Source organism: Lithobates pipiens, unplaced genomic scaffold (assembly GCF_037356315.1).
Source record: "Lithobates pipiens isolate NorthernLeopardFrog02 unplaced genomic scaffold, aLitPip1_a1.2 Scaffold_16, whole genome shotgun sequence".
In the NCBI taxonomy this organism is placed as follows: Eukaryota; Metazoa; Chordata; class Amphibia; order Anura; family Ranidae; genus Lithobates; species Lithobates pipiens.
This window is the reverse complement of record NW_027507748.1, coordinates 323,203,290-323,275,378: the sequence shown is the minus strand read 5'-3', so window position 1 is coordinate 323,275,378 and position 72,089 is coordinate 323,203,290. Positions and strand designations below refer to the sequence as shown.

The window sequence follows — 72,089 nt, the reverse complement described above, 5'->3', positions numbered from 1 at the left end:
GGCGGATTGCTCCGTGTGTCTCAGGAGCCAGCCTCAAACACGTCCGCCGCCATACACGTCCGGCCACGCCCCCCCTGTCAGTTTTTTAGGCGGACCTGAACGGATGCTTCATAGACCTCTATGAAGCGTTGGATGTCTGCAGTCCATCGTCATCCGATCTCCCATAAGGGAGAGCGGCGCTATGACATGTCTGTCCCTGCACAGTGTGCAGAGACAGACCTGTCATCTTCCGGATGTCCACGTCCCGTGTTAAAGAGGCCTAACAAGCCAGGAAAGTACAAATACCCCCCCAAATGACCCCTTTTTTGAAAGTAGACATTCCAAGGTAGTTAGTAAGATGCATGGTGAGGTTTTTGATGTTGTCATTTTTTTCCCACAATTCTTTGCAAAATGAAGATTTTTTTTCTCACAAAATTGTCATTGTAATAGGTTATTTCTCTCACATGGCATATGTATACCACAAATGACACCCCAAAACACATTCTGCTACTCCTGAGTATAACGATACCACATGTGTGGGACTTTTTCACAGCCTAGCCACATAGAGAGGCCCAACATGCAGGGAGCAACATCACGTGTTCTAGGAGCATAAATTACACATCTAACTTCTTGACTACCTATTACATTTTTGAAGGCCCTGGAGCACCAGGACAATGACACGTGACACTGACGTGGCACTGATGACAGATGGCACTAATACGTGGCACTGATGACACGTGACACTGATGACAGATGGCACTGTCATGTGGCACTAATACGTGGCACTAATGAGAGGTGGCATTAATATGTGGCACTGATGACAGATGGCACTAATACGTGGCACTGATGACAGATGACACTAATACATGCGTGGCACTGATGACACGTGACACTAATGACAGATGGCACTGATAGATGTCATTGATGACACGTGACACTGATAACAGATGGCACGTGACACTGACAGGTGGCACTGATGACAAATGGCACTAATACGTGGCACTGATGACAGATGACACTAATACGTGGTACTGATGACAGATGGCACTAATACATACGTGGCACTGATGACACGTGACACTAATGACAGATGGCACTGATAGATGGCATTGATGACTCGTGACACTGATAACAGATGGCACGTGACACTGATGACAGATGGCACTAATATGTGGCACTTATGACATGTGACACTGATGACAGATGGCACTAATATGTGGCACTGATGACAGATGGCACTAAAACGTGGCACTGACAGATGACACTAATAGGTGGCACTGATGACACGTGACACTGATGACAGATGGCACTTATACGTGGCACTGATGACAGATGGCACTGACGGGTGGCACTGGGGACAGATGGCACTGACAGGGGGCACTGGAGCTAGATGGCACTGGGGACAGGTGGCACTGTGGACAGATGGCACTGACATGTACTGTAGGCACTTTATTTTCCCCCTTTTTTTCACTCACAAGCTGCAGCCGTTTGTTCTCTTCCTCACGCTGTCTCTGCGTGAGGAGGGAGAGCCGTCGATGAGAGATGATCTCATATGTTTACTGTAGACATGTCACTGGAGAAGTGATCGAGGGGGTGTACATCTCACCTAGGTTGCGACAGAGTGTGAGATGGTAAATCCAGGATGGATCAGTTTCTCAGCAGCGATATGCTGTTGAGTGGTTAAGTAATTTTGCCGGGCCTGGGTTTATATGGAATGGCAGGTAGGTTTGGTAGAGGGACCTGTCATTCCACATCCCCCGATCCAGTTCTGGGTTTGGGATCAGGTGAGCTTTGATCCTAATTAGCCTGGGAAGGTAAAGGCTCTGCAAGGCCTGCAGGTGATTGCTCCCAGCCAGGGAATGAACAGCCTGTATGTTGAAGGAAGCTGCAAGCACAGACACTGCTGGAGCTAAAACCCACCCTGCGATATCCAGACGAAAAGACGCTGTCTTTATAAATGTCAGATAGGTGAGAAGAACCTGTTAGTAAGCGCCCAGCCGGGCTAGGTCTTTTGTTTATTTTGTTGTACTTAGAAAGCACGGTGTTGCGGTATGTTTTGTTTGCTGGACTGTTTGTACCACGAATAAACGCCAAGATCTGCTTCATATATTCCAAGTCTGCTGTGAACTGTGTCCAAACACACCCTACCCTGGGAAGATCCCTTACAGTTGGTGTTCGAATGCGGGCAACAGACGGTTGCTAGGGGCAACGGTGTGGACAGACTTGGCTACAGCTGCTTATGTCCTGGGTGAAAGCTGCATCTAAACTCCAAGAACAGTCCAGCAACATGGAGGAGATGCTGAAGCAGTTTATGCAAGTGAGTTTGCAACAACAGCAGGCTCAGACAGAGGCCAATAAACGACATGAACAGTCCATGGCTGCACAACAGCAGATGATGGCTGCACAACAACAACTTCTCGAGCACCTGATAGCAAATCGAGAGGCGCTTGTGGTTGCTAATCCACCCACAGTGGAGGGAGGCGCTCCAGAAAATTTTTTTGGGAGAAGGACTGTGCAGAAAGCGCTGCAAAAGATGACTGCTGAGGACGATGTTGAGGCCTTTCTAACAATATTTGAGCGCGTGGCTGAGCGAGAGAAGTTACCAGCCGCTGAATGGGCAGAGGTAATTGCGCCCTATTTAACAGGTGAACCTCAAAAGGCCTACTATGACCTCAGTGAGCAAGAGGTCAAGGACTATACTCGGCTAAAAGCGGAGATACTTGCCCGACTAGGAGTTACTACTGCGGTCCGTGCCCGGAGGGTACGCAACTGGAGCTACAGTCTGGACCAATCAGCGAGGTCCCAGATGTATGACCTAATCCATTTGGCAAGAAAGTGGTTGGAGCCAGACACTTCTACTCCTGCACAAATCCTAGAGAAGATCGTGATGGATCGCTACCTCCGAGCACTTCCTACTGACCTGCAACGCTGGGTGGGACAAGGTGATCCTAAGGATGCAAACGAACTTGTCAACCTTGTGGAGAGGTTCCAGGCGACTGAGGACTACCTCCGTGATGTTCCTGCAGCATCTTCACCTCCCCGGAGCGCCAGACCTGTGCCGTCAGCTGGTAAGAGACTTCCATCTATTGGGGGAGTGTGGAGGGCTGCTGATGGAGGGATAAGGGCTCAAGTGGTGTCTCAGGGACAAAAGACTGGTGATGGTCCCGGGTGGCTAAGGGGCTCTAAAAAGGACTCCTTGCCAAGGAGACCAGCCCCTATCCAGTGTTGGAGATGCCATGAGGCGGGACACGTGTCTGCCCATTGCCCTCTTACCTCTGAACCCATGGAATGTGACGCTAGCCGGCGCCAGTCGCTATTTGCGGAACCATCTTGTGCTGCAGTTCCTGGACTAGAGACTGAACCGCAAATCTGCAACATCACAATCAATGACTTTCCTGTTAAAGCGTTAATGGACTCAGGAAGCCTCGTAACCTTGGTGCATGCTAGCCTGGTGGCTGGGGACTTAGAGCCTAACAAGCATATGAGTGTTGTGTGCATACATGGTGATACAAAAGTGTACCCTATAGTGCGGGCTAAAGTCGGGACTAAACAAGGCACCGTACAATATGAAGTGGGTGTGGTTAAAAACCTCATGCATGATGTAATATTGGGCCGCGATTTTCCGTTATTCTGGGCTCTCTGGGAAAAAAGAGAAATCCCCAAAAGGAGTGAGGATACCTCTAAGGAGGTTGCCTTGTCCGCTGTGAATGATAAAAGTATGCAGGATGAAAATGATTGTTTTCCTTTGCAGGTCCTGGCTGGGGAGGAGGAGGCTCCTCCCACTGAGCAAAATATACTAGACTTAGAGGTGTCTAGGGATAATTTTGGGGCTGCACAATTACAGGACCCCACTCTCAAAAATGCGAGAGAGCAGGTTGCTGTTATGAACGGGGTACCTCAGGAACCAGATGCTGAAAAAAGATTTCCACATTTTTCGGTGACTAATGATCTTTTCTATAGAGTCAATAAGATTAAGGATGAGATTGTGGAACAGCTTCTGGTACCTAAGCCGTACCGGCGTCAGGTGCTTGACATGGCTCATAACCATGTTCTTGGGGGACACTTGGGGACTGACAAAACGAGAGAGAGGGTTCTCCAGAGATTTTTTTGGCCGGCCATATATGATGACATTAAAAAATACTGTGAGTCGTGCCCCACATGTCAGGTTAATGCCCCAGTGTCTCATTTTCGCAGTCCTTTGGTTTCGCTCCCTATTATAGAGGTGCCTTTTGAGCGTATTGCCATGGATTTAGTGGGTCCCATTGTAAAGTCAGCTAGAGGACACCAGTATATTTTGGTAGTCATGGATTATGCGACCCGCTATCCTGAGGCTGTACCCTTAAGAAACACTGCATCTAAAACAATTGCACGTGAGTTGTTTTATATGTTCTCTAGGACTGGGATCCCCAAAGAAATCCTAACTGACCAAGGTACGCCATTTATGTCGAAAGTAATGAAGGAGTTATGCAAACTATTTAAAATCTCACACATCCGTACCTCTGTATACCACCCCCAGACGGACGGATTGGTGGAGAGATTTAATAAAACTTTGAAACATATGTTGAAGAAAGTGGTGGAAAAAGATGGTCGTGACTGGGATCATTTATTACCCTACCTCATGTTTGCTATTAGGGAAGTGCCCCAAGCGTCCACCGGGTTCTCACCATTCGAGTTGGTCTATGGTCGTCACCCTAGGGGTCTACTGGACATCGCAAAAGAGACATGGGAGAATGAGTCCACCCCATACAAGAGTGTTATTGAACATGTAGCACAAATGCAGGACCGTATAGCCACTGTAATGCCCCTCGTAAGGGAACACCTCCAGAGGGCTCAAGAGGCCCAAAGTAGGATTTACAACCGGTCCGCAAGAATCAGGACATTCAACCCAGGCGATAGGGTCCTTATACTAGTCCCCACTGTTGAGAGTAAATTCTTGGCGAAGTGGCAAGGTCCTTATGAAATTGTTGAAAAGATCAGTGAGGTGAACTACAAGGTGCACCAACCAGGTAGAAGGAAGCCTTTCCAAGTTTATCACATAAACTTGATCAAGCCCTGGAAAGACAGGGAATCCTTGGTGGCGACAAATACTGTTAATAATTTGTCACAACCAATCCCTCCAGTCAAGGTAGGTGATACTCTATCAGTGTCACAGAAACAGGAGGCTCAGGAATTTCTACAGAAAAACAAAAACAAGTTCTCTGACCTCCCAGGGCGTACACACCTCATCCATCATCACATTGAAACTGAGCCTAGAAGCAGAGTAAACCTTAAGCCCTATAGGATACCGGAGGCACGTAGGGAAGCCGTATCTGCCGAGGTAAAACGTATGCTTGCTCTGGGGGTAATTGAGGTGTCCCAGAGTGAATGGTCCAGCCCAATTGTGCTAATCCCAAAGCCCAATGGAACTTGGAGGTTCTGTAACGATTTCAGAAAGTTGAATGAGATCTCCAAGTTCGATGCGTATCCTATGCCCAGGGTAGATGAGTTAATTGAGAAGTTGGGTAACGCCAGGTACATAACCACCCTCGATCTCACAAAGGGCTACTGGCAGATTCCACTGTCTGCTGAGGCTAAAGAGAAAACGGCATTCTCTACCCCTGATGGACTATTCCAGTATGTAGTGATGCCATTCGGGTTACATGGAGCGCCTGCAACCTTCCAGAGGTTGATGGACTTAATTCTGCGACCACATCGTGATTACTCAGCTGCCTACCTCGATGATGTGGTCATTTTTAGCCCTGATTGGGAAAGTCACCTCTGTAAGGTACAGGCCGTGTTGGATGCCATAAGTGATGCGGGGTTGACCATAAATGCCGAGAAGTGTGCTCTAGCCCTAGAAGAGGCCAAATATCTGGGCTACATTATTGGGAGAGGGTTGATTAAGCCACAGCTAAATAAGATTGAGGCAATACAGAATTGGCCTAGACCCCTGACAAGGAAACAGGTTAGAGCTTTCCTGGGTATTACGGGGTATTACCGTAGATTTGTGCCGAACTTTGCCTCAGTTGCTGCTCCACTAACTGACTTGACAAAGGGCGGAAAGACAGCAATGGTCACATGGACCCCAGAGGCCGAGAAGGCTTTCCAAAGCCTTAAGTCTGCCTTGTGCCAACCACCTGTGTTAATCACCCCCGATTTCAGGCGAGAATTTCTGGTCCAGACAGATGCCTCTAACACAGGCTTAGGTGCAGTACTCTCACAAGTAGTGAATGGTGAGGAGCATCCAGTGACGTACTTGAGTAGGAAACTAACCCCGGCCGAGAAAAATTATGCCATTGTGGAGCGAGAATGTTTGGCAGTAAAGTGGGCTCTAGAAGCTTTAAAGTATTACTTGCTAGGCAGGAAATTCAAGTTGGTGACAGACCATGCCCCCCTAACATGGATGAAGTTAAACAAGGAGAGAAATGCAAGAGTGACTAGATGGTTTCTGTCCCTACAAAACTTTAATTTCACTGTGGAACACAGGCCAGGGAAATTACAGGCAAATGCTGATGCATTGTCGAGGGTAAGTTGTCTGTGGGGACAAAAGGCTCAGCCCTCCGGTCTGAAAAAGAGGGGGGGGATATGTAGACATGTCACTGGAGAAGTGATCGAGGGGGTGTACATCTCACCTAGGTTGCGACAGAGTGTGAGATGGTAAATCCAGGATGGATCAGTTTCTCAGCAGCGATATGCTGTTGAGTGGTTAAGTAATTTTGCCGGGCCTGGGTTTATATGGAATGGCAGGTAGGTTTGGTAGAGGGACCTGTCATTCCACATCCCCCGATCCAGTTCTGGGTTTGGGATCAGGTGAGCTTTGATCCTAATTAGCCTGGGAAGGTAAAGGCTCTGCAAGGCCTGCAGGTGATTGCTCCCAGCCAGGGAATGAACAGCCTGTATGTTGAAGGAAGCTGCAAGCACAGACACTGCTGGAGCTAAAACCCACCCTGCGATATCCAGACGAAAAGACGCTGTCTTTATAAATGTCAGATAGGTGAGAAGAACCTGTTAGTAAGCGCCCAGCCGGGCTAGGTCTTTTGTTTATTTTGTTGTACTTAGAAAGCACGGTGTTGCGGTATGTTTTGTTTGCTGGACTGTTTGTACCACGAATAAACGCCAAGATCTGCTTCATATATTCCAAGTCTGCTGTGAACTGTGTCCAAACACACCCTACCCTGGGAAGATCCCTTACATTACATATGAGATCATCTCTCATTGGACACTCAGATCAAGTGCAAAATGGCTGCTGTGATAGGCCATTTAGCATGATCTGTGATTGGCTGTGTCCAAGGGACACGGCCAACACAGAACTTCCCCGATGCGCACCTGCGGCGGCGTGCATTGGGAAAGTAAGCAGGAGGACATCCTGGGACGCCCTCCCAGCAATTGGGGTGCGCGCTGTAGCCGTCTTTCAGTTATAGCGCGGATGCCTAGTGGTTAAAGGAGAAGTATGGGTAAAGCTTTTTTGCCCATACATCTCCTGTTGGTTACAGGAGTGCAGGTATGACTATAACCCATTTTCAGCCGTCAGCGGGCTAAAGCCCACTGTCAGCTGATGCCACATATGGTCGGGACTTGCCTAGAAGCCTGGACTGACAGCTGGCTTAGCCTCTGAGTGAGCCACTGAGAGCCTGAGCCAGTCGTTTCCGCCCCCACCACAGCCTCCCAGTGGCTGAGGATGAAGAGCTGAGCGATTAATTTGACATTGTATTTTTGAAATGTACCTGCCTACTCACAAACAAACTGTCCTTTCTCTTTCATTCATTGACAGACACAGCTGCTTTAATTCTTGACCTTAGGGTTATCACGCCACCTTCAGGAGAGGACTAGGCAGAACATGTAACACATGTAAAAACAGCAAGACTTCACAGCACCGCCCAGGGGGTGGTCCCTCTGGCTGTAACCCCTCACCCTTCTTCCTGCAGCTCAGTTTTTTTCAGCCTAGTGTAGGAGAAGGACCTGGTTCCCTGAGGGGACCATTGGTCCTGGGATTTTTTTCATTTTTTCTACAATTTTCATCCTGTGATCAGGGTGACAGGCTGGATAATATAGATCCTTGTAGTCTCCCCAGCCTGGCCATCGAGCGTGAGCAGACCTTGTCTACGCGCTGGGTCGGCCATGACATGCCCCTTCTGCTCCAGGGGCGACTGGTAAGCTATATGCTTCGGGGCACACATATGACATGGCTACTGCTGTCCATGTCACAGTGTGCCGTGCCCAGCAGCCATCCCGTACTGCTGGGGTGATGGGTCTGAGGTGGAATGCGTCCAGCAATCCCGTCAGGAGGGGTAAGTACGGTTCTCCCTGCCTCGGCAGGATAGAGCAGCTGGGCATTCCCAGGGAGGTCGACTAGGGGGTCTCTCACTCTGCTTTTCCTCTCTCCCTGTCCCTCATTCCCTCCTGCCCCTGCTGGGGCTGCTGTGTGACTGGCCATGAGGTGCAGTGTATGTACATGGCCGGGGGTCCTCCTCTCTTTACTGGCCTTTTTTCTTTTCTGTGAGGTGTTTCGGCTATTTTACATGAAGAGAAGCTGCCGCGTGGGCCGTGGTTTTGCTGAGGCCGCGGCAATTTTCCTGTAGTCTTATGCTGTGTATGTGCCATCAGCCCTTTTCTAGAAGGGATGGAGGCCATTTTCTTGATGATTTTTTTGCTAGGACGGCCTGAGGCCATTTTCTTGTAGCCTCAGTGCAGTTTTCCTCTTGTGCTGGTGTCTGTGTACCTCAGAACAGCGTGTTTTTTGCTCTGGGCACTTTGTGACTGACACAGGGCAGAGAGGCCAGCAGGAGCACAGCACTCGGTCAGGTTGGTGAGTCCTGCGGGGGGGGGCCCTTCAGTCTGCGAGCAGCTGGGAGGGTGGGATTTGTGTACCATGCCTTAAGTCCCTGAGTTGTGGCAGGCGCGTCTTCCCCAGACATCCCTGCTATTGCAGCCGGCTCACCTGCTAAAAATGTGATGCCTATGGATGCTTTGTCGGCGGTCCTGGAGACCTTTGTTTCCAGGGTGGAAGCAGCGTGCGGGGGCAAGGTGGACAAAAAACGCCTCTGCCCCCCCCCCCCGTCTTCTGGGGAGAGCTCTGATTCAGACTTGGGCCACATGGTGACTGGCGGCCCCTGTTCTGAGGTGTCAGAGGATGCGGACCAGGTCCATTCGGACAGTGAGAACTGGTTTAATCTGGATAAAAGATAGAGCTTCTTTCTTGTCCACCAAACAGATTTTTTCCCTCCAACCTACCTCTACTTCCAGCTCGTCGGGAAGTCCTGTTCGGGGCAGTATAGAACCTGCTGCGCGGGGTGATAGTAACTGTATCGACACTGGAAAGGTTTCAGGGATTCTACTCCAATCTGTTTGTAGTCCCCAAAAAGGAAGGTGTGTGTCCAATCCTGGCCCTCAACAGCTTTGTGAAAGTGCAAAGGTTCAGGATGGAATCAGTGCACTCCATGGTCGCTGCACTCCATCAGGGGGACTTCCTGGTGTCCTTGGATATCAAGGATGCATACATACATGTACCCATATGCCTCAGGCATCAGAGGTTTCTTGCGATTTGCAGTCGGGGAAGAGTGCTACCAGTTTGTGGCTCTCCCTTTTGGCCTGGCATCAGAACCTCGAGTCTTTACCAAAGTGTTAGCTCCAATTCTGGCGCTGTTAAGGCAATGTGGGATCGCAATTGTGGGTTACCTAGACGACCTCCTTCTGAGAGCAGCTACGACCTCAGAATTAAAGGAGGATGTAGCAATCACCATACAGACTCTCCGGGAGATTGGTTGGGTGCTGAACCTACAGAAGTTGGTGAATAATAAAGGAACAGAGGCAAAGGGATTTTAACGGTGCAACACATAATCTGTATTGTAACATAGATTTTAACCACATAGTTATTTAAATATAAAATATTTATTTGAATCAAGGTTAAAGTTATTTTCCATGCATTGGATGAAATGTACAAATAGTAGCAAATCTTTGGTGGTCATAAAAAATACTGAACAACAATGTTTATCTTAGACACACATTAGCCCGACATGTTTCACAAACAATTTTGCTTCCTCTGGGGATGTGTGAATGTTCCAATATAAGAGGTTCTTCAAACACTGAATGGATGGTTTAAACAGTGATCTAATCCACCAGGTTGCCCGTTGCCACGGTGGACCACAGAGGGCAAAAAGACCAGCAAAAAGGAATAAAAACAAGCACATTTTTTTATGAAAATCGCACAAAGATATTGATTGCATAGAGTTGAAAAATTCTGTACGAAATGGCCCATAGATATGACGTCTCTTTTTTGACGTTTTTGCACTTTTTTTGCACATTTAGCATTTTATGCACTTTGGAAAATTGCTTTTTGCACAAGACTTGGACTTTAATATATATGGACTACTGTTTGATATATGCTCCCTTTTTTACTTTCACATGGAGACCTATAGTGTGTAAAAGTTGAGTGACAGAGTAGCATTTTTGATTTAGCATTTCACACGTATATCATTTTTTTCCCTTTTGATATTTATATTCACTATATGGTTTAGAATTATTCATTTAATTATTTTATCCATTTTGGTACTGTGCACTGCCTCATATAATAGCCTTTGGGAGTGAGGATGCAGATGTCGGTCTGCCTGATCAGCTTGTTCTGAGTGTATGGTGTGCATGTGCACGTATTAGAGGGTGGTACTCTGAGCGTATGATTGTGGGCTTACTGGAGTCTATAGTCTAATATAATATTAGTAGCATGTTCTAACTAGTAAAGAAGACATATAATATAGTAACTTTGTCTACCTTGCTCCTTAGAGGGTAGAGAGGTCTTTGGGAATCCCTTCTATCACTGACTGGGCGTGTATAATTTTGTGGTAGCGCCGTGGGCCCTATATTCTTTCTAAAAAATACTGGTCAAACCTGAAATTGAGGGAGCAGGATCAGTACAGAAAGATCAAGAGAGTACTTCAAAAAAGTAAGTAGTTGTCGAGTGTTCCTATTATTATTGTTACTTGCATGCTGCTCTATGTGCTTTTCTTTACTGTTATGCAGTTTAAAATGGCAACTTTCAGGTTAGTGGGCACAGTAATCATTCGTAGTAAACAATGTTTACTAATACAATGTTTTTGGCATATCCAGGTTAACTACATTTGTTCAGGCTTATTTGTATTAAAAGAAGTTTAAGACATTGTTGTCTAGATGGGTTTGTACTAGAATGAAATGCAAACTTGATTCAGGGGACACTCAGCAGCTGTTTACACATCTGGACACAGGAGCACTAGTGTGGGACACCAGAACAAACTTTTTAGGGTGTCTCATACGGGCTCCAGTGGATACTAGGGGTATCTCTATGTGTGAAAATTGTACAAAAAAGGTAAGTATTCCAGCTTCATAAAGGTAAAAAAATAATGTCTTCAGCTTGTAACGCTGCCAAAAAAGACAATTGTACGACACTTCCAAGCAATATTTCATATTACTATTTCTCGCCTCAAATATCTGCGTGCTAAGTATACCTTTTTTTATTCACATAGGGGAGAAAAGACTCGGGACACCTGAAAATTGTACAAAAAAAGTAAGTACAAGATTGTACAAAAAAAGGTAAGTATTCCAGCTTCATAAAGGTAAAAAAATAATGTCTTCAGCTTGTAACGCTGCCAAAAAAGACAATTGTACGACACTTCCAAGCAATGTTTTATATTACTATTTCTCGCCTCAAATATCTGTGTGCGAAGTATACCTTTTTTTATTCACATAGGGGAGAAAAGACTCAGAACATCTGAGGAAACCAGGGACCCCCCACCTCCTAAAGAAAATAAAATCCCCACACCACAACCAGAAGATGTGGCGGAATGAGATGTTTATGCAGTAGGCGAAATAGTGACCACAACAGGTGAGTGTCTACGACCACAGCTTCAGGTAATATATGGATGCCTGCATATTTATAATACATGGTGTTTTTTTTTATTTTTTAGATTATGTGGATGTTTTGGAAGAAGAATCTCATTTCACAAGTGCAAGTGCACACGTCCTCATCGGGGAGATCATGGTGTGCAATCATGATTCACAGAAGATCAAGGAAGACATCAATGATGTGGAAAAAAGATTTAAAAACATCATTGTTGTTTTAGGCAGAATCTAAAACACCCCAAAATTCTTCTAGTTTGTTTGGATTTTTATTATTTTCACACATTTTAAATATTTTTTAGAAAGCCAAATTTTGAAGATGCACACAGTGTGTCAACGTGTGCTATCTGTCATCACGGGATATCAAGGTACGCGTTTTGGGGGTGCAACCCCTTCCTCGCAAAGTATATGAGAGGAAGGGGTTGCACCCCCGAAACACATCCATTGATCCCCCATGATGGGAGCTAGCACATGTTGACATTGGCATGGGATCAGGAGGGAAATCCCCATTTTGACTCTCAATTTGTGTGCATCTTCAAAATTTGGCTTTCACAGGGGTGACATCACCCCATCCGATGAAAGAACAAAATGAAGCTGCGCTAAGAATACAAAATAAACCCCAAACCAGTGAAATTGGGCCAATGTGTTTACCAATAGTAAACGGTAAAGGCAACTCTAAATTAAGAAGGCAAAAATACCCCAATACTATTAACATGTGAATCCAAACACAAATAACTTATTCACACAAGTGAAATGACCAAGATATTAATTAACATACGTGAGAAAATAGAAAATATTGAATCCTAGTGAAAAAACAAAACACAAGATTGAGTCCATATAATATATGTATCCAATAGAAAACTACAAGGTAGTCCATGCACAATATGTATACTTGATCACGGTGAGAAAATTCAATCAAACCACCACAGAAGCATGCAGTGAATAGAACAGATGCCTCCACCTACAAAACACACTGCCGCTTACCGGAACTGTTTGGTCCCTAGTAACAGAGGACCCAGAAGCGCAGATGGCTATAAACCCAGCCTTGGGGTCTCGATGGCAAGCAGACAGCTCCTCACTTCCAGCAGCGGTGTTGGGTATGATCAAATGGCAATAACCCCATAAAAACAAAAGAAAGCTCGCATAACATAAAACCTTAAAATTTTTATTATTAACCACTACAATACAGGGCACTTTCACCCCCTTCCTTCTCAGCCCAATTTTCAGCTTTCATCGCTCTCGCAATTTCAATGACAATTGCGCGGTCAGGCTACGCTGTACCCAAATTAAATTTTTATCATTTTGTTCGCACAAATAGAGCTTTATTTTGGTGGTATTTATTCACGACTCCGTTTTTTATTTTTTGCGATATAAGAGCAAAAAAGGCAGAAATTTGGAAAAAACTATATTTTCTTTTTTCTATTTTAAAAGAAATCCAATAAAATCTAATTTTGTCATAAATTTAAGCCAAAGTGTAATCTGCTACATGTTTTTGGTAAAAAAAAATTCTGTTAAGTGTATAATAATTGGTTTGTGTGATCACGGACATATGTACGCAAATGATCATGTACAGATGTGTGCAGGTGATCACGTACATATGTGTGCAGATAATCATTGGTACATGTGATTTTAGTGGGACATATGTTTTTTTATTTGGGGATATGTCTTTTTATTATTTGGGGACATGTGTGGGGACATGTGTGTTTACACTGAGTGGTGACACTAGACTAGTGATCAGTGAGTAAAAAGCTGTAAAAACAGCTCATACTCACTGATCACCAGCCGGCTGCAGCGATCTGCTCTCCTCTCCTCAGCGACGACTTCCGTGTGAGGAGAGGAGAGCCGATTGCCTAGCAACCGGCTGTTTGTTTTGATCACATGATGGCTGTGATTGGACACGGCTGTCATGTGATCAGGCTCTCAACAACCACCTGTTGCTTCCGGGACTGGCACAGAACACGGTGACTTCAGCACGGTGCTCCTCCCTACGTGTTTCGTCACTCAAAGGACATTGTCACGGGGTACGGGTGGCGTTCTAACGCACCGCTTATATACCAAAACAAACATATCCAAAGGTTAAATATGCATATATAAATGTCAATATAGTAAGGGAAAAAGGAAAACTGGGCATCCGCTTAATGGAAAACCTCAATTAGGACAGATACAATCATGTTTCCAAAGAACAACAATAAAATTGAAATTGGTAAAAAAAAAAAATATATAAAATGTTCTAGGTCAATAATCTAAAGCAAAGAACATGCAAACAGAAACAATAATGCACATCTCCAGGCCAAAGTATTGCAGCCCTATATACAGAAATAATTATTAATACTTGAGTTGCAGGACAGATTGCAATATGCTAAAAAAACAATTGTCATAAAGCGTTACCTGGGTGTGCATAATAGATGTCAAACATAAATAGATACCCAACACTTCCCAGGTATAATTGGAGAATGAGACAAAAAGTGAACATTTAAAAAATACTTCAATCTCGGAGGTGACACTCGGCTATCCGGGACTCAGATCGAATTCACATAACAAATTAATATTAATAATCATGGCACAAACAAAAAAAAAAAGAAAAACATATATAGAAATTATAATGAAAATCGAATTATAACTAAACCAAAAACTAAAGTCACTAGGAATTATCAATAAAAGCATTAACATCCACCTTGATGTTTAGACCAAAAGGGGTATAGCATTTTCAGCTTATGCTGAACCTAGAGCTTATGCTATATTGTGCACTTGGAAGTAAAGTTGCTGTAGATCTGAGGGGGACATGCAAGGAAAATAAAAAACAGCATTTTAGCTTGCACATGATTGGACTCATTTCAGATCTACCCCTTAAGCCGCGCACACACGGGCGGACTGTCTGGCCAACTTAGTCCGTCAGACAATCCGACGGACAGTCCGTCATACTTTCGAATGAACGAACTTGACCACACACACCACTTTTTGAGCGGACTAATACGGCGTACTAAGTCCGCCATACTATCCGCCATACTTTTGAAATGAACGGACTCGCCCACACACGCGGAGGAAAGTCCGCTCATTTCGAGCGCGTCTCCAGGTAGGCGGGGCCCGCGAAGGAGACGTCGCTGACCCCTCCGCCTGGTATGGACTTAAAGGGGAACCCCAACGCCGAAAAAAATCGGCGTGGGGGTCCCCCCCAAGTCCACAACAGACCCTTGTCCGAGCACGCTACCCGGCCGGCCAGGAAAGGGGGGCGAGCGAGCGCCCCCCCTCCTGAGCCGTACCAGGCCGCGTGTCCTCAACATGGGGGGTGCCTTGGGGAAGGGGGGCCGCGCGGCCCCCCCACCCCAAAGCACCTTGTCCCCATGTTGATGAGGACAAGGGCCTCTTCCCGACAACCCTGGCCGTTGGTTGTCGGGGTCTGCGGGCGGGGGGCTTATCGGAATCCGGGAGCCCCCTTTAATAAGGGGGCCCCCTGATACCGGCCCCCCACCCTATGTGAATGAGTATGGGGTACAATGTACCCCTACCCATTCACCTGTAAAATAAAAGTACCAAAAAAAACACAACACACGAGATAAAATACTTTATTGCACAGCTCCGGGGGTCTTCCGTCTTCGGGGGTCTTCTCGCTGGACTCCTCCGCTATCTTCTTGTAGCTCTTTTGCTAGCGGAGGAGTCCGGCTTTCTTCCTCGCCGCCGGCCTCTTCTCCCGACTTCGGGGGTCTTGTCCCCCTCTTCGGTTCTTCTGCTGGGCCACCGCGCCTTCTTATAGCTCTTTTACAGGCGGTGGCCCGGTCTTCTGTCGCCGCCGCCGCCGCCTTCCTTTCTTCTTCTTCTTCTTCTTCTTCTTCTCCAGGAGATGTTGCCTCGACGATCTCTCCGGCCGGAATGCCAGGGACGCACTGCGCGGCCACTTATATAGGGACAAGGGGCGGTGTCACATGGTTTTATGTCACATGGGTTGGTGTCACATGGTGACCCCGCCCCCCTTACGATGTCATAGTCCCCATGTGACATCAACCCATGTGACCAACCCATGTGACATAAAGCCATGTGACACCGCCCCTCACGCCATACTCATTCACATAGGGTGGGGGGCCGGTATCCAGGGGCCCCCTTATTAAAGGGGGCTCCCGGATTCCGATAAGCCCCCCGCCCGCAGACCCCGACAACCAACGGCCAGGGTTGTCGGGAAGAGGCCCTTGTCCTCATCAACATGGGGACAAGGTGCTTTGGGGTGGGGGGGCCGCGCGGCCCCCCCTTCCCCAAGGCACCCCCCATGTTGAGGGCACGCGGCCTGGTACGGCTCAGGAGGGGGGGCACTCGCTCGCCCCCCTTTCCTGGCCGGCTGGGTAGTGGGCTCGGACAAGGGTCTGTTGTGGACTTGGGGGGGACCCCCGCGCCGATTTTTTTCGGCGTTGGGGTTCCCCTTTAAGTCCATACCAGGCGGCGGGGCCAGCGACGTCTCCTTCGCGGGCCCCGCCTACCTGGATACCCGCTCGAAATGAGCGGACTTTTCTCCGGGCGGGAAAAGTCCGCTCATTTCAAAAGTACGGCGGACTGGCATACACACGGGCGGATTGTCCGCCGAAATGCGAGTACGACGGACAGTATTTCGAATATTCCAAAATACTTAGTCCGCCGTACTGCACGCTGAAAAAGTCCGCTGAAGCCCACACACGAGCGGACTGTCCGCTGAAATGTGTTTCGGCGGACTAAGTAGGCCATACAGTCCGCCCGTGTGTACGCGGCATTAGATTTAGAGCGACTGCACTTCCAAGTGCACTTTCAGTGCAATTTCAGGTGCACTTGCAGTGCAAAGTGGATTTGCCTTTCGTAAATAACTCCCAAGGTGTGTGTGTAGTGGAACCACAGCATAATAATAGTTTGCTGAGGAAGAGATTGTCACCTCATTTATCAAATAAATTGCACTATTGAAGAAAATGGCCAAAAAAAAAAGCCCATTGGAGAACCTAGGAGACAGCTAAAATAAACATAAGCAGTAAGTCAAAGGAAATAATATTTTAGTTTAACTAAAAAAAAATATTTTTAAAATGTTTATTAAACATTTTCTGGCATATCAATGGCCCCCTTACCCTCAAAGTACTCCATATATTTTATACGGACCATGCGCTTTGGGGGGGGCAAGCACTGAAAACCAGATACGAACCCACAAGCGGTAGAGCAGTAACGATCGGAAAAGCACAAGGCTGAAAAGCGTGAATCGTCTCTCACCAAACTTCTACTAACACAAGATTAGCAGAAGGAGCCCAAAGGGTGGCGCACTGGCTATTGAACTTCCCTTTTTAAGTAACGTCGTACGTGTTGTACGTCACCATGTTTGACGTTTGGAAGTTCCGACAAGATTTGTGGGACCATGTGTATGCAAGACAAGTTTGGACCAACATCCTTCGGAAAAAAAACATGGATTTTGTTGTCAGAATGTGCGATTGTGTGTACGCGGCATTAGTCTTTTGACTAAAATACCATTTTAGTTTTAGTCTCATTTTAGTCATCTGCAATTGTTTTAGTGTTAGTCGTATTTAGTCGACTACATCTGCAGTACATTTTAGTCTACTAAAATGCCCGACATTTTAGTCAGCTAAAATAATTTTAGTCGACTAACATCTTATGGGTTTAGTTAAATTGCAATGAATTATTTAAAGGGGTTGTAAACCCTAGTGTTTTTTTCACCTTAATGCATCCTATCCCCTGTTTTACTCACCTGAGCCCTTCGTTCCCCCAGCAGAGACGCGCCCTTCCCCTCTGCCTGGGATTCTCAGCTCTTGATTGGATAGATTGATAGCAGCACAGCCATTGGCTCCCGCTGCTGTCAATCAAATCCAATTACCGAAGGGTGGGGCAGGAGTTTGCCATTCTGTGTCTATAGACACAAATACTGGACTAGGGAGCGCACCCGCAAGGTAAACCCAAAGAGAGCTCTTCTCCTAGGGGGTTTGCCGATGCGAGGAGGAGCCGTGAGAGCCGCTGGGGGACCCCAGAAAAGTATGATCGGGACCACACTGTGCAAAATTAACTGCACAGTGGAGGTAAGTATGATATGTTTGTTATTTAAAAAAAAAAAATAAGGGTTTACAAACCCTTTAAGCATTTCTCAAGAATTTCCAAATTTATTATATACTCCAGGAGTAAAAAATTCTAATATGTTATTATTTATGGTATTAAGGTTGGAACAAACTCAGACCCTCCATTCACCTCTATGGACGGACTTGTGTCCATTTGCACCCACCTACCTCCAATCCAATCCACGAAAACAGAAGGGGATCTGTCCCCTTCCATCTGATTGGATCGGATAGGGGGCCAACATAGTAGAGTGCAGAGCGGACATGGATCTGTCTTGCGTCCGCTCCACTTATTGTGGCCCGTGACCAGTTACCAAGTCATTATGTGGCCCTCGCTCTTCAAAAGGTTGGGCACTAGGGATGAGCTGAACACCCCCCGGTTCGGTTCGCAACAGAACTTTCGACCGGACCAAAAATTCGTACAAACTTTAGAACCCCATTAAAGTCTATGGGACGCGAACATTCAAAATCAAAAGTACTAATTTTAAAGGATAATATGCAAGATATTGTCTGAAAAACGGTTTGGGGACCCGGCTCCTGCCCCAGGGGACATGGATCAATGGCAACATTTTTTTTTTAAACGGCCGTTTCTTCAGGAGCACTGATTTTAATGACGAAAAAAGTGAAATATTCCTTTTAAATATCATGTCTGGGGGTGTCTATAGTATGTCTGTGAAGTGGCACGTGTTTCCCGTGTTTAGAACAGTCCCTGCACAAAATGACATTTAACGGAAAAAAAGTAATTTAAAACTGCTTGCGGTTTTTTATGTAATGTCTGGTTCCAGCAATACGGATGAAAATCATTGAGAAAAATGGCATGGATAGCCCCCCCCCCCCCCCCCCGACCAATACCAGCCCCTTCGGTCTTGTACGGATATTAAGGGGAACCCCATACCCAAATTAAAAAAGTAAAGGCGTGGGGCCCCCAGGCCCTATATACTCAGAACAGCAGTATACAGGCGGTGCAAACAAGACAGGGACTGTGTAGGTTTGTTGTGTTAAGTAGAATCTGTTTGTAATTTTGAACTGGTACATTTTTAATGTGGAGCTCCAGTCAAAAAATCTATTTTTAAGCTTTTTGGAAAACATAGGGAAGGGGTATCACCCCTAAGGCCCCGAAAAATTGGGCCTCAGACACTGGTCCTGGTGCCACGACACTTCAACCTCTCCCAGATACTCTAGTTGGAGTGCAGGAATGAGCCCTGCTGCAAAGCATTGCATCAAAATTTTTAATTACATGCCCCTGTTAAACAGGGGCTGAAAAATTGGGCCTTAGGCACTGCTGCTGGTGCCACGACACTGCAACCTCTCCCATATATTCTATTTGGAGTGCAGGAATGAGCCCATGCTGCAAAGCATTGCATCAAAAATTGTAATTACAAGCCCCTATTAAAGAGGAAGTAAACCCTGATGGGTTTACTTCTTCTTTGATTCTCTGCAAAGGTAAAGCATAATGGACTACTATGCATCACATAGTAGTCCATTATGTGTCACTTACCTGACACAGGAGCCAGCGAAGTCACCGCTGTCCCCTTGTGTACAGAGCCTCCATCTTCTCGGTGGGTCTCGCTGCTCTGGCGCTGTCATTCGCCGAAGCCGCGATGATGTCACTCCCGCGCATGCGCACGGGAGCCACCACTCGCGGCATATCGCCGTTGACAGTGGCGCGCTCAGTGCGTCTGCATGCCGCTGTCTATGGCGCATGTGCCATAGACAGCGGTGCCTGTGTTTTGCCAAATATCTCCTAAACCGTGTAGGTTTAGGAGATATTTCTTGGACCTACAGGTAAGCCTTAATCTAGGCTTACCTGTAGGTCAAAGTGGTTTGTAAGGGTTTACAACCACTTTAAACAGGTGCTGAAAAATTGGGCCTTAGCCACTGGTGGCGTCACCCAGAACCAAAAATGTTCTTCCAAGCTATCAGCAGGATCACTGAAGAGGAAGAGGATAGTCAGTCAACATAACAGTTCAGTTACTCAGCATCAGCATAGGCAATCTTGAAGGGATATGACATTTCAAAAAAAATTATTCGGTTACATCAGCTTCAGGTGCTTGGTAGCTGGTGGTGATCCAAGACTGATTCATCTTTATGAAGGTCAGTCGATCAACCGAGTTGGTGGAAAGGCGCACCCTGTGATCGCTTGCAAAGCCTCCAGCAGCACTGAAGGTGCGTTCCGAAAGAATGCTGGATGCAGGACAGGCCAGTAGCTCAATTGCATACTGTGCAAGCTCTGGCCAGTGATCCATCCTTAGGATCCAGTAAGCCAGAGGATTTTTGGTGGGAAATATGTCCAAGTCTGACCTTGCCCCTAGGTATTCCTGCACCATGTAAATCAGACGCTGGCGATGGTTGCTGGAAGCGATCATACCTTGAGGCTGCGGACTAAAAAACTGTCTGAACGCATCGGTTAGACGGCCACCTTCTCCACTGCTCCTTCTCTGACTGACCGAAGCCTCAGCAACACATTGTCCAGGACCAGGAGTTTGTAACCTCCCATTCTCTGGGAACGCGTTGCACAGACCTTTCTGCAAGACCTCCCGGAGATGTCTCATCCTCTGCTCCCTCTGCAACGGCAAGATAAGGTCCGCAACCTTACCCTTGTACCGTGGATCAAGGAGAGTGGCCAGCCAGTAATGGTCCCTCTCCTTGATCTGAAGAATACGAGGATCCTTCCACAGGCTTTACAGGATCAGGGAGGCCATGCAGAGTAGGTTTCGCTATGGCATTCGGTCCGGAGTCCTCTGGGTCACTAAGGACAACATGATCCGCAGCCACCTCCTCCCAGCCACGTACAAGTCCACGGGTTTCTTGGGACTGTAAATCATCCCTAAAAGACTGCTGATGCTGCTGCTGATGCTGAGTGCCAGCCTCCACCTCCATGCTGACACAATCCTCCTCCTCCTTCTCCTTGTCTTCTTCCTGTGTGATGGGTGGGACAGCAGGAACACTGTCTGGATAAAGGGGGCCTTGAGAGGCAAGGAAGTCCTCCTCTTCACGCCTCTGTTCTGCCTCAAGTGCCCTGTCCATTATTCCACGCAGCGTATGCTCCAACGAGTGGACAAGAGGTACAGTGTCACTGATGCATGCACTGTCACTGCTCACCATCCTCGTGGCCTCCTCAAATGGTGACAGGACAGTGCATGCATCCCTGATCATGCCCCACTGGCGTGGTGACCCTGAGGAAGAGGAGGGGGTGGAGGAGAGAGGTGTGTCACAACCAGTAGTAGCATTTTGGAGGCGTGGTGGCAGAACAACCTCCAACACTACTGCGCCTTGTCCTGCATCCTTTCCAGCTGTCAGAAAAGTGACCCAATGGGCCGTGAAAGATAGGTAACATCCCTGTCCATGCCTGCTGGACCATGAGTCAGCGGTAATATGCACCTTACCGCTGACCATCCTGTCCAGCAAGGCATGGAGATTGCCTTCCACATGCCGGTAGAGAGCCGGAATCGCCTTCCGTGAGAAAAAGTGGCGTTTGGGGACCTGCCACTGAGGAACCGCACATTGCACGAACTCACGGAAGGGGGCCGAGTCTACCAACTGAAAAGGCAGCAGCTGAAGTGCTAGCAATTTAGCCAAGCTAGCATTCAACCGCTGGGCATGTGGATGGTTGGGAGTGAACTTCTTTCGACGTTCCAGCAGCTGGCGCAGGGAAATTTGCCTGGTACAATCGGACGTCGGTGTACTGCTAGCAGAGTGCCCGCAAGTACTTGGCTGTGACACACCTAATTCTACACCTTCATTCCTCTCAGTGCAGGTTTCAGAGAGGACTGAAGGTCTAGTGGGGTTGGAGATCCCAGCTGATGAGGAGCAAGGAGAGGTCTGCTTTGTTCTTTGGTGTGGGTCTTTAGGTGCGCTTGCCAAACGAGGTGCATGGCAGGTCAACATATGTATGGTCAAGCATGTGGTGCCCAAGTGGCTGATGTTTTGGCCACGCGAGATACGCTTGAGACATATGTTGCTGATAGCAGCGGTGCGATCTGATGCACTCGTCTCAAAAAAGGCCCACACCAAAGAACTTTTGGAATAATATGCAGAGGCAGCGCTCCCTGCACAGGTGGAGCTCTGCGGTGTGATTCAGTCGGGGTGCTGCCCCTAAGCTGGCCCCTGGAAAGGGGATCCTGTCTCGTTGGAGATGTGCCCCCTCCTCCTCCTCTCTCCTATCAGGCACCACCGTGGAGTGAGTGACCTTATCACCCCCTCTCTCTCTTCATCACTGGAGTAAACCTGGCAGTATGCTGCAGCTGATGGAACATGACTGCCTTCTTGAGCATCCCCTCTCTCTGCGCTCACGCTACTGCCTTCCTCTAGCTGGGTATCATCATCAGAGCCTTCAAAATGCTGGGCATCCTCCTGGAGCATGTACCCAACACTGTGCTCAAACAGTTCGGGGGACTCCTCATGAGGACATGGTGGGTCTAGGGAAGGAGTGACTGATGACATTGAGACGAGGGAAGAGAACGTGTTGGCAGCTGCTTTGCTAGTACCATGAGCCTGGGTGAGAGAGGATGAGGAGGGCTTGGTCATCTACTCTACCAGGTCTTCGGCATGATTCGGCTCAACACATCCAGCTGCCGAAAATAAGGACAAGCGTGTCCCATGGCCACGTGCTGATGATGACGATGCACCGCGTCCATGACCAGCACTGTTGTCTCTAGACACAGAGCCTGCTTTCCCTCTTTTATTGGCTCGTGACTGTCTGCCTCTCCTTGTTGGCCTTCCAGACATAGAAATGGCCTGCAGGGAGATGGGAAAACCAGCAATTGGGTAGCTTTAGGTGCACACTGAGCAGATGACACAGTACACTGACTGTAATTACTGCAGCTGCCTGCCTATGTTACAGAAACAGAACAGCACCAGCAATAAGGGGTAGCTTCAGGTGTATACTGTGCAGGAGGCACACAACACCCACTGTAAATGCTGCAGATGCCTTTATTACAGAACACCAGCAATAAGGGGTATCTTCAGGTGTATACTGCCCTGGAGACACACCACACCCACTTTAACTGCTACAGATGCCTTTATTACAGAACACCAGTAATAAAGGGTAGCTTCAGGTGTATATTGTGCTGGAGGCACACAACACCCAATTTAACTGCTGCAGATGCCTGTATTACAGAACACCAGCAATAAGGGGTATCTTCAGGTGTATACTGTGCTGGAGGCACACAACACCCACTTAAACTGCTGCAGATACCTGTATTACAGAACACCAGCAATAAGGGGTATCTTCAGATGTATACTGTGCTGGAGGCACACAACACCCACTTTAACTCCTGCAGATGCCTGTATTACAGAACACCAGCAATAAGAGGTATCTTCAGGTGTATACTGTGCTGGAGGCACACAACACCCACTTTAACTACTGCAGATGCCTGTATTACAGAACACCAGCAATAAGGGGTATCTTCAGATGTATACTGTGCTGGAGGCACACAACAACCACTTTAACTCCTGCAGATGCCTGTATTACAGAACACCAGCAATAAAGGGAATCTTCAGGTGTATACTGTGCTGGAGGCACACAACACCCTCTTTAACTCCTGCAGATGCCTGTATTACAGAGCACCAGCAATAAAGGGTAGTTTCAGGTGTATACTGTGCTGGAGGCACACAACACCCATTTTAACAGTGCTAGGTTCACAAGAAAAGAACACACTGTCCCTGCCTATCCTGCTGTCTCCCTGAACGCTGCAACACACTACACAAGGCCGCCACGCTGGCGGCCTTATATAGTGTGGGTCATGTACTAAACCCCCTGAGCTATAATTGGCCACAGACATCAGGGAGGCTTGGTCACAATCACATGGAGCAGAGATCAGCGTCACTAGTTGCTAGGCAGAATGGAGAAATGCTGTTTACAACTGCATTTCTCCATTCAGCCGCCCTGTGAGACGATCGCAGGTATACCCGCGGCGATCGAGTTCACAGGACCCGCGACCGGACTCACGGGGGTCCCGACCAGCATGCGAGTGTGCCGCCGCTGGTGCGCTCGCGATGGCAGTGCGGCATTGAAGATTGGACATACCTGTACGCCAATATGCCTGCCGGTACCATTCTGCCGACGTACATTGGCGTGCGCTGGTCGGGAACTGGTTAAGATGTAAAAACACACTCCTTTCTAAATAGAAACAGTCCACTTATATGCAAGATACATGGCAGCACATAAGATGGTGTATAAGAATCATAGAAGAGTCTATACATATGATGGAAGAAACGGGAAAAATACCAAAGGGTATGGCAACAGTGGTTGGAATTCATGAAAATGTAGAGGTACATACGATTATTAGAGGGTTAACGCCAACAGAGAGGGAAGTGAGTGAGAGAAGGGGAGTGTTGGGTACATTATAATTTTTTTTTTTGTTTTGCTCGGGGGGGGGGGGGGGGTATAGAAAATGCTGTGTTAAATATAATTGTAAACATGAATGTTTAAAATGTGTGATAAAAAGAAAGCATTTGTATAACTGATTTAAAAATTTAAATAAGAATATATAATAAAAAATGAATTTGAAAATGTTCTGTGACCCAAAATGTAATAATTACTAAGTAGCCAATTTGGTGCCAGCAACAGCAGGGGTGTGAAAGAATAAACAAGTGCTCTCCTACACTTCCATGAGGTATATACTCAATAACAAATCTTGACCAGTCTCACCACATACATTGCAGCTAATCATACTGAAAGTTTACTACCATTTCGTTTTGTGTATTCTGCTCTTGAGATGCATGCTGACAGTCAGAAATTTAACAGTTGACCATTTCCTGTGAAATGAGATTCATCTACGCCGATACACAAGCTGAGCATCTCTCCTGTGCTGAGGACATGATTTGGTTATGTTTAATGCTGCAGGCGCTGCTATGCAAAGGTAAAGTAAGATCAAATACCACTACTTATTACGAGTGTGACTGTTGCAGCACTTTTCTAGTACATAACAGCTAAAATTATAGATGCAGGTGACAATTGTTATTCACAGTTCCAGATTTCACATGTAAATATTTGCACTGTGAATCCTATTACTTGTTTATAGTTGTGGTCACAGTAGGGTTGCCACTTTTTCTTCAAGCCAAACCCGAACACTTTAGTGGCGCACAGCAAAAAAATGTTTTGGGGGATTCTGTGAAGGATTTCAAAAGACCTAGGACACCTTTGGGCGCTCCAAGGAGAATAGTAATGTGGCTTGCATAGTGCCCCTTCACCCTCACTGCGCTGCATTACTGCCTTAATATTGTGTCCAGGTTTCAAGTGGACTGAAACCCGGACACATGATTCAAAACCTGAACTGTCCGGGTGAATCCTGGACAGGTGGCAACCCTAGGTCACAGGGGTGATAAAAATCAAGGGTTGAGAACTGTTTTACCTCCTCCCGGCTACCCTTTTAGGGCTGTTTTACATTGGTACAGTGTTTTGTGGTGCATTACGTTTTAGGTTTTACATGCATTTTAAGCACCTTATTTATGATTGATCTCAAAAGAACGGGGCAGCACAGTGGCTAAGTGATTAGCACTTCTGCCTAGTGCCGAGCAGCTCTAGGCACTAGCTGCACAGAATTTGCATGTTCTCCCTGTGCGGGTTTCCTCTGGGTACTCCATTTTCTTACCCACACTTCAGAGACATGTTGGTAGGTTAATTGGCTCCTGTATAAATTGGCCCTTGTATGTGCATATATGAATGTGAGTTAGGGACCCTTAGATTGTAAGCTCCTTCAGGGCTGGTACTGATGTGAATTCATAATATATAACATGCTGCGTAAATTGACAGCGCTATATAAGTACCTGTAATAAATACATGTGCGTTTTGATGAAAGCGCAACAAAAATGCAGCATGCAGGACTTTTTTAATGCACTGTACCTGAAGCACACATAAATACACATGTATGAATGGGGCCTTAGGTTGAAAAGACAATCAGAAGGGGTTGAATACATGTTGTGGCCATGATGCTTTGCAGCATGGCAAAAAATATATCCCCCCGGTGAAAATGGGGCTATGTCAACATTAGCACATATCAACACATAGCTATAGCTATATTAGCTATATCAACACATAACAAATTATCTATCTACCTACTATCATTTACACATTATTTCATATGTCTATCATGTCTCTAGCTGTCAGGCCAATTTAAAATATGTGAGGTTATACTTAAGCAGTGTCTGGAATAAAAAATTATGGTGTTTTTCACTTTACTTGAAGCAAAACTGTTAAATCAGCGGTGCCCAACCTTTTTGGCACCGGGAAACGGCTTTGTGGAAGAATATTGTGCCAAGGAGAGGGGGGTTGGGGTGGGAGTTGTCGTGGGGGGTGTGACATGTGGTTTTTCATGGGCAATTTGTCAGGGCAATGTCTCATGTCAGCGTTTCAATCATCCCGACACCATGGTTGATATGGTATCAGGATGATTGAAGCGCATTATTTCTATTAATACATTGTAATATAAAATTAAATAGTTCAACTCTCTATAATGCCAAATCAGTGGGTGCCCTTCGTGTGTCACTTGCCACCAGATGCAGTTTGTCACTTGCCACGTTGCCTGCCACCAGATGCAGCTTGTCACTTGCCACGTTGCCTGCCTCCAGATACAGCTTGTCACTTGCCACGTTGCCTGCCATCAGATCCAGCTTGTCACTTGCCACGTCGCCTGCTTTCAGATGCAGCTTGCCATGTGGCCTGCCACCAGATGCAGCATGTCACTTGCCACATCACCTGCCACCATATGCAGGTTGGGTAGATAGGGGTAGCCTCTATAGCAATATAATAATAAAAACAAATGTGTAAAGAATTGTACCATCATGTAGAAACTTAGAAACAAAGGGATCGGGAGCTTGGTCCCCAACCAAACCCCCCCAAAGAAGTTGGGCAATTGGACTATCTTGGTACGGTACAACAGAAGTAAATTCAAATATGTAAGCAGATATGTAAAAATAAATACAAAAATGTATTATTACAAAATTAATAACGCATAACAATCAGTTTCAGGTTAAAAGCATATGGTAATGGTACATATGGTACATACAGGTAATGATCCATATGTATTACCAAGATAATGATCCCCAAACGGGGAAGATCACAGTGGGATAATTGATCACGTATAACATCTAAACTAGTTTTGCGGACTATTGCTGCTTCATGGGGGGTATCTGTAATTTGGTTGACAGATAATCAATGACAATATAATTAACCAAAGAAATATACAGTGAAAACATTTAATACAGAAATATCAATTAAACAATATATAATGTGTATGTATATATATATATATATATATATATATATATATATATATATATATAGGGAAAGAGCGAAGCTGCTTACCCACATCCAGAGCAGGCACAGGGTAGAAGGCATCACCAAAGAGGGGGGTTCCCCCATGGCGACTAGGGGGGGACTAACAAAACAATGGACTGGAATCTAAATAATTGGAATAAGACAGATGAATGTGGGTAAACTATGTACTTTAAAGGAACTGGGTGTGAAAAAGTGTGACTGGAGTGGTTGAAGTGAATGGCAAGCTGTGAGTGAGGGAATGTGACTGTGATGGTTGGGTGGGTAGGAAATAAATGGTGAAAGGGTGTAAATAAATGAAAATTGTGGAAAATTGAAAAATCTAAAATTAAAGTTAAAATATATATTTTTTTTTTTACATATCTACTGACATATTTGAATTTACTTCTGTTGTACAGTACCAAGATAGTCCAATTGCCCCACTTCTTTGGGAAGGTTTTGTTGGGGACCCTTTATACCAGAGGTCTCAAACTGGCGACCCTCCAGCTGTTGCAAAACTACAAGTCCCATCATGCCTCTGCCTGTGGGAGTCACGCTTGTAACTGTCAGCCTTGCAATGCCTCATGGGACTTGTAGTTTAGCAACAGCTGGAGGGCCGCCAGTTTGAGACCCCTGCTTTATACCATATGCAAGTTGTCATTTACCACCGTCTCCTGCCACCAAATGCAGTGTGTCACTTGCCACGTCATCTGCCACCAGATGTAGCATGTCACTTGCCATGTCGCCTGCCACCAAATGTGGATTGTCACTTGCTATGTTGCCTGCCACCAGATGCAGCATATCACTTGCCATGTCGGCTGCCACCAGATGTGGATTGTCACTGCATTGGTGGCAGCATTAACATGGGCATTGGTCCACTGAGCACAAAGGCAGGGTGGGTTCCATCCTACGCTAGAGTGAGGGCGGAACAGCGGTGATGCATAGGCGGGTGGTGAGAGGTGATCTCAACTCTCCACTCTCCCACTGCCGCACCTCTGACATTGGAATCACTCTGCACATGCTCAGTGTGGTGTGTATTGCCAGAGAGTATTTTTTATTTTTCTTGGGGGGGTGCGTGTGATCGGCACCGGACCAATCAGCACTGTTCAGACAGAGGGTCAGTGGTCCTGCAGCCTCATAGGACAGTGAGAGTAGAATGAAAACTCCTCTTACAAGCTTTAACCAGAAACTGATAGAAGTCACAAGACTGCTATATACAGATGATGACAAAGGGACTTTAGCAGTTTATAGTTAGTAAAATAATTGCATTACCATGTTCTGTGTATTGTGGGAGACCAGATGTAGTGAATGCAGGATCCTGGGTTTAGTAACACTCAAAACAACCATGCAGATTCAAAGAGGAATTCAGGAGGAAAACCAGCATTTGGTTAGTGCTTGCAGCCAATGACTGCAAGCGCTGATCAGTTTATTATGGCAAGGGTATATTCCCTCTGTCAGAATACAATACCACAGCAGGAGAGATCCCTGCATCAACATCACTTGTGCTGGTGCAGAGATCTGTCGTTGAACAAAATAAAGGGTATGTGTGTTGTGTTTGTGTTTAAAGGTAAACTGTACAGAGATTTCCAGCACAAAATGTACCTGCAGTCAAAAATAAAACCCAAAAAAATACTTATATACATAGTTTCAATTCTCAATTGTTTCATCATATTTCCTTTAAAATTTCGTGTACATTCCCTCTCCATAAATATCCTAGAATAATTCCAGAGATCCCCATCTGCATTCATTCCTTTTATGCCTGTGTTCATATTGCATTCTGCTCTCTCAATACTTCCTTGTGCAGCCACCCATTCAGGTGCACTGAGAGCAGAGACTACAAGTGTAAGTGATGAGGAGTGATGAGTCAAAGTGAAAAAACATATCTATTGCATCCCAGGAGATCAGCACCACTGGCAGGTGGATTGTGCAGACTTTAGCTAATCTGTGCTGATTAGTTACTTGATTTTGGTTTCAGAATCTGAGCTGATCAAATGTATTTAAACAAGTGATGAGTACTGCATAGCCAAAGTCTACACCAGCCAGTAGCCAGCTCCCTCCCTAAAACATGCACTTCTAAAGGGTGCCTGGGGATATGTTCTTTCACTCAGATGGACCAGCAGTATAGTGACTTGAGGTACTGCAAGGAACCATGGCAGATGTAGTTTTGCAATCAGCATGAAGCTGATGTATCACCCCACCTGCTGGCTGTTATGAAGAGTAGGAAGTACTAAAAAGCAGCAGCTGCAGCTACTGGGATGGACTAAGCATATATAGACATATTCAAAGTAAGAAAAAATGGAGTCAGCAAATAATGCTCTTTATTAATATTTAATGTAATTAATGTGAATATATATATATACAGTATCTCACAAAAGTGAGTACACCCCTCACATTTTTGTAAATATTTTATTGTATATTTTCATGTGACAACACTGAAGAAATTGCACTTTGCTACAATGTAACGTAGTGAGTGTACAGCTTGTATAACAGTGTAAATTTGCTATCCCCTCAAAATAACTCAACACACAGCCATTAATGTCTAAACCACTGTCAACAAAAGTATGTACACCCATAAGTGAAAATGTCCAAATTGGGCCCAATTAGCCATTTTCCCTCCCTGGTGTCATGTGACTCGCTAGTGTTACAAGGTCTCAGGTGTGAATGGGGAGCAGGTGTGTTAAATTTGGTGTTATCACTCTCACTTTCTCATACTGATCACTGGAAGTTTAACATGGCACCTCATGGCAAAAAACTCTCTGAGGATCTGCACATACAGCAGTTTAACAGTACAGGTTCCACTCAGAAGTCAGAACAGGCCTCGCCATGGTCAACCAAAGAAGTTCAGTGCACATGCTTAGCATCATATCCAGAGGTTGTCTTTGGGAAATAGACGTATGAATGCTGCCAGCATTGCTGCAGAGGTTGAAGGGGTGGGGGGTAAGCCTGTCAGTACTCAAACCATACGCCACACACTGGTCAATTGGTCTGCATGGCTGTTGTCCCAGAAGTAAGCCTCTTCTAAAGGTGATGCACAAGAAAGCCCACAAACAGTTTGCTGAAGACAAGCAGACTAAGAACATGGATTGCTGGAACAATGTCCTGTGGTCTGATGAGACCAAGATAAACTTATTTGGTTCAGATGGTGTCAAGCGTGTGTGGCGGCAAACAGGTGAGGAATACAAAGACAAGTGTGTCTTGCCTACAGTAAGGCTCCATGCACACTGAAGCTCAAAAAAGCTATTTCTGGACTCCAGATTGCTGGCACAAAACGCTGGTTTAAAAACCTGCTTTTAACAGCGTTTTATACTAGCGTTTATGAGCGTTTTACAGCGTTAGCGTTAATGGGCGTTTTTTATAAAAATACACAGAGGACACTCCAAAAATCCCACAATGCATTGAAAAATAGAATGCCGAACACTAATGAACGAGCGTTTATGAGCGTTTACAAGCGTTTATGAGCGTTTATCGGCGTTTGTCGTTTTTTGGCGCTGAAAAACGGCACTTTGAACGCAAATTTCTGGCATTCAGAAAAAAGCCCATAAACTCCACTGCTCATTAAAGCTGAAAAACATCCATGTGTGCATGGACACATAGGCTAACATAGAGTGGAGTTTATGGGCTTTTACAAAAAACGCCCAAACTCCAATAAACTGCAGTTTATCAGCTTCAGTGTGCATGGAGCCTAAAGCATGGTGGTGGGAGTGTCATGGTCTGGGGCTGTGTGAGTGCTGCCAGCACTGAGGAGCTACAGTTCATTGAGGGAACCATGAATGCCGACGTGTACTGTGACATACTGAAGCCAAGCATGATCCCCTCCCTTCAAATACTGGTCCGCAGGGCAGTATTCTAACATGATAATGACCCCCAAAGACACTTCCAAGTTAGCCACTGCCTTGCTAAAGCAGCTGAGGGTAAAGGTGAAGGACTGGCCAAGGCGTCCTCAAATGGAAGGTGGAGGAGCGCAAGGTCTCTAACATCCACCAGCTCTGTGATTCATGGAGAAGTCTAAGCCCTTGTACACACGTTCAGAGATTCCAACAACCAAATCCGTCGGATTTTGTCAGACGGATTTTGTCCGAAACTATTGTATACACACGGTCGGACGAAGTTGTCGGAATGTCCGATCGTTCAGAACGGGATGACGTTATTTCGTTACGTTCAGGCTAGTAGCCAATAGCTTTGATGTAGGAATTTGATCTGAGCATGCGTGGCACTTTGACCGATCGGAATTCTCTACACATGATCGGAGTATGTCCGATAGGAGCATTTTGTCTGAAAATATTTCCGGCAAGTTGGAAAATTTGGTCCGACGGATATTCCGACGGAAACAGTCCGATGCAAACCACACACAGTCGGAATATCCGACAAAACGCTCCGATCGGACACATTCCGTCGGAATCTCTGATCGTGTGTACAAGGGCCAAGAGGACTCCAGTGGCAGCCGGTGAAGCTCTGGTCAACTCCATGCCCAAAAGGGTTAGGGCAGTGGTGGAAAATAATGGTGGCCACACAAAATTTTGACACTTTGGGCCCAATTTGGACATTTTCACTTGGGGGTGTACTCACTTTTGTTGCCAGCGGTTTAGACATTAATGGCTGTGTGTTGAGTTATTTTGAGGGGACAGCAAATGTACACTGTTATACAAGCTGTACACTCACTACTTTACATTGTAGCAAAGTGTCATTTCTTCAGTGTTGTCACATGAAAAAATATAGTAAAATATTTACAAAAATCAAAGGGGTGTACTCACTTGTGAGATACTGTATATATATATATATATATATATATATATATTTGCATAAGCACACTTGAAATGTAATTTGGAAATATTTAATTATGTGAGTACTGAAATATTTCAGTTTGAGTAATGCAAACATATTAAAAAAAATATACCATTTCTGTTATTTGCTTATGCTTCTATTTTCCAGGTTTAACGGTTAACTTGACATCCTACCATCCTGAAAATACCCTGTTTGTGGATGAGAAAAGCACAGCTAACATTTTCTGTCATTCCAGCATAACTCAGTCTCTGGATAAAGGCAGTGCAATAACCTGGTTCAGACGCACTCTCAAAATAGGAGAACCCCCTCAAATAATCTGTTCTTGGCTAAGTAGCACAAGTGTACCTAAATATAATTGTGATACTGCTGGAAATAGTGCTAGGTTAAAAATACATGATGTGCAGAGCCAAGATTCAGGTGTATATTACTGCACTTTGCTATGGAGATCCACATTGAATGCTTTTGATTTGACCACTCTTATTGCTAGAAGTAAGTATACTATAAAATACTGTGTTTTATTACTGCTAAATACAGTATCTCACAAAAGTGAGTACACCCCTCACATTTTTGTAAATATTTTATTATATCTTTTCATGTGACAACACTGAAGAAATGACACTTTGCTACAATGTAGAGTGTACAGCTTGTATAACAGTGTAAATTTGCTATCCCCTCAAAATGTCCAAATTGGGCCTAAAGTGTCATTATTTTGTGTGGCCACCATTATTTTCCAGCACTGACTTAAAGCGGGAGTCCGCCGGGACTCCGCGTTTTTTTTTTTTTTTTTAAAAGCCAGCAAATACTGCAGCTGCTGACTTTTAAAATAGTGACACTTACCTGTCCAGCGCGCCCGCGATGTCGGCACCCGAAGCCGATCTCTAAATCGTCTTGTTGGATGCTGCCGCCGCCATCTTGGGTATGGGAATCAGGAAATGGAGCCTTTCGGCTTCATTTCCCGGTTCCCTACTGCGCATGCGCGAATCGCGCTGCGCAATAAGGATGGTCCCCGCTGCCTCTGGGATCTGTGTGTTTCCCAGCAGGCAGCGGAGCACTTGCGGAAAGGGGCGGGCACTTGCGGAAAGGGGCGTAATCTACGCCCCTTTCCGCAGAGAGCTATCCCGGAAGTGGGTGCAGAATACCTGTACTGTACAGGTATCTGCACCCCCCTCCCCCCGAAAGGTGCCAATTGTGGCGCCGGAGGGGGGGGAGGGTTCCGATGAGCGGAGGTCCACTTTAGGGTGCACCTCCGCTTTAACCCTCTTGAGCATGGAGTTCACCAGAGCTTCACAGGTTGCCACTGGAGTCCTCTTCCACTCCTGGTGGATGTTAAAGACCTTGCGCTCTTCCACCTTCCGTTTGAGGATGCCCCACAGATGCTCAATAGGGTTTAGGTCTGGAGACATGCTTGGCCAGTCCATCACCTTTACCCTCAGCTTCTTTAGCAAGGAAGTGGTCATCTTGGAGGTGTGTTTTGGGTCATTATCATGTTGGAATACTGCCCTGCGGCCCAGTCTCCGAAGGGAGGGGATCGTGCTCTGCTTCAGTATGTGTCAGAAACCATGAATCAGACCGAGACAGAACTACAGTTAATCACACTTGTTTAATAATAATAAAAAGGTAAACTGAGTAAGCGTAGTCAATACGTAGCCAGAGTTCAGTAACCAGATCAGGTAGTCAGTATAGAATGCATGTAGGTAGAAACCTTGAGCCTTTAGAACCACTTTAATGCACAAAGTGTAGAAATACACAACTATTGTCCTTGCATGCAGGAATACTTCCAAAGGAAGCTGGAAGAGAAAGGAGCCACCCTGAAACAGGAAACTTCACATACTTGTCATGCAGTTTTAAATTGCATGACAAGTTATACCCTGCTGTCATCAATGGAACTGTTTAAATCGGTGCAGCTCCGACTTTGCAGTGCCGCACCAACTTTAAAAAAGGTTCCTGCACTATTTTTAGGGATTTCAGGTGCAACATGCATAGACATCTGTGCATGACGTCACACAGATGTCTGGCTAGTAGCACCTGAAATCGCACTGACCTGCGGCTTTGAAGTCGTGCTACTTCAAATGAAGCAGCACTTTTTCACTCTCACATTTAGTGTGAACGGGGCTAAAGAAGCACTAAATCAGCTGTTGAAAGTGCTTAAAAATATTTCTAATATTTCTAATCTTTCTACTTGTTCCGGTTCTAACTCTTAACAAGCCCTTTCTAATCTTTCTACTTGTTCCGGTTCTAACCCTTACCAGCCCCTTCTAATCTTTCTACTTGTTCCGATTCTAACACTTACCAGCCCTTTCTAATCCTTCTACTTGTTACGGTTCTAACCCTTACCAGCCTTTTCTACTCTTTCTACTTGTTACGGTTCTAATCCTTACCAGTCCTTTCTAACCTTTCTACTTGTTCCTGTTCTGACCCTTACCAGCCCCTTTTAATCTTTTTACTTGTTCCAGTCCTAACCCTTACCAGCCCTTTCTAACTTTTCTACTTGTTCCGGTTCTAACCCTTACCAGCCCTTTCCAATCTTTCTACTTTTTCCCGGTTCTAACCCTTACCAGCTCTTTCTAATCTTTCTACTTTTTCTGGTTCTAACCCTAACCAGCCCCTTCTAATCTTTCTACTTGTTCCTGTTCTAATCTTTACCTGCCCTTTCTAATCTTTCTACTTGTTCCGGTTCTAACCCTTACCAGCCCCTTTTAATCTTTCTACTTGTTCCAGTTCTAACCCTTACCAGCCCTTTCTAATATTTCTACTTGTTCCGGTTCTAACCCTTGCCAGCCCTTTCTAATCTTTAAACTTGTTCCAGTTCTAACCCTTACCAGTCTCTTTTAATCTTTTTACTTGTTCCAGTTCTAACCCTTACCAGCCCTTTCTAATCTTTCTACTTGTACTGGTTCTAACCCTTACCAGCCCTTTCTAATCTTTTTACTTGTTCTGGTTATAACCCTTACCAGCCCTTTATAATCTTTCTACTTGTTCCTATTCTAACCCTTACCAGCCCTTTCTAATCCTTCTACTTGTTATGGTTCTAAACCTTACCAGCCCTTTCTAATCTTTCTGCTTGTTACGGTTCTAACTCCTACCAGCTCTTTCTACTTTTTCAGGTTCTAACCCTTACCAGCCCTTTCTAGTCTTTCTACTTGTTCCGGTTCTAATCCTTACCAGTCCTTTCTAATCTGTCTACTTGTTCTGGTTCTAACCCTTACCCGCCCTTTCCAATCTTTCTACTTGTTCCGGTTCTAATCTTTACCTGCCCTTTCTAATCTTTCTACTTGTTACGGTTCTAAGCCTTACCAGCCTCTTTTAATCTTTTTACTTGTTCCAGTTCTAACACTTACCATACCTTTCTTATCTTTCTGCTTGTTACGGTTCTAACCCTTGCCAGCCCTTTCGAATCTTTATACTTGTTTCAGTTCTAACCCTTACCAGCGCTTTCTAATCTTTATACTTGTTCCAGTTTTAATCCTTGCTAGCCCTTTGTAATCTTTTTACTTGTTCTGGTTCTAACCCTTACCAGCCCTTTCTAATCTTTATACTTGTTCCGATTTTAACCCTCACCAGCCCTTTCTAATCCTTCTACTTGTTACTGTTTTAACCCTTACCAGCCCTTTCTAATATTTCTACTTGTTCCGATTCTAACCCTTACCAGCCCATTCTAATCCTTCTACTTGTTACGGTTCTAACTCTTACCAGCCCTTTCTAATCTTTCTACTTGTTCCGATTCTAACCCTTACCAGCCCATTCTAATCCTTCTACTTGTTAGGTTTCTAACCCTTACCAGCCCTTTCTAATCTTTATACTTGTTCTAGTTCTAACCCTTACCAGTGCTTTCTAATCTTTATACTTGTTCCAGTTCTAACCCTTACCAGCCCTTTCTAATTGTTATACTTATTCCAGTTCTAACCCTTACCAGCCTTTTCTAACCTTTTTACTTGTTCTGGTTCTAACCTTTACCAGCCCTAACTAAAAAAAAATTCTGTGGAGCATGGTTTTGCAAATATTTTTGTGCAATTATTAATTCTAATAGATAAAATAAAAGGTGTGAACCCCCCTCCATTTTATCCCTACGCATGGCATTACAGGGAGAGTAAGTAAAGAAGGGTACTTGGCCAACTTCAAGGCCTCTATAGTTCATCTCAATCTTTTCTAAGAACAGCCTTTATAGATGGAGGTAGAGATCTCTTGCTGGTGTGGAATTAACAGTGAAATAGTCTTACTTCACAGTAAACGAAAGTAAGGTTTCTAAGGCCCTCCTTTTCAGGACTGTGGTTTATACTCGTCCGTTCTTTTCATAAGTATGGTTTCTGAGGTTTCAGGGTATTTTGTAATGTCACATAATCATTTTCAGTCTTACTCTGCCTAGTAAAGGATTTCTTTAATATTTTACCACTCTGGCTTAGAAACCAGTATAAAACATGTATAGAGTAAAATATTGATGCTCTTAAACTTAATACATTGTTGACTAACACGAAATATGGCCCAATAAGCATATGAATTATTAAGGTAATTACAAATAAGGTCATTTCATATACAGTGAGGGAAAAAAGTATTTGAGTCCCTGCTGATTTTGTACAATTGCCCACTAACAAACAAATTATCATTCTATATTTTAATGGTAGGTTTATTTTAACAGTGAGAGACAGAATAACAACAAAAAAATCTCAAACAAAAATTTAAAAAGTTATAAATTGATTGTGAAATAAGTATTTGACCCCTTTGCAAAACATGACTTAGCACTTGGTGGAAAAACCCTTGTTTATAATCACAGAGATCAGACATTTCTTGTAGTTGGCCACCAGGTTTGCACAATTTTTAGGAGGGGTTTTGTCCCACTCCTCTTTGCAGATCCTCTCCAAGTCATTAGGGTTTTGAAGCTGACGTTTAGTACCTCAAACCTTCAGCTACCTCCACATATTTTCTATGGAATTAAGGTCTGGAGACTGGATAGGCCACTCCAGGACCTTAATGTGCTTCTTCTTAAGTCTCTTCTTTGTTGCCTTGGCCGTGTGTTTTGGGTCATTGTCATGCTGACCTTGGATTTCAGTCCTTAATGGCGTAGTGTGTTACCTTTTTTTTTCTTGGTGAATATGATTCCAGCTGCCTTGAGATCATTGACAAGATTCTGTGTAGTTCTGGTCTGATTCCTCACCGTTCTCATGATCATTGAAACTCCATAAAGTGAGATCTTGCATGGAGCCCCAGACCAAGGAAGATTGACAGTTATTTTGTGTTTCTTCCATTTGCGAATAATCACACCAGCTGTTGTCACCCTCCTACCAAGCTGCTTGTAGCCATTCCAGCCTTCTGTAGGTCTACAATCTTGTCCCTGACATCCTTGGACAGCTCTTTGGTCTTGGTCATGGTGGAGAGATTGGCATCTTATTGATTGATTGATTGATTGCTTCTGTGGACAGGTGTTTTTTATATAGGTAACAAGTTGAGATTAGGAATAGTCTCTTTAAGAGAATGCCCCTAATCTCAGCTCATTACCTGTATAGAAGACACCTGGGACCCAGAAATCTTGCTGATTGATAGGGGATCAAATACTTATTTCGCTCATTAAAATGCAAATCAATTTATAACTTTTTTGTTGTTATTCTGTCTCTTACTGTTAAAATAAAACTACCTAAAATTATAGACTAATCATTTATTTCTCAGCGGGCAAACATACAAAATCAGCAGGGGATAAGAGTAGTTTTCAGGCTCATCAAAAACCAAGGGAGAAGGAGGTGTTGAAGCTTTTAGCGTCCTTACAGGTTCCCTGTCATTTTCCCAGAAGCAGGAACCACAACCAGCATGGAACGTGGCCAGAGCGACCGGAAATGACGTCACCGAGCTATGCAGGCAGAGAATGGGCAAAGAAAAGGCTACATGCTCAGAGCTATAGACAAGGCCAAGGAAAAAATCCAAGCTTAGTTACTGACCAGCCAGCAGACAACCGAGCCTCACCAAGCCACCCTGGTATCTGTAGTTCCTATCACTATCTTATGAGTGACTCCACTGTGGAAGCATATGAATTCTGATGAGCATAGGCATGTGCACAGGATGTGCCAGGTGTGCCTGGGCACACCCTAATCACCCTGTGCTGCGCAGATACCCCCTGCTGCTTTGCTGCAGAGAAAGGGACTGGTGATTGTCTGTCCTCGGTTCCTTTCTCTCTCTGAAAAGTGAGACATCAGAGGTCTGTTTAGATCCCTGATATTTCACCAAAGCCCCCCAATGGGCTCCTTAAAAATTGTAAAAAAATAAAAAGTTTTTATTAAAAATATTTCAGCCCGCGGACAACGAATCAACCTGTCTAACAGTATGCGTTAAAAACAGGGGTTTAGTCTGCACACATTTGCAAATATATGCGTAAGCTACAGAGCCTCGCCAAGGCACCCTGGTATCTGTAGTTCCTATCACTAGCTTATGAGTGACACCACAGTGGAAGCACATGCATTCTGATGAGTAGGTAGAGGGCAGATGGACGTGCTCAAAGCTCCAGCTCTTTTTGCAAGCCTGAGCGAGAAATTATCCTCCAGAGCTATCTATGGGTCACTGGCAGTCGTGGAACTACAGGGGCCAGCCTTACCATCGTGGGGTTTTCAAAATACAACTAATTTCAACTGAAATTATGGCGCAGAAGTACAGACTGGAAATCCAAAAAGTACTTAAACAGAGCGTATATAGAAGATAATCCAAATATATAAAAAAATATATATAAAAGCTTAAATGTATACATCTTATATGACTAAAATATAATTAGAAACAATTCAAAACTCATATGCGTAAATAGGAAAATCTATACTCTGTATACAATAACCTATATGTGTGTGTACAGGGAAGGGGGGGGGGGGGTGGGGAGAATACGGTTAGAGAATTGGACTGAAAGGGTTATAGATAAAGATAAGTGATGTGTATATAGGTGGAAACCCCCCAAATGGAATAATCTGGGCCATAAGGGTCTGCTGAAAAGAAAAGGAAACAATGACAAATGAGAAAGGGTGGTATGGTCTATGCATAAACCATCAGTATACTGTTACTGATATGACAAGTTACAGAATAATTACAGTAGGGTATAAACTTCTAGTTACTCGTTGAGTCCTTCAGGTAAAAGGGTACCCAAGGAGTAATTCCTGCTGGCAAAGGCATTAGAAGCGTTCTGCTGCAGGAATCAATTGGGGAATGGATTCAATAGCCCAGACTTGGAGGCCGGCTGTGGACTTATTGTGGTATTCAAGGAAGTGCCGGGGTACACTATGTTCATCACGAATGAAACGTCTGTGCTCTCCAAAAGGTGTACGTAGTGTTCTAATTGTTCGACTGATGTAGAATAAACCACATGGGCACATGAGGTAGTAAACCACGTAGTCAGTCAAGCAATCATAAAATTCTTTGGTGTGGTATGTTTTCCCTTTGTGTGAGAAACTCTTTTGGCCATGTTGTATAAAATTACAGGTCAGACCCAAAGGTTTTTTGCATTGGAACATGCCTATCAGAGGTATCACGATCAAAGGCCTATTAGTTGGAGGTGGCTTGAGCTTACTAGGGGCTAGCTTACTTTTGATATTCTGGGCCTTGCATTAGGAAACTTTAGGTTCTTTAGTGAGGCAGGACTGTCGGGACGGATCTTCTAAGAGTATTGACCAGTGTTTAGACAATATAGCCTCCATTTTCATATGCTAAACATGAAATTGGGTAGTAAAATTAGTGGGTTGTGCTACATTGGTTGTATCCATTTAGAGCTAGGGGCTGACCCACTACCTGTCACTGCTTTACTTGCCCCACAAACCAGTCAGAATACCTAGTTTACTGCCTCACGTGCCCATGTGGTTTATTCTACGTCGGTTCGAACAATTAGAACACTTTGTACTGTCAGGAACCATGAATCCGACTGAGTCAATAGTGCATTAAAAATCACACTATTTAATAAAATGGTATAAACAGAGCAAACGTAGTCAAAACAGAATTCGGTAATCAGGACAGGTAGTCAGAACAAGTCAGAGAAACAGGAGTCCAGAGATCACAAGGTCGGGTGCAGCAAACAGGATCAGGAACCAGAAGAGAAATCAGCCAAGCAAAAGTCTTTCACAGGAAAACACAGCAGATAGAGTCCGGATATATTGACTAAGGCAAAGGCACTAAAGATCTGATCCAAGGAGTTTATATAACCAGTAGCTCTAGCTGATGAGCAGGAAATGAAGACCAGGTGAGTCACTGTGGAAGGAAGAGACTTTGGCAATTAACCGACAGCTGAGCAAAAAGCTCTGAGAAGGAAGGGCTGGACCCCCTCCTCAACGGCCCTTCACCCTCAAGGATCACCAGGTTTGAGGAGAAAACATCTATGGAAGGCACGGAGGAGGACAGGAGCATGTACGTCTAAGGATACGACCCAAGAGCGTTCCTCCAGGCCCTACCCCCTCCAATGAACCAGGTACTGTACGCGCCCACGGAAGCTACGGGATTCAATGATAGATTGTATCTCATATTCCTCATGGTTCTCAAACTGAACTGGGTGAGGATGTGGTACTGAAGTGGTGAAACAGTTGCATACCAAAGGTTTAAATAAGGAGACATGAAAAACATTTGAAATATGCATATTAGAAGGAAGGTCCAAAGCGTAAGCCACCGGGTGGTGCCAGTTTTAATGAGAGAACACAGAGTCAGAGGTTGCGAGATGACAGCCAGACCCTGTCCCCAACTTGGTAAGAAGGCGCACGTAGGTGTCTGCAGTCAGAATGGAGTCTGTACCTATCATTGGCACATTGCAATGACTCTTGGACCTGTACCCAAGTGGAACGAAGACCACAGAGATGCTCCTCCAATGCAGGAATGATCTGAGGAACAAATGAGTCAGGCAACATGGTTGGTTGGAAACCATAATTCGCCATGAATGGAGACAATCGAGAAGCAGTATTGACGGCACTATTGTGAGCAAATTCTGCCAAGGTAAGAGGTCTGACCAGTTGTTATGGTGATCAGAAATGTAGCAACATAAAAACTGTTCCAAGGACTGGTTCACTCGTTCTGTGGCCCCATTGGACTGTGGGTGATACGCAGAGGAAATAGAAAGCTGAATTCCCAACTGTACACATAAAGCTCACCAGAACCTGGACAGAAACTGTCTACCCCTGTCTGAGACGATCACCTTGGGTAGCCCATGTAAGCAAAAGATCTCCCAAGCAAAAAGAAAAGCCATTTCTTTAGATGTGGAAAACTTCTCAAGTGGAATCCAATGAGACATCTTCGAGAACCTGTCAACCACCATAAGGATAACTGAGTTGCCCTGAGAGTTGGGTAACTCCACAATTAAATCCATTGACACGTGGGTCCGAGGCCTCTCTCCGATGGGTATGGGTTTTAGGAGGCCCACTGGAAGGTGTCGTGGTGTCTTACTCTGAGCACACACGGAACAAGCAGCTACAAAGGCGGCTACATCAGCACATAGACTAGGCCACCAGAATTGTTGGGAAATGGCCCAAAAGAGTTGATTCTTCCCTGGGTGGCCAGTAACTGACTCCATCTTGGAAGTGGAGGAAAACTGTTGTGACAAAGCATCAGCCCTTACATTCTTAGTAGCGGGTAAGAATGAAACTATGTAATTAAAACTTGACAAGAAAAGAGCCCATCGCGCCCTTCTGGGAGAGAGCTGTTTAGCCTCAGACAAGAATGTGAGATTCTTATGGTCAGTCAGAATAAGAACCAGCACAGTCGTACCTTCAAGAAGATGCCTCCATTCTTTAAGGGCTAAAATAATCGCTAACAACTCTCTGTCCCCAATCCTATGATTGCACTCCGCAGGAAATAATTTCTTGGAAAAGTAGCCACAAGGATGCATAGCACTCTCAGAGGTAGGACGTTAAGACAGCAAGACACCAACTCCAGTCTAGAGATGCATCAACTTCAAGGATGAAAGGTACCATAGGATCAGTATGTACCAACACAGGAGCAGAAGCAAAGGCAGCCTTGAGACTCTCAAAGGCATTAATGGACTCTGGAGACCAATTCTGTGGGTTACCATCCTTTCTGGTCATATCAGTCAGGGGTTTGACCAGAGACGAGAAGTTATGAATAAGCTTCTGATAATAATTGGCAAAGCCAAGAAAACGCTGCAATGAACGTAAACCCAGGGGTCGGGCCACTGTAGTACTGCCCAAAGTTTCTCTGGGTCCATCGAATAACCTGCAGTGGAAATGACATAACCCAGAAATTTAACCTGTTCACAATTAAACCAGCACTTCTCCAATTTGCAATACAGGTTATTATCTCTCAACCTCTGCAGCACAGGGCGGACATCTGTGTGATGGCTCTCTAGGGACTTGGAAAATATAAGGATATCATCGAGATAAACCACCACACATAGCTGCAACAAATCTCGGAGAACATTGTTGCTAAATTCCTGGAAAACTGCCAGAGTATTGCAAGGACCAAGCCGCATAACTAGGTATTTATAATGGCCAGTTCTGGAAATGTAAAAAACAAACAAAAAAAACATGAAACAATTATATACTTTCCTATTTACTAATGCTAGCAGCATGAGAATTAAAATATATAAAATTCTCTCTATATATATATATATATATATATATATATATATATATATATATATATATATATATATATAATTTAGGATCAGCGTAGTTGCACTTTTTACTGTAATATTGCTTTCACATCACTGATGGGGAATTTATAACTGCAGCAGATCTGCTATTTAAAGATAAAGTTACACATTATTATAGATTTATATTATACACTTTTCATATTCCTTAATACTGACTTTTGAAATTTCCAAATGCAGCAATTTAGAAATTGGGTGAAAGGTTTAGCACGGTGAAGCACTATGGGATAGGTTTACTACAACCAGAAAGTGCAAAATCTGGTGCAGCTCTGCAAAGTAATCAATCAGCTTCCATGTTCTTTTGTCAAATTTTAATTTAAGAAGCTGAAATCAAAAAACAAATTGGCTACCATGCACAGTGGCAGGGCTGGGACAAGGGGTGGGCAGGAGGGACAGCTGCCCTGGGCACTGTGTTATCATGGGAGGCGGGAGGGCACCATGAGGAAGGGGGCAGGGAATTTGTGTTGAAAAGAGGATTTTGGGGGGGTGGCGGGTAAGTATTGTTCTGAGAGGGGAAATTTGGAAGGTGGTAAGAGTGGTGATTTAGGGGGATTCCTTTTGGGAGGGGGGTTGTGCTAGGAGGGAGGATTAAGGTGGTATTTGTGCTGTTAGGGGGGATTTGGAGTGGGGGTTACTAAACCTGTACTAGGAGGGAAAATCTTAGGGGTAGAAGATTTGCATTAGGAGAGGTGATTTTTGTGGGTATAGAGGGCATTTAAGCTTGGGGATGGGGGGGGGCAAAGGTTTGTGCTGAGAGGGGGGATTTTAGCAGGGGGTACTGGGAGGAAGAGGGATTTATGCTTAGTGGGTAAGCATGTAGATTAGTGCTTTTGTAGGGGTTTTTGCTGACACATAGTGTTCATACATCTTGAAGGAGGCGGGGGGGGGGGGGGCAGTTTGACATGTTCGCTGGGCTCTAGATGATCTTGTCCCAGCACTGCACAGCTGCACCAGATTTTGTACCCTCCAGTTTTAGTAAGTCAACCCCTATTAGACCTTGAAATCAGGGACAGTTGGGAGCTATAGTTTATGTAGCTTCACCTAATTTACTAAGCTCTGGGGAAAATGGTCTTCCAAAGTGCAACTTCCCTTGCAAAGTAAATTAAGCCCAGTGATTCTGAATCGTAAAAAAAAAAATGCAACCTGTAAAACAATCCAAGATTCACAAAGAAAAAAGTAAAGGTTTTCAGCTTTATAGCAAAAAAATGTAATTAGTGGTTTGGTCTTTGCAGTAAATATTTCTGATGTGCTTGGGGTAAGCTCAGGAATAGGGATGAGCCGAACACCCCCCGTTCGGTTCGCATCAGAACATGCGAACAGGCAAAAAATTTGTTCGAACACGCAAACACTGTTAAAGTCTATGGGACACGAACATGAATAATCAAAAGTGCTAATTTTAAAGACTTATATGTATGGTATTGTCATAAAAAAGTGTTTGGGGACCCTTTGGGGACCCGGGTCCTGCCCCAGGGGGCATGTATCAATGCAAAAAAAAGTTTTAAAAACATCATTTTTTTCGGGAGCAGTGATTTTAATAAAGCTTAAAGTGAAACAATAAAAGTGTAATATTCCTTTAAATTTCATACCTGGGGGTGTCTATAGTATGCCTGTAAAGGGGCACATGTTTCCCATGTTTAGAACAGTCTGACAGCAAAATTACATTTCTAAAGTGAAAAAAAAGCTAAAACTACTCGTGGTTACAATGAATTGTGGGTCCGCAATACACATAAATGTTAATTGATAAAAACGGCATGGGGATTTCCCAACCTTCAGGTCTGGTATGGATATTAAGGGGAACTTCACACCAAAATTTAAAAAAATGGCGTGGGGTCCCCCCAAAAATCCATACCACTTATCCGAGCATGCAACCTGGCAGGCCGTTGGAAAAGACGAGAGAGCGCCCCCCCCCCCTCCTGAACTGTACCAGGCCACGTGCCCTCAACATTGGGAGGGTGCTTTGAGGTAGCCCTTCAAAGCACCTTGTCCCCATGTTGATGGGGAGAAGGGCCTCATCCCCATAACCCTTGCCCGGTGGTTGTGGGGGTCTGCCGACGGGAGGCTTATCGGAATCTGGAAGCCCCCTTTAACAAGGGGACCCCCAGATCCCGGCCCCCGCCCGTGTGAAATGGTAATGGGGTACATATGTACCCCTACCATTTCACAAAAAAAGTGACAAAAAGGTTAAAAAAGACAAAAGACAGTTTGTTTCAAATCTTCTCTTTATTGTTTTTATAATAATCATAAAACATACATATCCATTTGCAACATCATCATACAACATCATACATAAAACCCAAACATTTTACTCTTCATTTAATACAATAATAAAAAAAAAAAAAAAAAAAAAAAAAACCAACCACAATCCCCCTCCTCTCCCTCCCCCCCCTTTCTTTAGCTTATAAATATTCTACCATTCCTTTTGAGGACCGAAACTCTTCCCATTTTTTCCACACCGTTGGTATCTGGTTTTTCACATAGCCTTCTTCCCTTATTTGTTTTTCCATGAAACACATCTCGCTCATTTCGCATATCCATTCTGATATTATTGGACTAGTTGTTTCTTTCCATTTACGTGCTATTATTGTTCTGGCTGCTGTTGTCATATATTGAATTATTCCATTTTTCATACTATCCAGTGTATCTGTTGTGAGAGAAAATAATGCTATCTTTACATCTGGAATTAATTCTTTTCCTGTCACTTTTTGGTATATCTCAAAAATTTTTATCCAGAAATTTCTCACTTTTTTACATCCATACCAAATATGTTCCAATGTTCCTTTTTCTGTCCCACACCTCCAGCACTTAAGAACTATTTTTAGTGCCACTGGACTCCAGTACCATCTCAGTGCCACTTTATAGTTTCTTTCTTGATGTTTTAGTGCCGTTGAGGTTTTATGTATTATCCCTAAAACTTTTTTCCATTCTTTTTCTGTAATTGTCTCTCCTAATTCTTCCTCCCATTTTCTAATTCCCATTAGATCTCTAATGTCCCCTGTGGGTAGCAACAGTTCATATATTTTAGATAGCTTATTCTTATGGTTTTGCTCCTTTAGTATTATCTGTTCGAACTTAGTTAATGGTCTAATTATTGATTTTTTATTTAACTCAATACATTTTTCTAATTGATAATATTGCAACCAGTCTTTTTTAACTTCCAATCCCATATCGAGTAAACTTGGCATCTTTCCATCCGCCAGAATCTGTACTAGTCTTACATTCTCCATCTTGTTCCAATTTAAATATCTTACCCCTTCCAAAGCTGGCTTAAATTCTGGGTTGGACATCAATGGAGTCAAAGGGCCGGTTCTAGAGGATAGCTTTCCCTTTTTCAGCACTGCGTCCCAAATTTTTAAAGTAGCTCTCACGAAAATTGGCATTTCCTTTTTTTTTGTTCTTAATTCAGGTTTTATCCAAGGTAAAAATTTAAGTTGTACTCCCGTAATTTCCTCTTCCAACGTTACCCATTGTTTGTTTTTCTTATCATGTTGCCAGTTTATGATTCTAACCAATGATGCTGCTTGCATATATTTTACAAAATCGGGCAATGCCAGCCCTCCGTTTTCTTTTGTTCTGGTTAGTGTTTCTCTTTTTATTCGGCAGTTTTTTTTTGCCCATACAAAGCTACTTATAGCTTTCCTTAAATCTATCATTATCTTCCTAGATGGAACAGTAGGTAACGTTTGGAATACATATAATATCTTTGGCAGTATCTCCATTTTTACTATATTTATTCTGCCCAGCCATGAATATGTTATTTTTTCGTATTTTTGCATTTGTTTTATTATTTTGCGTATAGTCGTATTATGGTTTAATTCTTGTATCTGTTTCAAATCCTTCGGAATCATAACTCCCAAGTACTTGATTGCCTCTCTTTGCCATCTAAACGGAAATTCTCTTTGCAAGAGTATCTGTGTTTCTTCTTTTATTGTGATGTTCATCATCTCTGATTTCTCGTAGTTAACCTTAAAATTACTCAATTCCCCAAATCGATCTAATTCTTTTATTATATTAGGAATTGTTATAATTGGGTTTGTTATATACAGTAATAGATCGTCCGCATATACTGCCAATTTGTAATCCTTATCCTTGATTTGATCCCTTGTATATCTTTATTTTTCCTAATTGCGTTAATTAGATGTTCCATCACAATTATATATAGTAAAGGGCATAAGGGGCAACCTTGACGTGTCCCGTTCGATATCTTTATGTATTCTGAAAGTATTCCGTTTACTCTTACCTTGGCTCTCGAATTGGCATATAATGCCATAATCCTACCTAGCATTTTTGGGCCCAATCCTAACTGTACCAATGCCTCCTCTAAGAACCGCCATCCCACCCTATCAAAAGCTTTCTCAGCGTCTATAGTTAAAAGGCAGGCCGGGATGGCAGCCCTCTGGGCATATTCCAACAGCGTACAGGTCTTTATTATATTATCCCTAGTTTCACGCCCCTTTGTAAAACCCGTTTGGTCCAGCTTTATATGTTCTGTCAAGATAGGGGTTAATCTATTAGAAATAATTTTTGAATATAGTCTAATATCTATATTTGTTAGTGAAATAGGGCGGAAGTTTTTACTTAATGTGTGGTCTTTTTCTGGTTTTGGAATAAGAATAATGTGGGCTTCTGTACTCTGTGGTGCGAAGGTCTGCATTTTCGTTATAGAATTATATGTTTTTTTAAGTATAGGTATAATCAGATCTTGGAACCGTTTATAGAACCTTGCTGTATAACCGTCTGGTCCTGGGCTCTTTCCCAGGGCCAGTTCGGCAATTGCCTGTTGAATCTCCTCTGTTTTAATTTCTTCTTCCATTTCCTCAATGATTTCTCTAGGAAATCTGGGTAACGCTGTTTCGTTAACATATTTTCTAATTTTTTCCACCCTTTCCTCTTTTATTTTCCTGTTGTAGTTCTATATTGTACAATTTATCATAGTATTTTTGAAATGTTTTAACAATTTCAGTTGGATCATATGTTATTTCCCCGTTTGCTTTTGCGATCTTTACTATAGATGTTGTGGATTGTTGTCCTCTCAATGTTCTTCCAAGTAGTTTTCCCTGTTTTATTACCATAGTAGTACCATTGTGTTCTGTTCTTATCTCTTATACGAAGGGACTCCTCATTAAGCACGGCCTGTAGTTCAATTCTTTTGTCTTTTAGAAGTATGTTATCATCTGACTTCAAACTCTGTTTATGTTTACATTCCAATATCCCAATTTCCAACAGTAATTGATCTTTTTTTTGTTCTTTTTCTCTTTTTATCCTACATCCGTGCTTGATGAACAGTCCCCTCAATACACATTTTAATGTTTCCCATTGTATAGGAGATGAGGTGCTATCTCTATCATGAATTAACTGAAATTCCTTTATCGCTCGTTGTATGTCTTCCTCACACTTTTTATCTTTAAGTAAATTATCGTTCAGACTCCACGTCCCTCTTGTTTTTTTATATTCCATTATTTTTAATTCCAAATATATTGGTGCGTGATCTGACCATAAAAATCCACCTATATCTGTTGTTGGAGTCATCAATAATCCGGATTGATTCAGGAAAAAGTAATCTATTCTATGGTAGGAATCATGAATATTTGAGTGATATGTGTAGTTCTTTTCTTTTAGGTGTTGTATTCTCCATATGTCAATCAATTGATATTCATCTAGTAATTCTTTAAATTCTTTTAGTTGTTTATTTCTCCTCTGAGGGTGGGTATTAGTAGTATCTATTTTCATATCCATTATAAAGTTTAAATCTCCGTCGATTATTGTTGTTCCTTCTGCACTATCCATTACGTTCCTTAAAATTTTTATCCCTGTCTCAATTTGTTCATAGTTTGGTAAATAGAGATTAACAATTGTAAACATCTTGCCAAATAGTTTAATCTTTATAGCCAAAGATCTTCCATCTTTCCCTTTGTGCTCCTGAACTATTTGGTATAACGTATCTCTATGGAACGCTATTGATACCCCTCTTGACTTGGAATATGGGAATGTATCATGAATCCAGTTAACATAGTACTTACTAGTTAATTTCGGAATATGCTCTGAGCGAAAATGCGTTTCCTGGAAAAGGACTATATTTACCTTTCTTTTATGGAAGAAGTTTAGAATTTGACTTCTTTTTGAGGGAGAGTTAAGGCCTCTTGCATTAAAAGAACAGATTTTTAACCCCTCCATGTTAGAGTTCCAGGAGGGGATAAGTTATTCCTTACTCTACGGGTGATCTCACACGGTAACCGAAGAAAAGGAAAAAAGAAGGGGATAGGAGGAAGAAAAAAATAAATAAAAAATTATACAAAAAATAATAATTACTCGTTACTTACACTCAGTCCTAATACTTCTACTAATCAACTCACCACTTACTCCACTCTTTCCTACACTTACACTTCTCTATAGTGACTTAAAAAAAAGTCTAACTTACTTAACCAGTAAGGTCCCTATTAAGAGGGAGGTAGTGGAACCACTGGTCTGGATTGGCTACTCGTCAGTTTTTCCATTGCTGCTTATCTCTTCATGTCTTCATCTACTATTATTGCTTCTAGTATTGAAAGCTCATATCTTATTTCATATCATTAGGCTTGTTCATTTTTTTCCCTTCTTGTCCGTGACCCCCCAAAAAAAAAAAAAAAAAAAAAAAAAAAAAAAAAAGAAGAATTGGAGCCACAGTCGTAGTCGGGAAAAAAAGGGTATAAGGAGGGCATATGGATGGGTCATGGGGAGAGAGAGTGGAAGGGGAAGAGGAAGAAGAGAAAGAAAAATAAATAAATAATAAAATAACCCAAACCCTACCCCTCCTCACCAAGTGGCCTTTACCAATAATCCCTTATTTATTCATTTTTCCCCTTACCCCCATTTCCCTACACCGTGCTTATATGAGAAGAAAAAATAAATAAATAAATAAATAAATAAATAAATAAATACTTTTATTACATACATTTATTAATAGTGTTATATCTAATTTTATTTAGTTCTATCCCATCTCCCCTCGTATACCATATAATTATGAAGAATAAGGGAGGAAGGAGAGAGAGGATAAAAAAACAGAAAAAAAAAAAAAAAAAAAAAACCCTCGTCACCCCACCCATTTTGCGACTATCTACGTTCGCTTATTTCATTTAATTATTATACTCGTGTGAAAAAAAAAAAAAAAAACAAAGAAAAAAAAAAAAGAATACATTCTCCCTTATACACTAATTGTATTTTTCCTGTAATTTACCTTATTTCGTGACAAAAAAAAAAAAAACCCTCGTCAACCCACCCATTTAGCGACTATCTACGTTCAATTATTTCATTTAATTCTTATACTCGTGTGAAAAAAAAAAAAAGAATACGTTCTCCCTTATACACTCATTGTATTTTTCCTGTAGTTTACCTTATTTCGTGACACAAAAAAATAAAAATAAAAAATAAATAAATAATAAAAAAAAACACCCCACCCTTTTACAACTTCCTGTGATCACTTATTCCATTTAATTATTATACTCGTGTATATAAAAAAAAAAAAGAAAAAAAAAAAAAAAAAGGCATATGCTCACACATACGCACATATACATACATGCATTTATATACATATATGTACTCATACGCATAAAAACCTCCTGAAAACCTCCCTCCTCTTCTCCTCCCTCCCCTCCCCCCTCCCATTTCATTTTAATTTCGTGTGTGATTTCCCTTTTAATTTCGTGTGTAATTCCAGAAAAAAAAATAAAAATAAACCCATCTTAAATCCTAATCAATCTCACCACCCCCACCCCCCCTCCCCCTCCCCCTCCCCTCCCCCTCCCCTCCCCCTATACAATTCCTCAAGTCCTTATATTCTTGTTGCTGATTTTCTGTATAATTTTGGCCAGTCTGGTAAATCTACTAGTGGGAGACCAAGAATTTTTACAAATTCGGGTAGATCTTCTGGGTTCCTGTAGGCAGCTATCGAACCTTCATATTGAACCTGCAATTGGAATGGATATTTCCATCTATATTGCAGATTTCTTTTTCTAAGTTGTTCCAGCAAAGGTTTTAATGCTCTTCTTCTGTCCAATGTGTATTTGGAGATATCCTGAAAAAATATCAGTTGTTTTCCCTCATATTCTATATTTTTTTTTTGTCTTGCCGCCATCATTATTTTATCTTTCGTTCGTGCATAATGCATCCTGCAGATAACATCTCTAGCCTCACCAGGCTCTATCCTTCTTGCTCCAGCTATTCTATGCACCCGATCAATCATCAGCTCTTCTACAGACAAGCCCCCACCCAGACCTTGGAAGACCCCTTGTATCACCGAAATCAAGTCCTTTGAGTTCACATTTTCACTCAAACCTCTGATCCTTATATTGCTTCTTCTACTTCTATTTTCCTGTTCATCTATGGCAGTTCTAGTTTGTATTAAATCTTTTTCCTATTCTTGTATTCTTTCTTTTAGTTGAGCCACCTCTTGCTCCATATTCAACATTCTTACATCCAGTTTCCCTATTATTTCCTGTGCTCTTTGAGTGGATACTTTGATCTCCTGGATCTCGGTTTTGTAAGAGTCCTCCAGCCTGTGTATGTATTGATCCATATCCGACCGAGTAGGAAGGGAGCGGATATATGTTCTTATGTCCCAACTTTCATTATCTCCCTCCTTTTGTTCTGTTAGTAATCCTGTTATCTCAATTGGTGAGCTATTCCTAGGCTGATTTGTAGTTTCCTCTCCTGATATTCCCAAAGATGTTGATGTTTCTGCCATTTCTAATAATTCCTGCGATATTTGTAGTGATCGCATTGTTTGCGATGTATGCGATGTTTTTGATAATTGTTGGGGGGATTGAGATTGATCCTGTATCTCTACCTGTGGGTGCATTTGTTGAAAAAATTCCTTAATATCCGTTGTTTGGGTAGCTTGGGCCCCTGTAGATCCTTTATTTCCACCTTCTTTTTTATCCCTTTTATTTTTTTGGCTTTGGGGTGTTTTATTTCCCCTCTTTGGCGCCATAATTTTTGCTTTCCTGGGTTTATCAGCCCTTTTCTAAGAACCGTTATTGTCCCTTTAAGGAGATTATAGTATATTTCAGCAGTAGGTTTACCTTAGCCTATGGTAGTCTTTCAAAAAGCCAAAATACCTCAGCAGCATTTAAATAACATCCTTATGTATATATACATGATAAAACCGTGAGAGTCCGTAATTATGTTAATCAAGCCTTTTTCCTTGTTTGTTTGTTTGGACTTTATACTCATTAATTAAGCCGCCATACCTTAAGTCCTTAATCATAGCAGTGAATCAGCAGATCTAGATTATATTTGCTTTAATTTTTAGATATAAGTACAGTTCCTCTCTTCCCTTTCTTACTATCTCTCTTCCAGTACCTTTTCTCCTTTTTCTTTTTCTTTCTCTTACTTCAATTATTATGTATATAGTCCTTTTTTTTTTTTTTTCCCCTCAGTCCTTAATTTGCTTAATTTGCTTTGCTTCTTATTTGATTTTTAATATTGTTATTACATCTTATATCCATTTCTGGTTCCTCACTGCAGCTTTTCCTTTGTTTCCACTGTCATTCAAGCAAGAAAAAAAAAGGTTACCTTCACGTTTTTCTGGTGCTCTATCAGCCCTGGGATTCCCCGAGACTCCTAAGTGTTTCCAGCTCTCTGTCTTTTATCGGGGCTCTCCGTAGTTCTCCGTAGCACCCCTCGAGATTTTACCTGATCTCCGCCTGGATCCTCCGGGACCGCCGCCGTGTGGGTGGTCAAACAGCTAGTCGCGTCGGCGGCTGGCTTCCGCCTGCACACCGCCGCTCACGCTGGACCTTCTCCACCTCCTCGGCCTGGCTGCGTCTCGTTCCACGGCGCTCCACAGGCTGTCTCGGGTTGACTCGGGTTGACTCGGATTTCTTCGGGTTGACTCGGATTTCTTCGGACTTCCCTCACTCCCCCTCCGATTAGAGCCTCAATTGTAAGCTCAGGAGGGTGCGAACGTCCACTGCAGGTTCGTGATCAGTCGGATGCAACAGGTATGGCAGTGTTCGAAGCGGCTCTCACGTTTTCCTAGTTAGTAACATGATATGGGCTTTCTAAGTATTCAAACCTCGAGCATCAATCCACAGCAGCAGCAGCATTGGGTCCACTCTACGGAACAGCAGCCATCTCTCCCAGCAGCTCCGCCCCTCTCCTCTGAGCTTTACAGTTTTTGACAAGTCCTTTATTAAATTCTTCTTCTTTGCACTTCTTATTTCATCTTCTTTCTTCTGGTCTTCCTTCGGTGTTGTTCTTCTTCTCCATCTTCTTCTTCATCTTGTGGGGGTCCCCCAGATTCCAATAAGCCCCCCGCCCGCAGACCCCCACAACTACCGGGCAAGGGTTGTGGGGATGAGGCCCTTCTCCCCATCAACATGGGGACAAGGTGCTTTGAGGGGCTACCTCAAAGCACCCTCCCAATGTTGAGGGCTTGTGGCCTGGTACAGTTAAGGAGGGGGGGCGCTCTCTTATCCCCCCTCTTTTTCTGTGGCCTGCCAGGTTGCGTGCTCAGATAAAGGTCTGGTATAGATTTTTGGGGGGACCCCCACGCCATTTTTTGAAAAAAATTTGGTGCGGGGGTCCCCTTAAAATCCATACCAGACTTCAGGTCTGGTATGGAATTTGAGGGGGAACCCCACGCCATTTGTTTTTAAAATTTTGGCACGGGGTTCCTCTTAATATCCACACCAGAACTGAAGGGTCTGGCATGGAATTTAGGGGGACCCCTACGAATTTTTCTTTTTTAATTTTGGTTCAGGGTTCCCCTGTGGGGAAATCCCCATGCTGTTTTTATCAATGAACTTTTATGGGTATTGCGGACCAACAATTCATTATAGCCGTCAGTAGTTTTAAATGACTCTTTTTTTCCTTTAGAAATGTCATTTTGCTGTCAGACTGTTCTAAACACGGGAAACATGCTCCCCTTTACAGGCAAACGACAGACACCCCCAGGTATGAAATTTAAAGGAATATTACACTTTTATTGTTTCACTTTAAGCATTATTAAAATCACTGCTCCCGAAAAAACTGACGTTTTTAATACTTATTTTTTGCATTGATACATGTCCCCTGGGGCAGGACCCGGGTCCCCAAACACTTTTTTTTTACAATACCATGCATATAAGCCTTTAAAATTAGCACTTTTAAAGGGTGTTCAGTGGCTTTCGAATTTGCCACAAACACCCAAAATAGTTCGTTGTTCTACAAACTGGCGAACAGCCAATGTTCGAGTTGAACATGAGTTCGACTCAAACATAAAGCTCATCCCTGCTCAGGAAGAAAACAGACACCATGCATATGTTTGTGTTGTAAACAAAAATTGGACATAGGCATACTTTACTTGCCGTTTTTGCTGTTAACACAATGCTTTACTTTTCTCAAAACTTTATTCATGTGAGGAAAAAAGGAATAATCAATGAAATATATCTGTGTTATTTTAGACAACTGCAGGTCCCCTGTCTCAGTCTATCTCCTGGCTCCTGCTCAGATACCGCATGATTATGCATCTACTGTCCAGCTGGCTTGTTTGGTGCAAAAGGCTTATCATAGCATTTACATAAGATGGAACATTTCCGGTGCATACTATATGGGCAGGATGAGCTCTACCAATGAGCTTGATGGAACCTGGACCTTTCTGAATTCCATTTCACTTCCTGTAGACAAGCAGAATGTGGCTTGTGAAGTTTGGCTTGGTTCCTCTTTTATCAGATTTACCTGGAAAAAGTCAAAGCAAGGTAATGCAATTTAAAATAAATAATACTTTATTAATTATCCTTTTATTATGTGCAAACCCATAATATTGCCACTCACCCAGGAACATCCATGACCGCCGGGTCCAGAGGACCCGGGACCCAGCGCATCATGGGTCACAGTAAATGGCCGCTGATAGCGGCCGTTTACTACGTGATCGCTCCGTCAAATGTTGGAGCGATCACTTGTAAACAAACTGCCGTCACGTCATGACGTCGGTTCCTCCCTCCCCTCTCTGTACTGATCGGTACAGTGCAAGGGGAGAGGGGGAGAGATGCCAGCAGCGCTGTGGGCTGGATATGTAGTGCCCACAGCGCTGCTCAGTGACAATACTCTGCCAATACTGTGCAGTACTCTGCCAATACTCTGCAACACTGTGTAATACTCTGCCAATACTCTACAACACTGTGCAATACTCTGCCAATACCATGCAATAAATTTTAACAGAAACAAAGATTTCTTTTATTTGTACTTTTACCAAATTTTCTGTGTTTTTTGATTTATAGCGCAAAAAATAAAAAACCCAGCGGTGATTAAATACCACTAAAAGAAATCTCTATTTGCGTGAAAATAAGGACAAACATTTCATATGGGTACAGTGTGGTATGACTGAGTAATTGTCATTCAAAGTGTGAGAGCACCAAAAGCTGAAAATTGGTCTGGTTAGGAAGGGGGTTTAAGTGCCCAGTGGTCAAGTGGTTAAATGCAAATATACATTTGAAATGAAATCTTTCTTTTTTTTGGCAATAACATGCTGTGGGCGATATTCTGCCAGTAACAAGCTGTGTCACACCCCACCAGTCTGTGTGTTACATGGTGAAGCCACCATCTATCAAGCTGTCACACTCCCATTCTGATTTGCTGGTTAGTGGGCTTGGAGGAGGAGTGGGGGTGTGTGCTGTCATTTACCACTATGAATACACCCACATGTGTGACTCTATGGTCACATGGGTTGCTCAGTTGTGATACGGAAGAAATGCTCAGGGTAGAAAATACACTGACAATTGAGCATGTGTAGAGCTGCCAACACTGCTCTGCAAAATCCGCAACTGCAGTAGGGACATGTACAGAAGAATTTTTAATAATGTGGTTTTAATGACACTTTAATGGGGGTGCCTTTGTGATGGAGTCTAGAAAGCCAGGGAACTGTATCATAATTTTCGTTAGAGCCTGTCACTTGCAGACATATCTGTATGAAGTGAATGTTAAAGTGGTTGTAAACCCTTACAAACCACTTTGACCTACAGGTAAGCCTAGATTAAGGCTTACCTGTAGGTCCAAGCAATATCTCCTAAACCTATATGGTTTAGGAGATATTTGCCCGAAAACGGGCACCGCTGTCTACGGCGCATGCGTCGTAGACAGCGGCGCGCAGGCGCACTGAGCGCGGCAGTTCCAAGAATGGAGCTGCCGCATTTGTCGACTCCCGTGCGCATGCGCGGGAGTGACGTCATTGCGGCTTCGCCAAATGACAGCGGGGGAGCTGCGAGACGCCACTCCCGTGCGCATGCGCGGGAGTGACGTCATCGCGGCTTCGCCGAATGACAGCGGCGGAGCTGCGAGACGCCACCAGCAAGATGGATGCGGCGGACTACAGGGGACAGCGGCGACTTCGCTGGCTCCTGTGTCAGGTAAGTGACACATAATGGGCTACTATGCGATGCATAGTAGTCCATTATGCTTTACCTTTGCAGGGAAAAAAAGAGGAAGTAAACTCATCAGGGTTTACTTCCTCTTTAACATCCTGCAAGGAAGGATTTTAAAGGGAACCTGAACTGAGAGAAACTGAAGGCTGCCATTGCTGATCCCATTTAGTTCCCCAAAACGAGCATGTAGCACATTACATAGTTAATCTGGTTGAAAAAAAAGACCAGAGTCCATCCAGTGATATGAAAACTCCTGATCTGCATATTTATTTCAGGTCAGTGACTCAGAAATAATTACGGTAGGTACATTAAAGAGGAACTGACTGCACCCGGCTGTTCCGAAAAAAAAAAACAAATAAAAAAAAACAGATAAGGGCAAAGGACTATTCACCAGTATTGCCAGTTGTCTCCAAGACAGGGCTGGTGCAAGGGATTTTTCTACTTAGGCCTCATCCATCCGGCACCCCAAACCCCCCCCCCCCCCACACACACACACAATCCTCCTGCCACACCCACCATTGTGACAGGGGGGCATTTTTTTCAAAAGGATAATAAAAAAGTAAATAAACATTACTATGACATGCTTTTGTGCACACAAAACAGATATAATTTTGTCTGACTGATCGGGAGGTGTGGTTTATGATCATGTGATTGGCGTAAGAAACAATTCTGTTAGCCACTGGTAACTGTGTCGGCGCTCGCTCTCGTGTAAATTGGTACGTAAATTTGCAGCCTCTCGGCACCAAGGCCCACCCACCAAGAGGCCACATATTTTCATACCAGCAGCGCTTAGAAAAGATACATTTTAAGGGTGTTGCTTAGGCACAGCTAACATTTCTACATTTTTGCCTATAACATTGCAAATTTTCACTAGAGTTCAGTTCCATTTTAAATCAGCATAATAGCCTGACAACTATTGCTTTTGGAAGGAGAAGACAACATTGGGAGCATCCAGGTCTCTCCTGTCACATGGTTACATAGTTACATAGTTAGTCAGGTTGAAAAAAGACACAAGTTCATCTAGTTCAACCATAAAAAAAAAAATATATATATATATATATATATATATATATATGTATATATATATCATACAATCCCATATACCCACAGTTGATCCAGAAGAAGGCGAAAAAAACTCCCCAGAAAAGCAGGATCCAATTTGCTACAGCAGGGGAATAAATTCCTTCCTGATCCACGAGAGGCACTCAGATTTTCCCTGGATCAACTTTACCTATAAATGTTAGTACCCAGTTATATTATGCACAGTTTGGAAAGAATCCAGGCCTTTCTTAACCTCCCTGGTGGTAATCCCGAGTCTGGCTCGGGTTGGGATTTTAGCAACATAAGCGGTAACCCCGAGCCAGACTCGGGATCGCATCGCTGGATACCGGGAGGACACAGGGAGAAGTTACTTACCTTGTCCCCTGGATCCAGCAATGTCCTCCGCGCTGTGTGATCGAGCTGTCCTCCACTCGATTCACACAGTGCCCGAATGCCGCCGAGCTCCGTTCCCTGGGACGTTACGGCGCACGGGATCGGAGATCGGCGCCAAAATCAAAAAAGTAAAAACACACAAAACACACACAGTACTGTAATCTTACAGATTACAGTACTGTATAAAAAAAATCACACACCCCCTTTGTCCCTAGTGGTCTGTGCAGTGCCCTGCATGCACTTTTATATTATAAATACTGTTTTTTCTGCCTGGAATTTGGAGATTGCCCATAGCAACCAAAAATAGTCCCTTTATGTCAAAAGTGATTTTGGACCAACTAGAAAACAGCGATAATAAATTAGAATCACTTGCAGAATTGAGAGATAGTGATTTGTGGGGAAATTCGTCATCAAACACTAAATCTAATGACAGCGACAATTCTGCAAATGAGCAAATTTCTGTGTTTTTGGATTTGATTACATTATTGAATAATTTTTATTATTATTTATTATATTATAAACTTTATCATACCCGGGATGTCTGCTAGACTCAGGTTTGAACAGATTTAAGAGAGTTATTCCTAAGAATTACAGGACTACAACATAAAACGCCAAATTTCCATGCAAAATAATTGTACCGCTTTCAGCACCTAAAACCAGAACTAATCATACCGCCAGGGAGGTTAAAGCAATCTACTTAGCTGGCCAGAACCACCTCTAGAGGGAGTCTATTCCACATTTTCACAGCTCTTACTGTGAAGAAACCTTTCCGTATTTGGAGATTAAATCTCTTTTCCTCTAGACGTAAAGAGTGCCCCTTGTCCTCAGTGTTGACCATAAAGTGAATAATCAACACCAAGTTCACTATGTGGACCCCTTATATATTTATACATAGTGATCATATCCCCCTTAATCTCCTCTTCTCAAAAGTGAATAAATTCAGTTCCTGTAATCTTTCCTCATAGCTGAGCTCCTCCATGCCTCTTATCAGTTTGGTTGCCCTTCTCTGCACTTTCTCCAGTTCCCCGATATCCTTTTTGAGAACTGGTGCCCAAAACCGAACTGCATATTCCAGATGAGGTCTTCCTTGTGATTTGTACAGGGGCAAAAATATCTCTCTCTCTCTCTCTCTCTGGAGTCCATACCTCTCTTAATACAAGAAAGGACTTTGCTTGCTTTGAAAACCACAGTTTGGCATTGCATGCTAATATTGAGCTTATGGTCTACCAAAACCCCCAGATCCTTTTCCACCATTGAGTCCCCCAGTTGTACTCCCCCTAGTATGTATGATGCATGCATATTCTTATGCCCCAAGTGCATAACTTTACATTTAATAACATTAAACCTCATCTGCCACATAGTGCCACATAGTTGCCCAATTAGTGCATTGAGCTTGGCTTGTATATTTCCACTGCATAGCTTGGTGTCATCTGCAAAAACAGAAATGTTACTTTTAATCCCAGACCCAATATCATTTATAAAGATATTAAAATGTAAAGGTCCCAACACTGAACCTTGGGGTACACCACTGATAATCTTAGACCATTCAGAGTAAGAATCATTAACCACTACTCTCTGAATTCTTTTAGATAATTTTCTGTCCATTTACAAACTGATATTTCCAAGCCTATAGACTTTACCTTACACATGAGCTGTGTGTGGGGAACCGTGTCAAACGTTTTTGCAAATTCCAAGTATACCACGTCCGCCACCACCTATCTGTCCAAGGTTTTACTTACCTCCTCATAAACCTCACGGTTCCTGTATCAGCTCTTGTACATGCTTATAACACTACTCCTTAAAGTGGTTGTAAACCCTTACAGACCACTTTTTGCTACAGGTAAGCCTATAATAAGCCTTGAAAAAAAAAAAACTAACAACTGCAATACAAAGGCATAAATAGCCTATAATAAGCCTTACCTGTAGCTACCCATAATATTGCCTAAACCTGCTCCCGTGTACATGTGCGGGGGTGATGCCATCGTGGCTCCGGCCAATCACAGCACTGGAGCCGCGATGCCTGAAAGTAACCCCTGGGAGTGATGTCGCTGGCCAGGCACTGCATCGCAAGCTTCAGTCTCAGGTAAGTAATACATAATGAGCTAGTAGCTATTTATGCCTTTGTATTGCAGTTGTTAGTTTTTTGTTTTTTTTCAAAGAGGGTTTACAACCACTTTAAGCTGACCTTATACGGATAGTTTGTTCAGCTAGCGGATTCTTTCATCCACACATACAAGGCGGGTGAAGGAATCCCCCCATCAGGACATAGTGTATTCTGACAACCGTGGGTCCTGCTGTCAGAAAACAAACGGCTGCAGCCACTGAGCAAGAAAAGTTTTCCAGCATATACCTGTAGCCCCTTGGGCTATAGTGTAAATTTAGTTTTTGGCTGAGCTGTAAACAGCTCAGATTTGATTGTATATTTGGTTCTGTTGTAAACTTGGCTGAGTTGTGCATTTCCCACTGTTGCCAGTAGGTGTCACTGGTACCACAGGACAGTGTGAGAATTACAACCAGGTTGAGCTGTAATGAATATTCTTTTTCCGTGAACAGCCCAGTAGGAGGTTCTGGGCCACTGTGCATTCTGGCAAGGGGGATTTATTGGACAGATGCCATGTGCTCTAGTCAGTCATTACCTTGGGCCCTTCTGGCCTGAGGATGTGTTTCTGTAAGTTCTGCAGTAGGCCCAGAAGCCTGTCTGGGGTCTACTAATTCTGGGGTGCTCCTTAGGCTGTCTTGCCTTTGTGGAAGAAACCGGGCCAAGCTGAGGAGATCCAGGGGAGGACCCTTTCTGGAGAGAGCCAGGATGAAGGCTGGCCTCTCAGAAGGGCCTGGCAACTCGTTTGGAGGATGCACCTATATCAAAACTACCCTTACAGTATCGCTGGGTCAGCTTAAAGGTTCTGTTACTGTCAAGCTGTTCTACAATCTAATCAAGGTAACTAGCTCCTGGCTGCTAAGTCTGTGAGAGAGACTTATCCAGGAGTTCTACTGGCTGCTAAGTCTGTGAGAGAGGTTTGTCCAGACTAGAGGTGGACGAACTTCCAACGGGACATTTCACGAACGCGAACCGCAAAGTTTGCGGCGGGCCCCATTGACTTCAATGGCAGGCAAGCTTTAAAAACCTACAGGTCATATTTTCAGCCACAAAATACTTACTAGCTGTGCACACATAGTCCCACCACATGGCCACTGATATAACACATGTATGAAGTGAATCTGGGATCGACAACTACAAGCATTCTTTTTTTATCTGTGAAATTTTGACAATTCAGGACTCAAGAGCGCATGAAGGCAATGGAGGAGAGGAAAGGTCAGGGTAGGCTATGAAGAGGGTGCAGGAGATGATCACCAGCACCGTGATATAGAGCACTGACACCAGCACTGTGATAGAGTGCACTGACACCAGCACCGTGATATAGAGCACTGACACCAGCACCGTGATAGAGTGCACTGACACCAGCACCGTGATAGAGTGCACTGACACCAGCACCGTGATATAGAGTACTAACACCAGTACCGTGATATAGAGCACTAACACCAGCACCGTGATAGAGTGCACTGACACCAGCACCGTGATATAGAGCACTGACACCAGCATCGTGATAGAGTGCACTGACACCAGCATCGTGATATAGAGCACTGACACCAGCACCGTGATAGAGTGCACTGACACCAGCACCGTGATATAGAGCACTGACACCAGCACTGTGATAGAGTGCACTGACACCAGCACCGTGATATAGAGCACTGACACCAGCACCATGATAGAGTGCACTGACACCAGCACCGTGATATAGAGCACTGACACCAGCACCGTGATAGAGTACACTGACACCAGCACCGTGATATAGAGCACTGACACCAGCAGTCAGTCTGCTGAGTGGCGATTGTTGCTACCTCCTCTTGCTGATCCAATGCCAAGAGTGGCTGCGCATTGGAAATGTCTTTATATGGATCGGAAAATAATTCCTGTGACTCAAGCAGAAAGGTATATGGTGGTGGTGGTGTTGGTGGTAGTGTCTTTGGGGGTGCACACAGCAGAGAGTGAAGAAGAGGGTGCAGATCATGAGGATGAGGAGGGTGCAGAAGAGTAAGGCTGAGTGAGCCACTCAACCAAGTCTGGTGCGTCCTTTGACGTAATCGCATGCACCTTCTGCAAATTGTCACTTTGGCTCAAGCCTGTTGCTCCTGCCCTACCCCTACCACCCCTGCGGAAGGGCCTGCCTCTTCCTCTGCCTGTCATTTTTTAAATGACCCTGTGACAAAAGTCTCTAGAGAAGTGCAGTATGTATGTGGAAGAAGGTATATAACACCCCGCTTCAATCCGTCTATCACACCAGTTATAATACTTTTTTTTTATTATTGCGTTTGTCACTCTTTGTAGTATCGCTGCAGAACCGCTCAGCAGTCACAATGCTGCACAGTGGAAATGCACTATACTATGCATTCTATATGTGCAAGTATTTTCTACGTGTATTACACACCTACTGTATATACTGCACACCCAGGGCCGTTTTTAAGGCAGGGCAAAAGGGGCAGCTGTCCTGAGCCCTGTCATTGTAGTGGGGCCCAAAGCAGCTGCCTCATACTTGCCAACTATCCTGGTTGAAATTCCCTCAACCCTTGAAATTTTAGTCCTCTGCTGTGTCCCAATATCTCAGTGTGAAGTGCTGCTACTAATGTTGCCCAGCTCTGCCCTATTGTTGTGTACAGATGACCCACCTGCAGACCCTGTGTTTACATGTAAATTACCTGCATTCATATGTAAATTGTGGCAGCATTTATATGTAAATAGCAGCGGCCGACGGCAATTATATGTATATCATGCCCTTCTGAGGTCATATCCACAGTAATCTCTAGCAACCAATCAACAAGCAGAAATCATGTGCTGTAACCTCTAGCAACTAATCAATGAGCCTTAATATGTAGCAACCAGTCAGTGAGCGGTAATGATACATTGTAACCTCTGGCAACCAATCGCAATAGCTGCCTGATCTGATTCAGTAAACTGATTTTGGGTCTAGCTGCTATATACTGTATGTCTCAGAGCAGGTGGAGAGCAAAACTGCATGGGGGGGCCCCAAGAAAAGTCTTGCCCAGGGTCCAATCAATATTAAAGACGGGCCTGTGCACACCAAATAGTACACCTATACCAGTCCTTACAAGGACCTTTGTGGACCTAGTAGCTAGTGATTTGCAGACTGTCCCTCAGTCACTACACTGATAAAGGACTGCTGCAGAATAGGGCAGTAATCTGCAGCACAGCCCTGCACCAGAACCCTATATATTGTACACCTATACCAGTCCTTACAAGGACCTTTGTGGACCTAGTAGCTAGTGATTTGCAGACTGTCCCTCAGTCCCTACACTGATAAAAGACTGCTGCAGAATAGGGCAACAGTCATCAGCAGTGCACCACAACCCTATATATTGTACACCTATACCAGTCCTTACAAGGACCTTTGTGGACCTAGTAGCTAGTGATTTGCAGACTGTCCCTCAGTCACTACACTGATAAAGGACTGCTGCAGAATAGGGCAGTAATCTGCAGCACAGCCCTGCACCAGCACCCTATATATTGTACACCTATACCAGTCCTTACAAGGACCTTTGTGGATCTAGTAGCTAGTGATTTGCAGACTGCACCTCAGTCCCTACACTGATAAAAGACTGCTGCAGAATAGGGCAGCGGTCAGCAGCAGTGCACCACAACCTCATATATTGTACACCTATACCAGTCCTTACAAGGACCTTTGCGGAACTAGTAGCTAGTGATTTGCAGACTGTCCCTCAGTCACTACACTGATAAAGGACTGCTGCAGAATAGGGCAGTAATCTGCAGCACAGCCCTGCACCAGCACCCTATATATTGTACACCTATACCAGTCCTTACAAGGACCTTTGTGGATCTAGTAGCTAGTGATTTGCAGACTGTCCCTCAGTCCCTACACTGATAAAAGACTACTGCAGAATAGAGCAGCGGTCAGCAGCAGTGCACCACAACCCTATATATTGTACACCTATACCAGTCCTTACAAGGACCTTTGTGGACCTAGTAGCTTGTGATTTGCAGACTGTCCCTCAGTCACTACACTGATAAAGGACTGCTGCAGAATAGGGCAGTAATCTGCAGCACAGCCCTGCACCAGCACCCTATATATTGTACACATATACCAGTCCTTACAAGGACCTTTGTGGACCTGGTAGCTAGTGATTTGCAGACTATCCCTCAGTCACTACACTGATAAAGGACTGCTGCAGAATAGGGCAGTAATCTGCAGCACAGCCCTGCACCAGTACCCTATATATTGTACACCTATACCAGTCCTTACAAGGACCTTTGTGGACCTAGTAGCTAGTGATTTGCAGACTGTCCCTCAGTCCCTACACTGATAAAAGACTGCTGTAGAATAGGGCAACAGTCACCAGCAGTGCACCAGTACCCTATATATTGTACACCTATACCAGTCCTTACAAGGACCTTTGTGGACCTAGTAGCTTGTGATTTGCAGACTGCCCCTCAGTCACTACACTGATAAAGGACTGCTGCAGAATAGGGCAGTAATCTGCAGCACAGCCCTGCACCAGCACCCTATATATTGTACACCTATACCAGTCCTTACAAGGACCTTTGTGGACCTAGTAGCTAGTGATTTGCAGACTGTCCCTCAGTCCCTACACTGATAAAAGACTGCTGTAGAATAGGGCAGCGGTCAGCAGCAGTGCACCACAACCCTATATATTGTACACCTATACCAGTCCTTACAAGGACCTTTGCGGACCTAGTAGCTAGTGATTTGCAGACTGTCCCTCAGTCACTATACTGATAAAGGACTGCTGCAGAAAAGGGCAACAGTCACCAGCAGTGCACCACAACCCTATATATTGTACACCTATACCAGTCCTTACAAGGACCTTTGTGGACCTAGTAGCTTGTGATTTGCAGACTGCCCCTCAGTCACTACACTGATAAAGGACTGCTGCAGAATAGGGCAGTAATCTGCAGCACAGCCCTGCACCAGCACCCTATATATTGTACACCTATACCAGTCCTTACAAGGACCTTTGTGGACCTAGTAGCTAGTGATTTGCAGACTGTCCCTCAGTCCCTACACTGATAAAAGACTGCTGTAGAATAGGGCAGCGGTCAGCAGCAATGCACCACAACCCTATATATTGTACACCTATACCAGTCCTTACAAGGACCTTTGCGGACCTAGTAGCTAGTGATTTGCAGACTGTCCCTCAGTCACTACACTGATAAAGGACTGCTGCAGAATAGGGCAACAGTCACCAGCAGTGCACCACAACCCTATATATTGTACACCTATACCAGTCCTTACAAGGACCTTTGTGGACCTAGTAGCTAGTGAATTGCAGACTGTACCTCAGTCCCTACACTGATAAAAGACTGCTGCAGAATAGGGCAGTAATCTGCAGCACAGCCCTGCACCAGCACCCTATATATTGTACAACTATACCAGTCCTTACAAGGACCTTTGTGGACCTAGAAGCTAGTGATTTGCAGACTGTCCCTCAGTCCCAACACTGATAAAAGACAGCTGCAGAATTGGGCAGCAGTCAAGTATAATATTCTTTCTATATTTGCGGCAGCAGTGCACCACAACCCTTTATACTGTACACCTATACCAGTCCTTAAAAGGACCTTTGTGGACCTAATAGTAATAGTTAATGGTTAAACTGACTGTCCCTGCTCCACACAGCATCCTGTCCCTACACTGACAAAAGACAGCTGAAGAATCAGTCAGCAGTGCACTCAGCAATCACCAGCACAGCAGTGCACCAGAACCCTATATACTGTACACCTATACCAGTGCTTAAAAGGACCTTTGTGGACCTAATAGTAATAGCTAGCTAGTGAATAAACTGACTGTCCCTTCTGCACACAGCGTCCTGTCCCTCCCTACACTGACAAAAGACAGGCTGCTGCAATCACCAGCACAGCAGTGCACTGAACCCAATATACTCTACTACACCTATACCAGTCCTTAAAAGGACTTTTGTGGACCTAATAGCTAGTGATTTGTGTCACTACAGTCTCTCCCTGCTCCACACAGCATCCTGTCCCTAAACTGACATAAGACAGAATGTAAAATGGCCGCCAGATCAGGTCTATTTATTAGGTAGGGGGAATGTCCAATTGTCCATGTGCTGAATTGTCTCAATTGGCTGTCCTGTACCCCATGATGGATGTGTCATCATGGGTCAAAGTTCTTTCACACTGTAGACACATATGTGCGCCGGGGCGAACAGCAGCAATAGTCCTCCGATCGGGCGAATCGCGAACATGCCAAATTTGCCGCGAACCGACCGCCGGGCGAACAGTTCGGCCATCCCTAGTCCAGACATTCTACCGGTTGCTAGGTCTGTGTGAGAGACTTATCCAGGTATCCAAGATCTTCTAAAAGAAAGCTGTTTTTTCTTTTTGATTCAAGGAGTCTATAAGTGATCAGCTAAAAAGTGAATCTGAAACCTCCCCTAAGCCTCTTTCCTACAACCTTTCTCAAGTTCTCGTTAAAGCATTGAAAAATACCTAAAGTGACTGGCGCCTAAATTCTGTTCTAAATTCCCATTATAGCCATGGAGGTACCTCTTTGCTCCCAGTGGACCAAGGGGGGGCGCTACATACCTTTGACAGTAGTCAATCAAATAGTCAACTTCCGTCGAGCAGGGGCAGCCACACATTAATGGAAATTTGGTTGGTTCCTACTGAACCAGCCTAATTCAGATCAGTGTTTGGGCAGCTTTAGCTTCACCCTGCTTCTATAACTAATTTCTCTGTACCCCTCCCCATTCTGCTTTTTTCAAGGCCAGCTTTAGTATGTTTGCCAATTTCCTAAACATACATGTTTCCTGAAATTATTGTGGTTTTCATTTCCCATGGGTCACAAGATCAGTGAGGCAAAGCCACTGAGTATCCATTGTTGTAGCAAATAACTTCCTAATGTGTAATGCATATGTTGCAACATCATTACTAAGTGATACAGTTGAAGAATGTGTATTGTTTAAAAAAATGTGGTATGAATTAGAATTACATTTTTCTATTTAATCCATTCATGATTTGCATTTTCTGTAAACAAATGTAGACATAGACCTGCATACTGTAATATTATCATCCCCAACTGACTATACCAGTACCACTGTCATCATAAGGTGCCAGGAGTATCTGCTGTAATACACACAGCTATTACAATCATCTATTGTCTTTGTGTATCATTAACAAAGATCGATTTATAGCAGCTAAGCAATAATGTTGGTTGGCTAGATTTTTAAGTAATTAAAAAAACCTATATGCACATTGATTTTCATCTGTATTTGCAAAGGAACAGGGATATCACATGAGCATGCCCATAAACAGAAGGCACTATGTACATTTGCGCAGAAATAAATATATAACACCTATTGTTTGAGTAGTTAACAGTTACAACTACAACACTTGTGTTTCCTAAACAGAGGGTATTGGACTCAGAGGTATTATTAGTAGTGCCCAATACCCTCTGTTATCTGCAGTCTATCAGCATTTATTCTTCTAGGTGAAATAACAATGAAACAGAATGTCAAAATGATTTATATGGGCAAATATTCCATTTGCCCTTTACCTGCAGTTTTTACATAAAAGCCATTTATTGGGTGTCACAAAGCTGCTAGTGACAATCTACAATGACAAGTGCCATCTTTTTAGGCGAATACAGCACAAATGTCATCTGTCAGCACAGGCTTCATTACCGTTTAAACTTTCAAAAGCATGACACATAGGGGGTTATTTACGAAAGGCAAATCCACTTTGCACTGCAAGTGCACTTGAAAGTGCAGTCACTGTAGATCTGAGGGGAAGATCTGAAATGAGTGGAAGCTCTGCTGATTTTATCATCCAATCATGTGCAAGCTAAAATACTGTTTTTTATTCTCCTCGCATGTCCCCCTTGGATCTACAGCGACTTTACTTTCAAGTGCACTTGCAGTGCAAAGTGAAGTTTCCTTTAGTAAATAACCCCCATAGAGTGTCCCCAGTTTATAGTGGTGTTCAACTTTTCTGAAGTTACTCCGAAGAGGTACACTGTGGGGGTGATTTGCCAAAACTGGAAAGTGCATAATCTTGTGCAACTCTGCATAGAAACCAAGCAGTGTCCAGGTGTTATGTCAAAGCTTAATTAAACAAGCTGAAGTTAGAAGCTGATTGGTTGGCATGCACAGCTGCACCAGATTTTGCACTCTTCAGTCTTTGTAAATCCATCCCTATATGAAAGCTTGTAAATTCCTGACCATCCCTCCCACACCATATGGTCAAAAGTACAGTATGTGAACATCCTTTCAAATGTTTTGGGTCTTTGGTGTTCCAGAGAAGGGTATTATTTATGCTACAGCAGAGGAATACATTATATACAGTTGTGTGCTTTCAATTTAGTGGCAACTGTTTGGGAAAGTCCCTTTTGTGTTCAAGTATGAATGGAGCCCACAAAGCAATATTTGTAAAGACTTGGTTTAACCACTTAATAACCGCCCTATAGCCGAATGACGGCTACAGGGCGGTTTCTTAACTCTGGGAGGCCGTCATATGACGTCCTCCCAGAATTCCGCTCTCGCGCCCCCCTGGGGCGCGCACTCGAAGAGCATCCGTGACCGCCGGGTCCTATGGACCCGGCGTATCACGGATCACGGTAAACGGCTGCTCATAGCGGCCGTTTACCATGTGATCGCTCCGTCAAATGACGGAGTGATCACTTGTAAACAAACCGGCGTCATGTTATGACGCCGGTTCCTCCCTCCCCCTCTCTGTACCGATCGGAACAGCAGAGGGGGAAGAGATCAGTGTCAGCAGCGATGTGGGCTGCATCTGCAGTGCCCACATCGCTGCTCACCGAAAATTAACCCCTCAATTCCCTGCAAATACTCTGTAATACCCTGCCATTACTCTGCATTACTCTGCAATACCCTGCAATACTCTGCAATACACTGCAATACACTGCAATACACTGCATTACTCTGCAATACTCTGCAATACTCTGCAATACCCTGCAATACTCTGCAATACCCTGTAATACTCTGCATTACTCTGCATTACTCTGCAATACCCTGCAATACCCTGCAATACTCTGCGATACCCTGCAATACTCTGCAACACTCTGCAATACCCTGCAACGCTTTGCAACACCCGCCAATACCCTGCAACACTCTGCAATGCTCTGCAACACTCTGCAATGCTCTGCAACACCCACCAATACCCTGCAACACTCTGCAATGCTCTGCAACACCCGCCAATACCGTGCAACACTCTGCAATGCTCTGCAACACCCTCCAATATCCTGCAATGCTCTGCAACGCAATACTCTGCAACGCCATACTCTGAGATACCCTGCCATACTCTGAGATACCCAGCCATACCCAGCCATAGTCGGTGATACCCTGCAATGCCCAGCCATAGACACCCCCCCCCCCTCCCGCCGCCCTCCGGTGCTTCTACCGACTCGCCAATACGATCAAATCCAGAATCTTTTTTTTTTTTTTTAAGGCTTCCCAGCTTAGAGGTGAGATGCGGGGTCTTATTGACCCCATATCTCACTGTAAAGAGGACCTGTCATGCCATATTCCTATTACAAGGGATGTTTACATTCCTTGTAATAGGAATAAAAGTGATCAAAAAATTTATTTTTGGGGAAAAAAATGTCAAACTAAAATAAATAAAGTAAAATGAACAATACATTTTTTTTTTTAAAGCGCCCCTGTCCCCATGTGCTCGCATGCAGAAGCGAACGCATACATAAGTCCCGCCCACATATGAAAATGGTTTTCAAACCACACATGTGAGGTATCGCTGCGAACGTTAGAGCGAGAGCAATAATTCTAGCCCTAGACCTCCTCTGTAACTCAAAACATATAACCAGTAAAAAAAAAATTAAATCATCGCCTATGGGGATTTTTAAGTAGCGACGTTTGGCGCCATTCCACGAGCCTGTGCAATTTTGAAGAGTGACATGTTAGGTATCGATTTACTCGGTGTAACTTCATCTTTCACATTATGCAAAAATTGGGCTAACTTTACTGTGTTTTTTTTTTTTTTTTAAGCACAAAACTGTTTTTTTAAAAAAAAAAAAAAGCATTCGAAAAATTGCTGCGCAAATACCGTGCGAGATAAAAAGTTGCAACGACCACCATTGTATTCTCCAGGGTGTAATTTTCTAGCAAATAAATGATGATGTTTACATGTAGGAGAGAAATGTCAGAATTGTCCTGGGTGCTCCAGAACGCCTGATGGCGCTCCCTGCATGTTGGGCCTCTGTATGTGGCCACACTGTGTAAAAGTCTCATACATGTGGTATCACCGTACTCGGGAGTAATAGCAGAATGTGTTTTGGGGTGTAATTTGTGGTATGCATATGCTGTGTGAGAAATAAACTGATAATATGACAATTTTGTGAAAAAAAAAAGTAAAAAAAATCTTGATTTTGCAAAGAATTGTGGGAAAAAATTACAACTTCAAAAAACTCATCATGCCTCTTACTAAATACCTTGGAATGTCTTCTTTCCAAAAAGGGGTCATTTGGGGGGTATTTGTAATTTTCTGGCATGTTAGGGTCTCAAGAATTGAAATAGGCCATCAGTACTTCAGGTGTGATCAATTTTCAGATATTGGCACCATAGCTTGTGGACTCTATAACTTTCACAAAGACCAAATAATATCCACCAATTTGTACTTAAAATTTATTTTTTTACAGAATTTTCTGTATTTTTTCTTTTATAGCACAAAAAATAAAAAACCCAGCGGTGATTAAATACCACCAAAAGAAAGCTCCATTTGTGTGAAAAAAAGGACAAAAATTTCATATAGGTCTAGTGTTGCATGACTGAGTAATTGTCATTCAAAATGTGAGAGCACCGAAAGCTGAAACTTGGTCTGGTTATTAAGGGTGTTTAAGTGCCCAGTGGTCAAGTGGTTAAAGAGTTTGTTATGGAGAAACTTGAGTGGTCTGCACCTTGACCTCAACCCTACTGGACACCCTTGGGATGAATCAAAAAACCAACTGTGAGCCAAGACTTCTTGTCCAGTATCAGTACCTGTCTCACAAGTGCTCTTGTGGATGAATGGGCACAAAATCCCACAGAAACACTTCAAAATGTTATACCACAAGGGACAGTGGAATCTGTCAAAGCCACAAGTCTGGGTGGGGGGGGAGCAACTCCATAGTAATTCCCCCAAAAAATCTAGTCTTAGGCCCCTTTTACACTGGGGCATCAGCAGTAAAGCGCCCCTATCTTTAGCGGCGATTTACCGTAACTTTTGTGGGGGTTTTCACCGGTTTTAACCCCCGCTAGTGGCCGAAAAAGGGTTAAACCGCTTTGTCTGCGGTTCGGCAGTGGTGCCCATTCAGTTCAATGGGCAGGAACGGTGTATACACCGCTCCAAAAATGCTGCTTGTAGGACTTTTTTTAGCGTCCTGCCAGCGCACCGCTCCAGTGTGAAAGCCCTCTGGCTTTCACACTGGAGAGACGGGAGAGGCTCTTTACAGGCGCTATGCAGCCACTATTTTTAGCGCTGTAACGCCTGTAAAACGCCTCAGTGTGAAAGGGGTCTTACAGTGTAATGTAAAAATCACTAACGTTAATGTTGATTTCGAGAAAACACATAACATACAAATAATTACAGGGTACAAAAGTACCAAAATGAACTAATATGTTTAAATTGTTTTACATTTATAGTGCCAACACTTCCAGCTAGTACCCCACGTCTTCAAATGTTCTCATTCTATGTGAGATTTGTCTTGGTTGTGTGTATTCTACTGACATTGGTCATTTTTGTTCATCTCTCATCCACATATACCTAAGGTAATGTAGAATGTCTGTTTGGTTCAGTTACTTCACAAAATAGATTTGAAGTCTTTCTTTTAGGTAATAAAGAACTCTACATAATAATTATTCTTTCATTGCAGGAATCATCTCCAGAAGAATCTTAACATGACAGCGATATTTACTTTACTGTGGGGAAATAAGCTTAATCAGTATTACTGCTAAATTTTTTTTTCGTTTCTCCTCCTGTCATTATATTTTTTTTTTTTTTTTTTTTTTTTTTTTTTTTTAAATTGTATTTTTATTGAAAATATAAAGATAACAATGACAAAGTGTTTGCATAAATGCACAGGTAAACAGTAAGTCCATCATATAAGACAAATCAGAAACAGAGAGGGGGGGAGGAAGGAGAGGGGAGGGAAGAAAGGGGAGGGGGGGGGGCAGGATATTTCAGCACATTCAGTATATCCTCACATAAATTAACAATTATTTGTGGTACAAAACAACAATCGTCACAATCAAATAGGCATAGGACAGTGAGCAGGAAATGTGGAAACCTCATTCCTTTAGAAGGGCATGGAACAGTGTGAACGTTCAATTTGAGCCTTAAACTCAGCGTAGGAGGTCCAAAATCAGAAGACTATATTAAGTGGCAGTATATAGTTTAGAGCGATACCACAGATCCCAAATCATAGAGAACTGAGGCATAGTGTCATGGACTATGGCTGTAAGCTTTTCCATACGGCCGATATGTTCTAGGTTCTGCAAGACTTGGGGGAAAGTGGGCGGGGTACGTGATAGCCACCGTATAGGGATAGCTCTCTTAGCTGCTAACAAAATAAAGGTGGCGAGCTTCTGAGCATGTCTAGAGAGTCCAGGAATCGGTAACCCTAGTAAGAAATACAGAGGGTCTAATGGGAGGGAAATCTCAAACAAGTCTTGGACGAAGGATT

General features: G+C 43.7%; 1 protein-coding gene across 1 annotated transcript; it reads left to right on the top strand.

Annotated features, from left to right (window-relative positions):
- The first annotated feature begins 24,562 nt into the window (after positions 1-24,562).
- Positions 24,563-71,392, top strand: LOC143984362 (uncharacterized). Its single transcript, XM_077484590.1, has 5 exons — positions 24,563-24,748; positions 32,071-32,412; positions 53,941-54,234; positions 71,050-71,175; positions 71,280-71,392. The coding sequence occupies exons 1-4, from the start codon at positions 24,652-24,654 to the stop codon at positions 71,172-71,174; spliced, it is 858 nt and encodes a 285-aa protein (XP_077340716.1). The 5' UTR covers positions 24,563-24,651; the 3' UTR covers position 71,175; positions 71,280-71,392.
- Positions 71,393-72,089: the final 697 nt, after the last annotated feature.

Coding starts and splice junctions, on each gene's coding strand:
- LOC143984362 (XM_077484590.1), top strand. CDS start 24,652: ATGAGATTCATCTACGCCGATACACAAGCTGAGCATCTCTCCTGTGCT. Junction 24,749..32,070: donor GCAGGCGCTGCTATGCAAAG/GTAAAGTAAGAT, acceptor TCTATTTTCCAG/GTTTAACGGTTAACTTGACA. Junction 32,413..53,940: donor GACCACTCTTATTGCTAGAA/GTAAGTATACTA, acceptor GTGTTATTTTAG/ACAACTGCAGGTCCCCTGTC.